Below are 72,089 nucleotides of genomic sequence, written 5' to 3'. Positions count from 1 at the left end.
CTAGGAGAACGGATCTGCATAAAGTTTTAAATGATATTTTAATATGCTGGTTGAAAATTTTAAAGCAGAACTGTGTCGAAATTTATTTGTTCTATAAAACGCTTTGACGAAAATATTAAAATTTTAACAGAAAACAATGCAAGTGTTACTGATCATTTTAATAATAACAGCACGTTTTGACTGTGAAAATATAACCTGCAAAATTACTGACACAAAGCATTACTTTGTGCCTAACAGCAGAGAACGAACTGCTAACCTGAAGCAGAACTAACACAATAACAGGCGAAACAATTTTTAATTGGTATAAGTCAATGCTGTCGGGTCTATAGTTCTCAGGGTAGTTGTTTCCCACACGTGGTGTTTTATTAGGTAGCATTAACAATCCCAACAAATCCATTACGTTGTTAAGTCACCATGTTTTAGTTTTTTACACTGGAAATCAGATGAATAAATCAAAAAGAATAGTGGACCCAGTACATATCCCCGAGGAACACCGCTCACAACACCTGGATTATCAGAATGAGAATCACTTGCTTTAGCACTAAACTTTCTTCTTGATGAAAAATTCCCTGAAATATAACTGAAGAAATCGTTCTGTTTAACAAAAAATTAAGTCTCTCCCACTTAATAGTTCCCCGCTATGTCTACATTGTCTCGTGTCGTATCGGCTCAATAACCGACTGCATGAATCACCCACTTTGAGTAATAATTAAGCTTAGCGCCATCAACCCGATACTTTACCTCCGATGCATCTCGCACCTCACACAATGTAGTTTTACAGACGATGCCACGCTACTTTAAATTACAGGTCTGTTTTAAAACGGGGGCAATGCGTAATGAAAAACCTATAAAGCTCTGACAGTGCAGGCGAATATTTTACATCAGTGTATATCTGGCTGCCTTAAATCACCAGAAAGCAAAAATTCGTAGTGGATTCCGTATAAACACTCCGTTTCTGCGGGTACGTTTGGATATTTTCGAACCTGCAAGAGGAGAATTCGCCCCATCCTGAATATATATCGCTAATTTATCGGGTAATATGGGATTTTGTGCGAGTTCTCGAGGAAGGTAAAATATATCAGTCGTCTATTTTTGTTTGTTTATATGGATATTTCGACTTACTCACATTTTTATCCCCGTCTCCAAAAATATACACAGCAAAACCCTCAAAATGCGAGAAGTGTCCCTCAGGGATCAGTCCTTGGCCCCTCATTTATAACTTTGTTATAAACGACCTAACCTAACCTCAATATTGTGTTCTTTCTAAAAATACATGGAATGTATGAAAACGTGTTTGTAGTAACTAGGATGAGCTTTTAAAAATAGATTTACTGCAATTAAAAAAATCTATGAGGAATCTTGAAGCGATTTGAACAACGTTTGAGGAGTACGGATGACGTGATGCGGGTGCCGATCGGAAATGAAAAATGAACACGTTTTTTTAGTATATATTTTGTAACCAATATAATTTGGTCGTTAGCTAGACGTCTGGCTTGAAAGCCGGCAACGGAGCTGGATCTTCTTCCAGTGGATTCTCCAGTTTGCCAGCGAACAGTATGCTCCCCGTTGCTTCCTCTTCCACGAAGAATAGGAAAGGATGAGTTGCGTCGAAGAAAGCATCGGCCTCTCCTATTTTATTTCCGATATTTACAGCTGGAAAGAACATAATTTTATGACCATACTCTAGTAGGTATAGGAGGGTTAAGTTTAGTCAATTTTTTTAATAGCTAGGGTTATGGAACAAAGAATCAATCAATGGAAAATGGGCCCCAGTAGATTTTGCTGAAATTGCAGTATGTTATAGTTTATATGGTAAATATTATTAGTCATAGGTATTGCATAAGCTGTAGCCACAAAATGCTTCTATTTACATATTTACACTGAGAGAAATACTAGATAATAAAAATACATTTTAATCAAACTTTCAGATTTACAGTAAAGAATACTTTGGTATCACAAATTTGCAGTCGATTCACAAAGTCAGTCCCACCAATCACTTAAAGGGCAAAATGTATTGATTCCATAACAAAAAAATATATAACTCATGAGCAAAACATTATAAACATAAAAGTAATAACAAATATATATATATTTCTCGCTTTATATCTTAAGCTAGGAGGACTTCATTTGCCTCTAGTTCTTCTAATGGGTTATTTAATATACCAGCAAATTGCACAGTTCCACTCTTGTCGTCTTGTATGAAAAAAGCAAAAGGATGAGAAGCCTCAAACTCATCTGTGCCTCCAAATCTATCTGATATACTTATCTCTAAAAAACACAATCATGTATACTCCCCTGGCCCCTTGCTATCGTTATTGAAGAAACAAATCTGTATTTGCGACAATTAAAGTAAGGACAGAGAAACCAAGATGCATAATCAAGTAAAAAATAGAGTTTAACTGTATTAAACTTTACCTGTTGCTGCATAAGCCACTGTTCCAGTCTCGTCCAACTCTATGCCAGCCTTCTGGATCACGTCGCTCACCACCAGCTTCCTTAGGAGTGTGGAATTCCCCCTCGCAATACCCGGAAAACTGGCGGTGTTCTGAAACATCTGGTGCATTCCGAACTGAAAACGCATTAATTAAGCACTGCTCAGGTCACAAACGTTTCTCTTTTACCTTCTGCAAAATGGGGGCTAGCCGTTTTTGGAAATCAAACTTGAACTTGGGTAAAGTCACTTTAACCGTCCTTTTATCCATCAAATACAAGAGTGACTTGACGTTGTAGAGGTTGATCCTCTTTAGTAGAGCCGGAAGACCTCCCTTGGAATTTGGCAGGATGATGATCATCGAGTAACGCCCCCCCTTGAAAAAAATTGTACTTCAGTGTGACCGACAAGCGTTAGCTTCACAAATATTGTTAAAATCATGAACCCAGCTGCATAATCTTACTTTGTAGGGAAGTCTTAGGATCTTTGCATCGAAATTTTGCGATTCGACGTAATAGAACTGCTCTTCGTTGGTCATATACGGAACTGTAACTGTCAGAATGTCATCGTTGTTGACCAAGTAGAAGTTTCCGTGGAAGCTCTGATTTTTCGGGAACTGGTGCCTCCAGCTTCCCTTGAAGTACACAGCGTTGGCTATCAGCATGATGGTGTCCCTCAGTTCCTCTGAAAAATGTAATTATTGACTAAATTCTTTAAATATTAATGGTTTTAATGTTGTGACTGAGTATAAACTTTAAGGAAGACGGACCAGGTTTTACCAGTTGAGTTATCCTTCCATTGGTCAATTTATCCACCCAGGAGTTGATTGCCTCGCTGGAGTTGGCCTCAGAAAAATCGATGGGTTCTATGTCCGTCTTGAAGAAGTCTTTCGCTACACTGGCGAACTTTTGCTTAGGCTCTATTTCAGAACGCAAGAAGATCCTGGAACCCATGTTGAGGACGTATTCGTTTTTTTCTGAAACCTGAAACGTGTGTTCGATTAATTCCATTCGGATTGGAGGAATTGGAGTATTTCCTACCTGCAGGGCTGTGAGAACATCGCGATACTGGTCTCTGACAGACACCTTGTCGACAAATTGCATCACATTTTGGAATTCTCTTTCAGTGGCTCCGCTAGAACCTTGGTAGAGGAGAGCCAGGACTATTCTAAGGCTTATAGGGGAGAAAACGACGTTCCTGTTGTCCGAAGCAAACTCCTGGAAAAATATTTACTCGGTACACATTAAGGAATTGTTTGACTTACAAACGACGTCTTCAAGGGCATGCGAACTAAATAACATATTTTCCCTGATATCCAGTAATAAAAACTCACTGATCTATGCACATTTCTACCGAAGAACACCTCAACCATTAACCGGCAATTATCGCGCTCCGTTCCCCACCATCTATCAATACTAATTAGTGAATCGTGACAAAACACCATGCCCGTATGGAAACCCCAAATTACGAACCGGTAGTATGCAGATAAGTTTTACGTCAGCGAGTCAGTCAAGTTAGAAGTTGAGGTGATGGGGAGCTGCGAGCGTCAGTACCCCAATACGAATTTATGAAAATGTTCGTTTTAGGGGCCAACAACTTTTCTACAAGGGACGGAGGTAAAAGTGCTGCAGACTGTTAAACATATCGCCATCAGAACTGCAGTCGTTGATTAATGGTCTAAGATGTACCGTTACTCGTTCCCGTACTCTGGGAAGTGGTGTTTAAAAAACCCGTATATTAATTTCAAGCTTACTTAAATTGATGATGACATGAAATGGTATTCGAATCAAGTTTTTATAACCGCAAATGTATATTAAATGATACAGTCATTTTTTTTTGGGGCGATTAGTTTTCCCCAAAAAAGCAGCTCTTACTGACATTAAATAATGGACAAAATTAGTTAAATACATTCGATGGAATATCAAGCAACAATTTTTAATTCGCGTTCTAGATTTACAACGCAGATTTTTTTGTTTTTGTTTCAATTTAAAAATCTCGGGGCTTTGGAAATACCTAAAGATGAAAAATAACTAATTACTGACCCTGCTATTTATGATTAATAAAAAATAGTGTCTGCGTTTATATCATCTTCACTATTGTTGGTCCATAAGCGAAACATTATTTACCAACTACAATCGGCTGGCTGGCTGGCTATTTTTTTTTCAATGTCTTCCAAATATTTAAATTGAAACAAAGATTAAAATTCAATGTCTGCAAAAAAATTTGCATTATAATTCGATCTGTACATATAAAAAATTCTGGTTTTGAGTTTTCAGTGGCTATTACTGTATATATGCGTATTTTTCATTATCTGTAGAAGTGACATATTATACAATACTGGAAAGCAGAAAAAGGTTTCTTTCTTCATATAAGTTCATATAATCGTAGGTCCAAATATGCTTCATTTCTGAGATACAGGGTGTTTAAATTTATTTTTTTAAATTTATTTTTATAATTATTTTAAGAGTTTTAAAGATATTGTTTCGAAATTTGATGGTTGTATTTTATTTAGAAATATTGAAAGCAACACACTAGATAATGTATCAACAGAAATTTAAAATACACAACTATAATATCTATGTTTTATTTTTTCCTCAAAAACGGTGCATTCTACGAAATAAATTGAAGAGACCAATTTCATTCAGAATTGATGGCGGATTTCTAAAAAAATATCAAAACGGTAAAAGTCACTGGCGTACCATTTTTTTATTAAAAAAGGTCGTGGCACTCTCGCACGAACGCCACTGGTGCAAGTAGAAATATTTGGATCACCCCAAAAAATGCATATTTATCCTTCCAATAAGTTTTTCAAATTTTGAGAAAAAACCTTTAAAACTTTTTGAAATAATTAAAATTAAAATTTAAACACTCTGTATCCCGCAAACGAAGCATATTTCGACCTACGTTTTATGAACTTTTTCACAAAATAACTTCAGCAACTACCCACTAAAATATTTCGCACTTATTTACAAACATCCTGGATACAGAGTGTATCAGCCCAGTGGAATAAATTCAATAATAACAAATGGGGGCGTGTTCGAAAAAACGCTCGCACACGTCAATTGGTATTTTTAGTTGCGCATTTTTTCCAATAAAAACTTTTTATACAGGGTGTCTGAACAATGGTCAATACCAACTTTCTTATTTTAAATGCAACTCCTTTTATATTATTCAATTTTTGGATTCTTCAGAAAATTCTAGACATATTTCATGTACAATGTCCTATACCTATCTTCAACTGTTTCGGAAATATTAAGTGTTTCCAGGTATATACATACCTTCAAAAGTTTCCAGTCAAAAATATCGGACCAATTAAGTGCTGGATAATACACATCTTTGCCTTCGTCAACCGATGGCGACTGTACATCTTGCCCTCTAATAATAACAACTACGGCTAAGACCAAAAATACTGAAAAAAAAAATGGATATAAATATAATACGGATTCAAAAAGACACTACTAAATTATTAATTATTATAAAGGCTTCAAATCGCCAGTGTTGTTTTGCTGCTAGTATCATGCGTTGACCTTAGATCGAGACATACAGGTCAGTTATCAAAACAATTAAAGAGACGTGGTAACTTTGACGAACACGCTGTATTTTTAGAAGTTACCAGTTTGTTTAGCGACTTACGTAAGAGCGCGTTTTCTATCCCATTGCCTTGTATTGGAACAATGGGCTAAGCTAATCGTAACCTTGACATTTCATGGTAAACCTCAAAATTAGTCGAAATATAAACAGAAAATCGTTCGTTGTTAAAAAACGCCTAGGAATATCACAGAAAAAGTTTAATTTTAGACGTTACTGTTAAGGAGAGCAAAAAATATCTAGAGCAAGCCTTTCGGATTCACCAAATAAGACCCTTATCTAACGATCCGTAAAAGCAATCGCTTGTTTTGAATTTAAACGATCGAAAAAACTGCGATTTATTAAAAGCGAGCAAAAAACTGACGGGGCAAGCATTTTAAGTTAATTAAATCGAAAGAAAAACTTACCAAATAATCCCGACATTCTGCTGGGCAACGAAACCTTGTGCTTGTATCACGGACAGCGGATGACCCGATGGATATAAAAACCAGTCCTTCCCGTTGTATCACAAACCACAGCTGATTCAGCAAATATTAACAATACATCACTTTTATATTAGACCCTGCCCATGGTTAGATTAACTCTCTGTGTGGATTTTTGTTCGCTCACTGAAGTTTTCTGAGTAAAAACACATTATTGTCTTCGAAACTTATCAACGATTCCGAATAGGCAAGAGAGATAACCAGTTTGGTGGGCAAGCGATAGTTGGTCTTGGAATTCCCAGGACAGGGCCGGACCTGAAGAAATTGAATTTAATGCAGCGAAAACCTCGCAGGCAACTAAGAATTGTACAGTGTATATAGTGGGCACCTGTAAATTATTTTTATTATTATCATTTAAATATTTAAAAAACAAATTGGTGCCTCAAAATTCGACTGGGGGAAATTTTTTTACAAATGGATAGTTTTTTAATACTTACCGTAATACGAAGATAGGTTTCTTGAATCACTCCCTCCACCAAAAGCTCGGCTGGTTTTTGTAATAAATTTCACACAATTCACATAGCACTAGTTTTTTTTTCAATTTTTTCATTACCAAAATTAAAAAAAATTGTAAATAATCTTTATTTACTCAACTTTTAATTAAAAAGAAATAGGTGAATAATATTTGTACCATTCGAGGAAACATTTTTAGAACCGCAGACTTCGTGGATGGCTCGGCTAGTTTTTGTAATAAATTTCACACAGTTCACTTAGCACTAGTTCCTTTTTCAATGCCAAAACATAAAAAAATGTATTACAACACATTACATACTACATACATACATATTACATTAACAAATAATCTTTGTTTATGCAACTTTTAATTAAAAAGAAACATGTGAATAATATTTGAAAATACTGTACCTACTACGTTTAAGAATTCGGGAAAAAATTGAAGAGTCATTAAATCGGGGTGTAAAAACTCTGGAAATGTTTTGTTCACAATACGAAAACATAATTTTCCGGAGGTTCTCAATAGGTTTCATCAATCTCGATTGTTCTTAATTTTAGGCACCGTTTTCCAATTCCAATCTATGCTTGTATGTATACTACTTTATTTGTTATCAGTCTTGTTATTATTTCTTTATATTAACCTACTAATTAAAATTCTATGGAAAAACATTAAAATCTAAGTACATATGAAAACTTACATTACATCTGTAGAAAATTAATTCCCCAGACGATTGAAATATTTCAAGTACGGTCCTGACAACTATTAATTCCTAATTATAGTCAGCTAACCTATGCGTTAGCTGTTCATTAATACAACAACAGAATTATACGTTTCCCTCCAAGAACGCTACACCTCCATCAAGTATTTTCAAGCCGACATCAAAATATTGTTAACGAATTCATTCAGACGTAGATATGTATAATTTAAATAAATCGTCGACAATTTTTGATGCTACGTATAGTTTCAGATAAGCGTGATTAAGCCTCAGTTTTCCTAAAATTAATCTTAAGTGGAGTTCTCCAAAGATCCATTCCGGGGCCCTTCCTGTTTGTAATGCTTATCAATGATTATATTTTTGTTTCTTTCAGTTTGAACCTTGCCCAAACGCTAACACCAAATAATACCCTCAAAAAGGGATAGAAGACCTGCTCTGCACCAAAATTTAACCCAGCACAGTGCTACATATACGAGAAAAACCCAATAAACAACAGCAATTTTAATAAAATTTTATACGTGTTATGTGTCCACAGTGCTCCGAAACGAACTATACCTAATTTAAATGTATCTAAATATGAAATGAGTTCCTGTCAGGGGCTGACGATTCTGATCATCGTCTGACGTAGAGCGTTACTGTACTCCATTCATTATCTTGAGGCACAAAAGTGTGAATGATGGGCTTTCCACGATTCCAACTAACCGGTTTTTTTTTTGGGACATAGTTTGGTGGAGGCTGTTTACAAACAAGAGTTTAATTTTCTAAAAATCGCGAAGAATTCAGCTGGAGGCGCTCGGGAAATCCGTGATGCAACATGAAATCGTTTTGCGGTAGACGATTTCTAAAATAAACACAATGATAATAAAAGCGCATACTTTCCTTCGCGGATGAAGACAAACATATGAATATTGATAATATAAACGTATTTATTGTGTATGAAACCAGATGTTTGTGCAGGATGAAAGAAACACATGTTTGTTTGAAGAAAATAAGTGTGAGGACTGTTTGTTTCTATTCAACATTTAATTACAACCACTTTCTTAACTAATGCAATTTTTATATATTATTTATAGATCGAAATCTATATATCTCTTTGCACGAATCAAAAATGCAAAAAATTTGCAAAATCTGTTTCTTAAAATTACAAACTTGTTAAAATTACAAAAATGTTTCTTAAAATAAGAATGAGGTAATTTACTTGATTAAATGTTTCTGTATAGGGAATGGTAAGCCCCAATATAAACGTATATTGATAATTACTATAGTAGAATAAATAAAAATTAGGTTTAATTAATAATAATTTATAGGTTCTGTAATCCCCAAGTATTCTGTGAATTATATAAATAGTTTAGTACCAATATTTTTAATTCTATGTAGACGTACTTTTAACATATATAAGTCTGTTTAGAAATGAAAGAGAGTAATAAAAGCTTATTATGTATGCAAATCGTAAATAAATGTAGTACTGGTGCTTATATTCAATATTTTTATATTATGTATTATCGGTATAGATGAGGTGTACTTTTAAAAAAACTTTGTGTGACCGGGTTGTACTAAATTGTAGCAGGTAGCTAAAATTTAATCCCCGACAATCCGTCTTTGTCTATGCCGCTTCAATTTCTCGGTCCATTTCTCTTATAAGTAAACAATATAAAAACAGCATTTCAAAACATGAGGCTACTTTAAGCATCATAACCGGGTTAAGAGGGTTTTTAGTAATTCAAATAAAATTATTCAATATTATTATCAAAATATTTATTTAAATTTAATGAATAGACTTTTATTCCACACAAAAATATATGTATTTTGAAAATTCAAATTATGGTGAGTAAATGTAGTGTTGTATAAATGTACAATAAAGAAAATAAAAAAGTAGGTATATTAAAATTCATCCTCTGAATATTCTGATGAATTATCTTCGTCTCCTAGATTGATAACGATAGGTTCCACAGTAACGTCAATTAAATTATCGAGTTCCCACATTTTCTCCTCTTCTTTTTGTACATGATGTATACATCTTTGCCAGTTATCTGCAGTTACTCGTTCCAAGGAATTTTTTAACAAAATTTTCACGTCACTTAATTTAAACGTCGTATTATTTCGCGCTACATCTCCTTTTACCTGCGCCCAGACTAATTCGATTGGGTTAAGTTCACAGTGATAAGGTGGTAACCGTAGTACCGTTATTTGGCGATTTGTTGCCATTTCATCGATAACATATTTTTTCTGATCTTTATTAAGATTGACAAGTGTCAAAAGTTCCTTTTTCACCATATTTGTTTCAAAAGAAATGTTTTTTCCGGATAACCATTGAATTATATCGGCTTTCCTCCAAGCAGTCGTAGGCGTCCGCTCGGTCTGCCGTGAATGGTAACTGGCATTATCCATGACAATTACAGACCCCGGAGGAATAAGATCCAACATCTGTGTAAAATACTCTTCGAAAACATCTGCGTTCATGTCTTCGTGATAGTCACCTGTATTTTTAGATTCAAATAAAAGTAAACCGCCATCTACAAAACCACTGGCACTACCTATATGTGTCACTATTAATCTTCGCCCTTTACCTGAAGGTGCCTTGAACCCTGTTGAAAGTCCATCCAAAAATGCTTGTCGAAAACTTTTTACATTTTTATCTTGCCATACTTTTGTTACAGTATATCCCTCGTTGACCCAAGTTTCGTCTAGATAATAAATATTCCTCCCTTCGTCACGGAATTTTCTAATTGATCTTAAGTAGGATCTTCGCCAACAAATAATTTCATCTTTATCGATAAGAACTGACTTCCTGTTCTGCTTTTCCCAGCAAAAATTCAACTCTCGTAAGACGGCCCATAATTTGCTTCTACTGATTTTTGGCAAATCGTTGTCCTCTGAAAGTTCACTTAAAATTTTGTTTAGCGTTGGTATTTCTTTTTTAAAATAAAATGAGTGTACTTTTCTGCGAATGACATTTTTGAAGAAATCATCTATAACGACTTTTGACCTCCCTGTAGATGATTTTGGGGGATTTACAGTATCTTGTTCATTTTTTGTTTCCTTTAAAACTCTGTAGATAGTCGATTTTCCAATCTCTGTCATTTTTGTTAGCATTAGTGTTACCCGATAATTACCTGAAACGAAATATTACCACACCAAAGGCCGGTTCTTATCTCGGGGTTTTATTACTCTCTTTCATTTCCAAACAGACTATAGTCTTGGCGGCTTTTTGAAGTAACTTGTGACATATACAGGATGTTTCACCTAATAGGTATTCTTCTGTAAAATTTATAAAAAAATTTAGATCTTTAGAAATTAAAATATCGATTTGAAATTTTCAGAATTGAGATTTTTTTCAACCTAGAAAATGATAAAATAACGAGAAAAAAATAAAAAAATTTTTTTAAATCTTGACCGACCTCCAAAAAAAATTTTTTTGAGCTGATTTTTTGGGGGGCTCTTAAAACAGGAAAAACTAACATATTTTCACAAGACACGAAAAAAATATTCGTCTTTTTTGGGCCAACCTAATATTAAACAAGGAATTCAAAAACGCAATAATGCAATAATATACGAGATGTTCCATTTAAAATAACAAGTTATGTAGCGTCCACACAAAGCTAAAAATATTTTATTTAATGGCTCACATGATTCCAGACAACTTTTATTAAAACCATTTTTTTATAAATTTGACAGTTACAGGGTTACAAAAGAATCCCTCTTAAGCGGAACACCCAGTATAGAGAATTTTTTCAGATCCCTATAGTTTTTTAAAATCAAAATCTATACATTTGTCTCATTTTTAATCACACTTGTATTTATATGTTGAAAATAATTTTTTTTCACGTTAAATTATCGTCATCGAAACAAAATACTGGTTCTTGAAAAACCGAAATTTTGAATTTGAAGAATTTTCTTAGAATAAAAACCAAAACAGCCAAAACATTATCATTGTGTCGAAATAAAATTAATTCAGTGTCACCCACAATTTATTATTATTTTGTTGCAAACTTTTTCATTGACAGAATATTTCTTCCAATTTTATTCTTTATTGCAGTCTTATCTTCAATGGAGAAGAATAAAATTCACCAACTTTCACTCATAAATCAAAATTCTGGAACAACAAATGTCTTATTTGATTTTGTTCTTTTTAATTTTCTTTCTTCCTTATGTTCCACATACTTTTATTCTTCACAACAAAGACCTGCCCTTAACTCCAACTAAAAAAACTCAGTGTTGTTCACGAACTTCCTCTGTTGGCCTCGAACACCGGTTCTTCCTCGCATAAAAAAGTAAAAAGCACCTTATTCTATCAAGAACACGTTCTCGCGAAGGATCCCCCGTCCCCCCGCAGTCCAATGTCAGGTGGCCCCGGCATCGGCGAGTTTCTCTCCATTGATTAATAGGAGCAGTTTGATTAAGCACGTGACATGGTCTCGGACGTGGACTAATGTCTTTCCTCGGGGGACAGCCGGCCAACCCCCGGCAAGATTTCGCCGCCACCCCGATTAAAGTGAATTCAAAAGTTGTGTAGCCCGTGATGGTTTGCGGTTATCCTCGCCTCCGGCCCACCCGATTGAACTGGCCTGTTCATTTCCGTCCAGAAGCGGCCGCTTTGCTTACATTCGTCTACCCCTGCTCGGGAACAGTGCACTCGGAATGCCGGGGTTTACCTAGTTGTTGGAAAGTGGGGCGAAATTCGGCGGCGACCCTTAGAGGGCGAACGTTGGCGAGATCTTGCTCCAGAATATCGAGCTTTACCTAATATTGACCCAAAAAATGCGGGAGTTCCACAAGGAACAGCATACAGCCCTCTGTTTTTACCCCTACATACACGGTGACACCCCATTAGAATTATTTCAGAGACTACTTCGATTTGAATTTTGAAAATTTGGGACCCCGGGTTTTCGGGCATGCCCTTCTCAACTAAGCGTCCACGTAACACTTCCGGTTATACCGGAAGTCGCCATCAACTTGCTTATTTTAAATGGAACACTCTATATATTATTGCAGTTTTGGATTCTACGTGTTATTTTAGGTGGACTTTTATGAAGTTTCCCTATTCCTAAAATTAACCGTTTTCGAGATATTTATTTTTTTTTCAAAAAAATGGTGAGAAACAGTGACTACCTTCAAACCATAACCATGTGTATTTTATAGTAAGAAAGATGAAGCAACAATATTTATATGGGGGGATAGCTACACCCCTAACCCTCCCATCCATACTTTCAAAGTGGCTTAATTGCATACAGGGTGCTAGGAATTTAATGCCGAGTTTAGTTAACTTCAATCCTTCATAAATCGTTTTTTTTAAATGGAACACCCTGTATGTTTTTCTATATTCTGATACACAATTTTATTCTCTTTCGAACGGTATCAAGGTTCCCTACACCTATCTCTTCTAGTTTTTAAGTTATCTACTATTTTTTGTGTATTTTTGTTGAATCACTGAATACGATGAATGTAGACAAAACATTTCTTAAGAGATATATATTTTAATATTTTTATTTTATTTTTATTTTTAATATTTTCTTGATCACATCGACACCATTATTAATCAAAACGGCTTCCTTTGACGCCGCGCACTTCCTTAACGTCATTTCATTTAATTAAACACGATATTAATACTAACAGACGTCTCTACCAATTTTTTTCGAATCTCCCGTTTCATTTATCAAAGCCATCACTCCTGAATGACGCTAAGAGCAGCCCGAGTAGACAAAATATTCATAATGACTTATAAATTCGAAAGGGGAGACCGTTTTTTCCCTCATTGTATTTCTGTCAAGTCCTCCCGTAATGAAGTCTTTCCTGACCTACTTTCCCGAAAGTTTTTCTCTTAACTTTAAATAAAATTTCTGTAAGCCGGAGTTTTTGCCTGTTATGTTTTAAAAGTGTATTTACTTGTTTTAACGGACTATTTTTTTACAGGCGAGGATAAACAGATGGAGAATGTAGCGCGGTTTGCGATAATAAAAAAAAAATTTCTCGCATATATCAACATATAATTGTATTGTATTCAGGTCTTCTTGAAACATCTAAATCTCAGTCATTAATTTAATTTGGATACGGTCTCTAAAGATAATTGGGAGTTAAACCTACTGGAAATCAATGTCCTATTCTCTCCTTTCTCTCCTTTGTCCTCTCTCATTGTGAAAACAAGGCTCTCAAATTTTGCAAATATTTAGACCATTCTTTCAGTATCATTTATAAAAAGTAGTAAGTCCAGGCCTCCATACTGTTCCTTGCGGGACTCCTGCTTCTAGTTCAGATCTTCCAACTTAATATTTAGATGGGTCTTCATATTTTACAGTAAAAAACTCATCCGACTCTTTTTTTGTTAGTGGCTATAGTTGGTACTGACTAATTAAAGTCACTAAAATTTTGATATAAAGTTACTTAGAGTTTAAAATATTACTAAGAATGCACGCGTTATTTATGGGATTTCCAATCAATAAGTTTTGACATAAGCCTACTTTGAGAAAAGTCTACACCGTAATATTGTAAGAGTTCAATTAAAAGCCTTTTTTCTTGAAAACCGTCCACATTAGGAAGTTCTAACAAGAGTTTATTTTTATAAAATAAAATTGTACATTAGAAATTGGAGCCCGAATGGTAAAAAACCTAACCTTAAAAAAATTAGAACTTAAAATGGAATACGAATGTAGCATAACTAGCGCCCTCTATGAAATATACAAAAAATAATTAGACCAGCGTATTTGTCGTCCTGAAAAACAAAGGAATACCAAATTTCATAAAAATATTTCGCACCGTTTGGAAATTTTCGTAAAAATTCTAGTTAAAAAATTTTATTTTGCCACTTTGTATCTCGGAAACAAGAGGAGATAGACATACCGTTCATAAGACAAAAAATTCTTATTTTTTGTCGTACTACTACCCCCTGAATTTACGGGAGGTCTTCCTGAAACACCCTGTATAAGACAGTTGCTGGAAAACTACTTTTATCCGGAGTAAGAATTGCTTTGCAGTAACGACTACGGCAAGTAGCAATCAAGACGCGTCCCATCCCAATTAGTATCCGGAGCGGCCCATTCAAAGGCGGATCGCCATAAAAAATTCCAGAGATCCTGTAGGCTTTAATTGAGTTTTTGCGATATCCCAGAGCGCCTCATCAGTCATCAGGACCCCTTCTTGCGACCCGCTCACAATACGCCCTGTTACCGGCGTGAATGCGGTGATCAGCCGCCGATGTCGGTCTCCTGAAAGGGCCCTGATGAACCCTGAATGTAACAGATAGTGGTCTCGGTTTTACTTCGGTTTATTACTTTATTTGTTGGCACGCGCAACTTACGCGAAAATTGCTTTCTGAAACTTTCCCAAGTCGGTCTGTTTGTTGCCTTCGAAATGAACCGCGCTTGTGTTTGCCCCGGCACCCCTGCAAGACCCCAATTAGGCCGCTATTTCCCGACAGGTCTCGGTGACGCGACGGCGGGGGCGCTGTTTTTGCGCGGCCCCCCTTCGTCTCCGGCGAAAGGGTAGTTCCGTCGCTGGGGCTGGGACGAGCCGAAGTCGATTATACAATAATAAAAATAATACAATAAAAGATAATAATAATAACATCCTTGAAACAGAAACTGGAAATAGAGAAGAAATACTGGGTGTTTCGCTAAGGTCGGCGAGGTACAATTACACAAATTTAAAAAACAGGAAAAGGGGGTAATTTATGTTTTTTTAGAAAATTGACGGCTAAATTAGAAATATTCACGAAATGACTAATGTTAAGCATGACTTTTACAGTTCGATATACCCAGAAGAACCCTGTGAAGTTTCATCTCGATCTANATGTTAAAAATGCTGTTAATCAATTTAAATTTGGCGCCATTGTTTGGGACCCAATATGGACGCATAATTGCGGTACTTTATATATCTAGTGACTTTAGTTTTGGTATGTAGCTTGCGCCCCCTAGCGGCCGAGCTACGAACTTGAAAACTATTTCCAGCGATTTCTCTTGGTCGTGTGCAAAATCATACTTATCGTATCAACTTCGACGTCACCTATTACATGGGTGTTGCACAATAATGACAACGTAATATTGACAGTTGGTAGAATGAAGCGCAAAATACAAACGCTTAGGTGGGGAATTCTGAAAGGAAGCGAAAATAGTTGAAGTGAGAACAGTGTGGAGATGGGTAGTAAGAAGATCGGCGGGCAGTGTGGCAAAATAGTGAAAAATCAAAGTGTTTAACCCGTATTAATTAGCAGGTAATATTCTTTAAGTACTTAGTTGTTAATTGTTCTATGTAATCTTATGATTGTGATGGTTACAGATGTTTAATGATAATAATTCTTTGTATGTTTAGCCACCATTGCTTTACGCTCAAGGGCATGTATTTTTCTAAGGTAAAATTGTTACAATTATTATTAAAGATTGCTCATTATTTATTACATGTTAAAATATGTATATATTGTCGTGACTGCCCGGATATTGCAATAACAACTCCCTTGTTTCACATTTAACTTGTTTTGTCATGATTACGTTGTTCGAAAAACAAGTAATAAAGCATTTCTTGTGCTCTCTTTACGTATATAAGAGCTTTGTTGAATTTACTAACATTTTCGCCCGTGAGGAACGAATCAGAAAAAAAAAAGAATAATTAAATACAAAAAAAGAATTACTAAATCAGATCTTCCGAAACCTCAACTCATAGCTGGATTGGCTCCCGTATCGTACTCCAGTACCTTCCGGCCCTGCCGGCTGACTAACACCAAACCTCTTCAGTTTTACTTGGAAGTGTGTATGTCTAATTCGAGTGAGGTGACATTTAGTGAGAAATAAATGAGTCGGGCGTTAATTATTATTAGTATTTATGCCTTTTGTTAGCGGTTGTTTTGTATTTATATTTGGGTAGTTAGAGCAACGATCGTGGGTTTCTCTGCCATGCTCTTTCCGCACAGGAGAGCTCTAGGTGAGCCTGGCACTCATATTTTTGGCCACAACTACGTTTATTATTGGATATATCAAGTAAGGAAGAATAATTCAGAAATCAGAGCTCACACCACAATTTTTAATGGCAGGTAAAACATTGATAAAATCCAATAACGAAAAAACACGAAAGGACATACATTCATATACACTTTTTCTTTGAATTAACTGAGGAACCACCCCTTTCATTATCGAAACGCGCTTAGGGAAACAGATTGATATCTGCTACGCCGACTATGGCCTTATCTGGCGTTCGGAAGGGGGCGCTAAAACATCCTGTAGGGCCCTGACCCGCAGGATTTATGGCCGCTCAGGAAATGAATTATATACGAAACACCAGTTTATTATATAAAACTCGCTGTTAAACTAAAACAACAATTAATTAAACAAATTTATACACATTCCATATTTAACAGGATACAATTTAGGGGCCATTATTCAAAATTATGCCGAAATTAATCTACTAAATCAAATTACGGCCGAATCCAATTCTACCGTGTCACACCAGTAAATCGGTCAATTGAAACACTCCAACGGATTATGATGTATATCCCTTTCCGAACCGTTTTGTGTCTGATGTGGGTTCCGCGCGGCCGACAGAAGAATGTGCGCTAGCGGAGCGGATACCACGAGAAAATCCGCCCGACGCTCAACTGGCCTGCAGCCCAGACCCGTTAACAATATGGAAATGGGGTCTATTATTTTTTGGGAACGCCTAGTTGGGTGTCTTGATCGATGGATTTCGATCGGCCGAGGTAAGCATCACGAACGCAGGCTGGAATTTGGATGGGTGACCTAAGGCAGGCTACAAAGTATATAGTACCTTAATCGCCACTGCTATTCAAGTATTGCTTTGTACCTCCTAACAGAGAACGACCTACCTACGACCTATACGAAATGAAGTTTCAGAACTCTAATTGACGAGATGCACAAGGGAGGTACTAATGCTTTGTGTCTCGTGTAATATGCTCCATACTGCAGATTGGGTCTCTCCAGGTACCTGTCGAATTATTTGCCTTGTGAACTTTCATCCGCAATACTTAAAACTTGTTTCTCGGCCGCTGCAATATCATGTGAACGCCTGGAACTTCCAACTCTTCTGCGATTCGGTAACATCTCCCTATATATTTCATCATTCATTATTAGACATCTCTCGATTATCGCCCCCCAACGTGCCGCAGCCCGTTATTCATAATTTAATAAGCAGCGTTTCACCTGGAGCGTTGAAAAGGCGCCCGGCAAAGTTTTCGGAACTACTTAGGCGGAGGGCAATCGCAGGTGAGCCTCTAATATTCGTAGGGTCAGGCGGCATTAATATTTTACCACGCCGAAATGAGTCTGAAGAGATTAGAATGTTATAGTTTGTCCTTTGGAAGGGATCAAGTGGTGTATATTAAATGCCCCGTGATGTATTAGCCCGGCACAAAGCTTTCGGGAGAGCGCACGCCGCCCTCCTCCAGAGCCAGGGGCATTGATTAAACAACCGGGCTCAGCGATCGTTCCGAACAACAGATATTTGCCCCACCGATACCTCTTAACGTCACCCGGCGACTGTGGCCGCTTTTAATGAAACGAGCAAACGAATGAAAGGTGATGTTCGCTTTGCTTATTGTTCAGAATGATGACAAGAGTGGGAATTTTGCAACGGCTCTGTGTATCTCGATAAAAACTGTTTAAAATGCAGGGTATTTATTTTTATCGTATTGTAATAATAATAGGAACCAATATATAGTTTATTAAAAATGAAAACTATCGTGGTTGCTTTGAATCGCAGCTCAGCTGTTCACACGGAATGCGCCAGCCAGTTGTTTATTTGCCCTTGAGATAATGTAATTTAAAAGTATATACAAAGATATAGCCCGGGATGCCGAAAACTAAGAGAGGTTCTTCGAGACAGTGGTGCCTGGCCAGCGTCCGAATAAGGTCGATTATTATATCTGTGTGCTAGTTGAATATATTTGTTTAATGATTTGTGAAGTTGTGTCACACTCGTTTATGTTTTTGAAAACCCCAACCCCAATGGCTGTGGTTCCTTCGAAATGTGTCTTGTAAAGTTCTACGGGGTCTTACATGCGCCTCGATAGACACATACTGGGTGGTGTTGAGGTAGGTGGCATAGTAATAGTATGACTCACACACCCGGTAGTTGGGATGCTAACTAGTTGGCGTCTGGGGGAGCCTCGACTCATTTCAGGTGATACTAACTAGTTGTTGAAGAAGGAATGGTACATATTTGCTAATTAATATAATGGAAACGTATGGAAGGATATACCTTGAATCCTAAAGTTAGGGGGAGCGTAACCCCCCGGTGAGTTACCTATTTCTTTGTTTTTTATGGACAGAACAGTAACTTGGCCCGCCTGTTATCGAGATAACTGCTTTGTGATGACCCATGTATAAAAGGTAACAATACCGACAATAAATCTATTTTACAGGTGCTTACGCAAATATTAATTTTGTGCATCTTACTACATATACTGGGCAGGTGTCTGTCTTTGGTTACTGTACTACAAGGTACTAGGGTCGACGTTCGATCCCGTTTCTTGGTGAGCCCGCAGATATTCAGTAGCGAAGTCCGCCACAGGTTTGGACAACTGACAAATCTGTTTGACACGAGTTCCAAGATTGATTTTTACGTCAAAGTTTAAAATAAAATAACATTAAATAAATGCACAGTTTAAACAAAATTTGATCATTATCTAATCACATCTTCTTCAGTAGTTATACAGGATATCTCACGGTGACGAGACATTAAATATATTTCAGAGACTACTTGGATTTTAAATTTGGGCAATAGTTTTTTCGGGCATGCCCTTCTCAACTAAAATAAGGGCGTCCACCTAACACTTCCGGTTATACCGGAAGTTGAAGTTGAAGTTATACCATCTTTGATATTTTAAATGGAACACCCTGTATATTATTGCAATTTTGGACGTCAATTTTTAGTGAACCTTCATAAAAGTTTCCTATTATTAAAGTTAACTGTTTTTGATATATTTAATTTTTTTCAAAAAAATAAAAATAAAAGCACTGCCTAATTCAAAAAAATATGTATTTTACAATAATAAAGTTAGAGCGATAAAATTTATAGGGGACATAACTAAAACTCTAAGCTTTCCTGCCATATTTTGAAAATTACTTAATTTTATACAGGGTGGTAGAAATTTAATGCCGAATTTAGTCAACTTTAAACCATCTTAACTTATATTTTTAAATGGAATACCCTGTATATTTTGCGTAACCTGATGAACAATTTTGTTCTCTTTCGAATGGTATAATGGTTCCCTATACCTATCTCTTCGCAAGAAATTAAGCGATACCCGTTGACTGCACGAATAACAGTAAATACCAGAAGAGATACACACCCTGTATAGTAGTGAAACAGAAGCAAATTCAAAGTAAACAACTTAGAGATATGAGCCGCCATCAGCAAAAAGCGTTCAAACAAATGAACAATCGCCCCGTAGTCAACAGACACGATAGAGTCAGTCAATAAAACAAAAACGAGAGGCTCCTCCCGCCCCATTACGAATTTTAATTGCGCGTATACCTAATATTTGCCCGAGCAAAAAATAAACAGCCGTCTCGTCCCAGACCGAATTAAAACAGACAATGCCAAATTTCGACATCAAAAGGTGGGTAAAACAAACATACTTCGGTAAGAGACCGAGCGCCGCGCTTGATTTCCGCCTCTGATTCGATTGTTACCAAGTAAAACAATTTAGGCGTGAGCAGTAACATATTTTCGTCGGGCATAAACGTTTCTGTTCCGATGGGTTCGAGGACGGACCGGCGTCGGCAAGATGCCGTAAACTTTTATGTCGCAGCGGTCAGTGCCAACTTCATTTCGGCGAAAAAGTTTTATTAATATCCCACCGCTGCCGGCCAGCGTATGTGCCGCAGGAAAGTGAGGCGCTCTATCACCATTTTTCTTTAATTCCCGGGTACGATTGAAAAATTCCCACCCGTTTCCCGAGCGGAGCCAACTGCGACGCAGACGATTTAATTCCGTTCGACCCGAGAGCAATTCAAATTTTATCGCTGTTTACTTCACCCAAGCCTCTGAAGAACTCTACGACCTTCAATTAGCGCAGAAAGAAACTAATCAGTACGTAGTTATTGTTATTTGCCTGGTGTGTGTTCGAACGTCCCCCCGATTCAGTTTAATGACCAGAATCGGAATCTGGCTAAATCCACATATCTGTCTTCGCTGAAGTGACGTCAGGAAGACTTACATGATGCGTAAATTCAAGCAAAAACAGCATCACACCCATCGTCAAACAATACATTTCCACAGAAGATAAAATCTTCTGTGACCTTTCTCTGAATAACCTAACCTTTTTCACTTTCAAAAAACTCGTGTTTTTTTAGGTCATTGTTGCTATAATTTTTCACAGACAAAGCGTATTAGTCCATTATTGCTAGGGCTGTCAGGACTGAGCCGCAGGACATAGGCGTACGCATAATTTATTAAAGACAAAAATGTAATTGTCTACAATACACCACCATAAACACCAACGGATACGAATTAATTACGCAACATTTGCACAATAACAAGGCAACAGTATACTAACGTGAACGTAAAAAGCATTCTGAGGCAGCGGCTCACGCATGTCCCGGTTGACCCGCTTGGCACGCCATTGAATTGCGGCTCTCTCTGACAGCCTTAACCTACTCTTCAATTGTATTAAAATAAAGTAATTACAAATTCTTAAGGCAGTCTCGTGTTGGGAATCTAATCCTGTTAAAATCAAGGACCTTTTCCGGAATTTGACGACATGTACGTTGAAATATTTTACGTCGTTAATCGCAGGGGTTGGTACGACTGGAGTATAACACACTTAGGTGGGAGAGGAAGGAGACTAATGGAAAAACTAATCCAACAGAGGCAATTACGCAGCCCAAAACCAGTATCTACTTTTCCAATCCGGGGGAGGAATCCTGAAAAATCGCCGCCGCCTCCGGCCCGGCTCCGACAACCCCACTGTCACTTCAATACCGCACCAGTAAATCAAAGGGCCGTCCCGACCGTCCCTTCTCGGAAATAAACACATTTCCAAACGTTTTACTCTGCAAAACCGTGACAGGGAATAATAAATATATCCATAGATTTTAAATTGCTAAGTTTTTGCCCTCGGTCGGGAATTCGGGGTAAACTGGAGGTAATCCGTATCTTTCAGCTATGAAAGAGCTGATCCGGTCGGCCACTTCGAGGGTCTCAAGCGTTGTCGAAGCGAGCTCGATAACTGTTTCGTCGATAGAACGGTTTAACTGCCCTGGCAAAAGTATAACGTAAAATATAATCTAGGGTACTGATATGCTCAAAACGCTGACGAATTTACTAAATAATGTTGCGCACAAATATTCATATAGCTTGTCAAGATGTTGTCCCTAATATAGCATTGAGAAAAAGTTGGACGCGGACAGCACTGCAGCACCTTTGCGGAGCCAGCCTGGTGTGTGTTCGAACGTCCCCCTCGATTCAGTTTAATGACCAGAATCGGAACTTGGCCAAATCCACAGATACGTGGATTTGACTCCGTTGAAGTGACGTCAGGAAGACGTACACGACGACATCTAGTAGTAGCGCTGTTAAACTAATTTCTCTGAGAGGGTAAGTCCCCCAGCCCCTCGAATTTCAATTATTTCCCCTCTGTAATTGTTCACGCGACATTCGGATTTAGGATGAGGGAAATGCGAGCCGCAGTAAAATTTTCCGTTTCATTAATGGGGAATCGTAAAGTAAGCGGTCAACCAAGTTTATAATTACTTTGAGAGCTTACAATGTAACGTTTTAGGGGTAGCTTAGAGCTGCTGAATGGTCTACGACAAGCAATTTAAACTGGAATAAGATAAGTTGTAGGCATTCATTTCTAAGTGTACTCTATTCTAAGTAATTCTGAAAATAGCCTATGTTTTGAATATAATCAGCAACTTTTGATCAATATTTCCATTTTCAAATTTCCAGGCCCTTATTTTCGAGATATTTACATTTCTGGTGTTACAGAAAGAAAGGGAGAACTAAAAATAGAATCTGGGTCGACCGCGCTATGCGCCTTTCCGTACAAAAATATTTCATAGCTGCAAAAGGCAGTAGACACAGTCCGAGCAAAAGCTCCTTACAAATAGACGCAATTAAAGAAACATACAACGCAAACTTGTCTCGTGCTGTACTCTTCTACGTTCCAATTTCCCGTTCAGCTTTGCGCCGGGAAGCTATAAACTTTTATTGAGTTCTCAGAGTCGATGCAAAAATTTTAAAATTAAATATCTAGTTTTACTGCTTCGTCGTTTTTCTTCCGGTAGCTAGCTACATTATGTTTATGGCTGTGTTTAGACCGAATTTGCTGCTTAAAATTATGTTATTGATAAAATTTATAAAGCAACTAGTTTGTTGGAGAAGTTAAACATTCTTCAACGTATCAGTTTTGTTCCAGATGTAACAAAAGCCGGGATGCGTAGTAATTTATTTGTTAGTTCTCGGAACGGATGGGTCAAAATGTAAAATATTTCAGTCAACACAAATTATCGAAAGTTAAGGGCTCTCAAGTACGTTTAGCGTCGTCCTTCGGAGAGATTTAACAATATTTTTTGAACAAGTTCACTTAGAGTCGGGGCCATGTGCCAGTCATCTGTAGCGCCCGAGTTCCATCGTCATCTGTAGCGTCCTATGCTGGGACAGAACAAAGGAACCCATATTTTTTAATAACGCGCGAAATCACGAGAAGTGTGTAGAGGTTCCAAATTAGAATTAAATCAAATTGTTAAATTGATAATAAAAAAAGGAAAGTAGATCAAATAGCTGGTTTTTAGGCGGATTTTCCAAGCTATTAAGAATATACTAAATGAGATTGGTTAATTCGTCCCGTATTCCCGTATTGCTATGCGGAGTCACAAGAGGAAGGTATAGAGTTGTTTGTAAGCCTAGTCACAGAATTATTTATATAAATGTAAGTCCAGTCAATTAAGTAATTATTAACATGGCATAGTTATGCCAAATCGTGGACCCAAGAAATGGGCGTGTCGAAGCGAAGTGTCGAATTCGGGAGAGATCTACGAAAAAAAGGCAGACAACCGAACTTTATTTTTTAAATTTTAATATTAATTTTCCTTCTTTCACAGTACCCCTCTCTCTTATTCACACATTTCCCAAATAAGAAAAATACACAAGGAGCTAGGTCTGGTGAGTAAGGAGGGTGAGGGAGGACAGTAACCTGATTTTTGACACAAAGCTGACGAATTGACAAAGCTGTGTGCTGGCGCAAAAACCACGAGTTGTCTCACCATAACTCTGGTCTCTTTGTGTGATTGAACGTTGAAAGGATGTTTTATCGTCATTGGACTGTTGAAGGACCTGCGGACAAACGTCCTATCGATGCGTTTGTAATAAAGAACAAACTTTTATGGGACACAGGAAGAACCAATTATCAGGAACATTTTGATAAAGGAAGTTGTCGAGAACTATTATCGCTCAAAAAACACTCTTTTTAGTTCGCTGTGGATTTTCTCAGTTTTATAGTTTTGTTCCAGAGTAGGAGGTACAAAATTCAAGGACGTCTCCAAGAACTATCGATAAAGAACAATATCGAGAATGATATTCTCTTGATGTTATTCTTTCTGTTCTTTCAGTTTCGACAGTACTTCATGGCGTGAACAAAAACACCGTGTTCAGTATCCAACTGTGGAACTCAGGTAAGTAACGTCAATACGCTGCCGGGACCCTTCTGAACGGCTCTGGAAACGGTCCTCCGAGTAATGCATATTATTACTAACAATTATTAACTTTGACATGTCTATTTACACGTGAGCTTGGTATTAAGAGCCGGGCGAGGTGCATCGTTGCCACGTATAACGTAATCTAAGCCGGGTTTATAATCTAAATTGTAGCTGTGAGGACTGCTCATGAATATGGTAACTCCACAAGGGAGAGCAAGGTATGTACCTTCCCAAAGACAAATAGAAGGAATGATGTTTGTTTGGAATCGGTTTGACGACCTGGAAAGTCTTTCGATGCAAGCTAAGAGTATCGGATGGTAATATTTTGATCATTTAAATGTTAATTTATTTAGCCATACCCATATACAGGACTGGTCGAACTAAATGTGGAGGCGGTAGAAATGTATACGCCCAGTTGAAGAATGCTTATTAATAATAACGAGGAATAATTGAAGGTGAAGCCATAAGTGCTCTTTGGTTCTGTGTATGTGTTAATCCCCTGTAAAATTAGTTATTTCTTAACTGTTACCCCGACGCACCTGAAAGACAGGTGAAATATGAACAATTTTTTCGTGGTAGTTAGCAGAACTGTAACAGGAGGCCCCGTATGAGTTAAGAAAAGCAACTCCGGAGGCCGCCCGGCGCGCAGACGCGCCGTTTCCTCCACGGGCTCTACCTCATCCGCTGCCACTCCGTCTAACGCTTCTCCTGCCCGCTGACGACGGCGTACCGACGCGCCCCGACGCCCTCAACAGACGCCGCTCTCGGCGGACGGCCTGCGCACTTTGCAACAGTTACTTCGAAACGGTTCTGGCGGCAGGGAAAGCCCGCTACCACGACGACGGATTGACGTTCCGGGGGACGAAGTCGGAATGAAGTGCCGGTGTCCCTAATACGGAGTATTTTTTTACCAAGAGCGAGAGAGACATGGTTCCCGGACTGGTTCTGGCGGCGGTGTTGGTTTTTTTGGAGCGGGGTAAGTGCGGGGGAGGGGGGGACACCGCTGTGTCAAGTTCGAACAAAGATTTAAGGTCGCAGTAAAATTCTTTGCAAATATTTTCTGTACGGATTAAAACATTCGTAAAAATATTAGGTTTTGTTAATTTTTACATATTTTGAAAACCTGAACAGCTAGAGCAAGTACCGGAATAATCCGCATTTATAGCACGATTGATGTATTCCTGATAAGTCTATTGGCCCTTTTTACTTTACAATAGGTGTTCAATTGTCTACGTGGTAAAACTGTCACGTAATTAAATTTTACGCAGTCGTTGTTTAATGAAACTAATTGCGCGTTTATGTAAAATCAAGCTGGTACGATCGTAAATGTTATCAGTTATCTGTCACAAAAGGTCGACGGGCGAGATTCGAATAAAGTTCGATTGAGGAGTACTGTCAGTAAAAAATTATCTAAAGTTATCTAAAGTTATTTGTATTAGTCGCGAAAAACAAACAAAAATATATATATGGGACAATAGACTATACAAACTGTCTACTATAAGAGGGCCACTCCTATGTATCTCGCTTAATACACGACGCACGTCAAAAATCTTTGTATGTTTTTTGTTACATTTGTTGAGGCCTTGGTGCTCGTAAAAACAAATTTGAGATCCATGGCCAACTTTATGAGAAATCATAAAAAAAACGGAAAAGTACCGAAAGTTTAGAGCCGTCTAACTGTTTTATTTTAAGAGATAGAGAAAACTTATTTTAATAAAATTTCATGGCAAAATTGATATCTTTCACCTGGTGTAAATAAATTTTTGAAGAATCGTATGCAACAAAAAACATATAAAGATTTTTGACGTGCGTCGTATATTAAACGAGATTCATAGGAGGACTGTATGCATTTTTTCTTATTTCTGGATTTTGAAGGAGTGTCGAAAGATTTATTATTATCAGTATTTTACCTTCTTATAGGGGTGGCAAATTAAAGAAAAAATTGGCTATAATATTAAATAGATCGTATTTACTATCAAAATATTTAAAAAAAAATTACATTTAGATTTTTTCACTATTTGTTTGTTTTCTTCAAAGCAAAATGTGATTTTTTCTAAAAGATTAATATAATATTTTAAGTTTCCGTAACGTATTTTAACATAAATATGTTACTGGCGATTTTATTTATGAAAAACTTTGTATAAATTAGCTCAGTTCTTTCAACACAATGTAAAAAAAAGTTAACAGTTTCTTTGCTATGTTTGCGTTAAAATAAGAAATACGCTGATGTGAATGGTAACTGGTTCAAAACTACTCTTCATTTAACTCACATTTTCTGTGTTTAAATTCAAAAACAAACATCTGTTATCCCCGTTCGAACACGTAAATAGTATTGCCTATCATCAAAAGTGCATAGACAATTCAGAAAAGGAAGGCCCAGAATAAATAGCAACATCGAGAGCAACAAATTCACTTCACTTTAAAAGGAATTGAAATAGTTCGAAGTTCGAGTGTTTTATCTTTTTTTACGTCTCAATTTCTTTGTTTAAAGACGACTAGTTTCCTTTGTTGACGCGAGAATGTTGTCCTAAAGGAGTGTAAAATCAATCGGGAATTGTAAGGTCAAACGGACGTTGTTTTAATTTAAAGAAAAAGTAGAAAAAAATATCTGGGTATTTTTCTGTTTGCTTTTTGTCTGGCGACTTTAATACTGCTTCGAAATTGACAGAAACATTTTTTATTTCTATTAAGTTGATTAAATTAAAAATCAAATTCAAATTTTGGCATGGAATTCATTTTATTAAACTTTTTCTTGTATTTTTCGTTTCATTTTTTACATTTTACAGAAAATGTTTACATTCTACCGCACTGATATCTTAATATTTAGCAAGTAAATCGCGATAACAAGAGAATTATGGGTACTTACTTCCTTTTCAATTTAAAGGTAGCTTAACGCTGCCCAAAATATACCCCAGTCTAAATTAACATATCTTTTATCAACTCCGTTTTAATTAATAGACTTTTGTTCATACCCTGCTGCATTGTTCACAAATTTCCGACATATTTAGGACAGCAATCAGCAGTGACTCATATTGCGGATAAACGTATACGAGGTGTAACAAAAATGCAACGCCAAACTTTAGTGTAGGATTCTACGTCATAGATGTGTGACGAAGTTAATTAATGTTCAAGGTTATTCCAAGGTTAACTCTTGTTTTTTTCTATGGTAATACAAGTTTTGACCTCGGATTCCCAAAGAGCGAGAAATTTTGCCATCGGAAGCGTGTTTGATTTATTTTTTTCCATTTTCAAGATCATTTGAAGGTCAAAGCCCTCTCTCAAACTTTCCAGATTGGTATCGCGTCAGGATAGCGAGATAAATGAAAAATGACTTCTATGAAAGTTGCTTGGGGGCTTTGGTTTTGACCTTGACGGGCATGTTCAAGGTTATTTCAAGTTCAATTCTTGTTCTTTGAAGGTAACACCTCTGAATACCGTAGGATGGATCATACCACACATCCTTTTTCCATGAAGTGTCACCACCTCCATTTTTATCCAAATAACCTTCAGTATCAAATCCAAGGTCACCAAGTGGTCGTTCCTGATGACCCTAACAATTTTTATGTAATGTAATTCTTTTATGAGTCAAACGCACACAAAACGCAAAAAAACGCGGGTCCCTTATTTTTTTATCTACTTTCACTTTGTGTTACAGTTAAAAAAATTGGTCAGTCACTCAATCATTGCTTACTACGAACCGTATATTTCCTCTATGTCCTAAAGTTTATTCATTCCCACACACACTTCACAGACCTGCAAGGTACGAGCGTGCTTTCATCTGAAGACAAGAAACGCGTATTTCGGATGTGCCTTATTTATTTAACAAACAAGAGCATGAAACGGGATCCGGAGCCTTTGTAACACAGGACGCTGGAGAAACAACCGGCGGGCCGTCCCTTTGTCCGTGTTCTCGCGTCGCCGACTTGTCAGAGAGTTATTGTTTTCTTATGCCCCGTAAAAACTCTGTATGTTATTTGGGAGGAAATTGCTCGCTTTTATTACCCATGTCGCTACTTCGCACCCCATCGAAAAAATCAGTCGAATCTGACGCACTGCTTCCGATGAGTGCAACAAGGTGATTTGAAATTGTCACAGGCACAAATTAGAACCACAATAAACACTAAATAGTAAATGTTAAGAGTAAATTTAATTTAATTTAATTCTTTAAACCGCGAAAATTAAGACTAAACTAGAAATTTTAGTCCACGAAGCGTAGAAAAGCACTTTAGCACCCACTGCTACCAGTATAAAGAATATTTGCATCCTAGGACTGATCAAAACATGTTTCCTTTGCTACTAAAAGAGCTAAAGGTAAATTTAGCCCCTTAGGTATTCAAATGACACTTTAGTTCGCGAAAATTTAAACTAAAGTGACAATTTTAGTCTACAGATTGAAGCGAAAAATATTTTAGTCCTTTGTAGTACCAGAAGGTATATAGAAAAATGAACACAATATATTTCTTTACATTTCTAAAAGAGCTAAGTCCATTGAAGTTCCAAATACCACTTTAGTTGTAGTAGAGCTATACTGTACTCTATAACAAATATAAAATTAAACTATACTACAACTAAACTGTACTAAAACTATTTCGGTCTTGTAATAGAAGGTGAAGCTAAAGATAGTCTCTAGAATATCCCTTTTAACTGTTTTAACCCTTTGCAATATTAGTTCTTTGATTCAAATAACACTTTAGTCTGCAAAAATTAAAACTAAACTGTTGGTCCACGGTAGACCTTGACACTAATAAAAATTTAAGAGGACATACTTTCCCCATTTAATTATATATGATCTAAAGACAAGTTTAGTCTTTTGAGGTTTCAAATATCACTTTAGTCCGTGAAAATTAAAAGTAAAATAGCACTTTTAATCAACGAAATACAGACAGAACTATTTTAGCACCTCGCAGGACTAAAAAAATTTTTGTATAAACAGGAACACTTTAGTTTACAAAATTGAATACTAAAATATCACTTTAGTCCGTGAAAATTCAAAATGTAAAATCGCACTTTTAATCAACGAAATACAGATAGAACTATTTTAGCACCTTTCAGGACTAAAAAAATGTTTGTGTAAACAGGAACACTTTAGTTTACGAAAATGAATACTAAAATATCACATTAGTCCGTGAAAATTAAAAGTAAAATAGCATTTTTAATCAACGAAATACAGATAGAACTATTTTAGCACCTTGCAGGACTAAAAGAAAGGTTTTTATAAACAGGAACACTAGTTTACGAAAATGAATACTAAAATATCACTTTAGTCCGTGAAAATTAAAAGTAAAATAGCACTTTTAATCAACGAAATACAGATAGAACTATTTTAGCACCTTGTAGGACTAAAAAAATGTTTGTATAAACAGGAACACTTTAGTTTACGAAAATGAATACTAAAATATCACTTTAGTCCGTGAAATTTAAAAGTAAAATAGCACTTTTAATCAACGAATTACATATAGAACTATTTAGCACCATGTAGGACTAAAAAAAATGTTTGTATAAACAGGAACACTTTAGTTTACGAAAGTGAATACTAAAATATCACTTTAGTCCGTGAAAATTAAAAGTAAAATAGCACTTTTAATCAACGAAATACAGATAGAACTATTTTAGCACCTTGCAGGACTAAAAAAAATGTTTGTATAAAAGGAACACTTTAGTTTACGAAAATCAATACTAAAATATCACTTTAGTCAACGGAGAGCAAAGGAAGCTATTTTAGCGCCTCGCAGTGTTACAAGAAACGTTTGCATAAACGGGCCGGACAAAAACTCTAAAAATATCCCATATATTTCTCTTCTTTGCCATTTCCTTCGGGCACTTTTTAAACCCGGCCGAATGGAGTACGCAGGAACTTCCGGTCTGGACGTGTAAACAAGAAAAAGGTTTCATTTGTATTCCTCTCCGCGGCCAACTTTTATTTTCCATTTGGAGAGAATTATGACGCCGGCCCCAAGAAGATGTATTAAAGGGAGAAGCCCGCCGTATGGGAATTGAACTTGACTGCCCAATTTGTTACATCCTTCTGCAGATAAAAATTATCTGGCCTCCCGGAGTCGAAGGTGGATGGATACGCGCAGAAACGGACCCCCACCCCGGTAGGGATTTCCCCTGTTGTTTTATTTATAGCGCGCGCGGTTTTTTATGCGGAGACGTTCAGTGCGATGCCCGTGCGGCATTTTGCTGACATTCGCCGTAGATGTATCAATAATAAAAACACTAGCTATTTTTTAGTCTATGCTGCAACGAATTCGATCTCCACAAAATGTATCGCTCGGAGACGCCCTCTTAGACGTCGTGATAAAAAATATTAATGCCTCTCCATTAAAGTTGGCAGACGGCCTCGCGCTGGTGTACCAGTTCGCATACAAGATTTGTGAACATATTAACGTTATGGTCGCTGTAAATCTTTTATTCCCAACAACAACATTATACTCAGCGGTGGATTTGCGGAGTTATAGGAGTTGCTTTTCGAATAAACGACGCTGCAGATAGTGGCGAAGACTGCGGCTCATAAATCTGTTACAGTGCAATTTCAGTTTAAATATTGTTTGTTGGTGTTTGGCTCGCTTTTTAACGGATTGAAACTAAGTGACAAGGCCTTGCAGCAATGTTTCTGCGGTAAACACACAGACGTTTTTTTTTAAATGTGTATTTTCATCTTTGCTTTCAAATTATTATCAATGAAACAAACGCCGATACATCAAATCCGAGACGGGATTCGAAAAATGGTAAAATATATCGACTCTCCCGCATTTTCCGTACATCCTTCTCGTGAGACTAGATTTTGTTTCAACAGAATATGTCAAATGACAAAACACAAACGGAATCGCTTATTATCTCGCAAAAATACCACTTTGCGTGTTGTACAGAAGATCGACTATTTCGAGGTGGTTCTTTGCGGCATATTGGAGTTATTATAGTGCGGATTACCGGCACAAAAGGGGTTGACAGATGAGGGGGCGTGGTAGGGTCGTTCATGAACAAACATCATAGCCAGTACAACAATAACAGGGCGATATTTCACTGTAATGTTTCGTTTGTGCATTTAATTAAAATTTCCAGGAAGCAGCTACGAACGAACATAGGTTTAGTTACGTAATACGGGGTTGGGGGTGAACTGGCGGCTGAAAAGTCCCGCGTTGGAAAATAGTGGCAGTGTTTATAGTATTTGTGCGGAAAATAAATATTCTATTAGATGCATATCGACTATAAAGCTAAGAAACATTAATTTCGCTAGAAAAAGCGTGGATCATGTATACAGTGTGGAAAAAGGGAAGTTGATGATGGTTTCCCACAACCGAAACGTCGAAAATTTAGTTGAGTGTCTTTATTCAATTTCATACTTAACCTTTATCGACGTTTCTATTCTCTGTTCGTTTTTTATAAGCGCCGAAGTCGTAAAGAGTATTGCGAAATCGTAAAACCAACCTGATATTAAAGATAAAAACTTCCCTTAGATTTCAACGTAAGCGCCTCCGGATAAAACAAGGATTTCGGTAGTTAAAAGAGACGAGCGCATAAAAAATTATATTATTCGTCAGTTGGGGGGGGGGGATCCAGTCAAATATGATCGTCTCTTGTTACATACCTTCAAAAATGAGTGGCTGGAAAAGAAACCGGATCCATTTTACTTCGTCGCTAAAAGTAATGCGATATAAAACTGATTAGTAATATGATGAGTTGTGATTTCAGTTAAAAAAAGGGGTAAAAAGTCAATATAACTTTAGGCTCATTTTATTTATGGAGATGACAACAATGATATACTGAAAACAAAACAATTTGGGTTGAGTAACGACTTCCAAAACTCTGTTGAAACTAAAACAACAGTATAAGAAGAGTTGTTTATCTACAATTAAGTGTAAGATTGTAATTCAAAATCAATAGACTTCCAACATAGTAATGGTGTTCTGGAACAATGGATATCAGTCGTACAACAAGCTTAAGATGTTACGATGGCTTCAAGAGGACTGTTGAAACTAAAAGAACAGTGAAAGAATATATGCTTCACTTGCTGAATCAAGTACAATAATTTATTCGATTGTAATCCAAGTCCAACGGATTTTCCACGCAAAAATGATATCCTAAACTAACGGAAATCGATGGCACAACCAATTTGAGATGCTGTGCTGGTTCATGGAAGAGTGTAGAAACTAAAATAACAGTGTAAGAACAAATACTTCGCTAGCTGCATCAGTTGCAACTCATTACTAAGATTGTAATCCAAAATCTATAGATATCCCATAAAATAATGATACTCTTAACTAATACAAGTCAATATAACAAATCTGAAATGCTGCTATGACTTCTAGAAATGTGTTGAAACCAAAAGAACAGTGAAAGAATATATGCTTCACTTGCTGAGTCAGGTTAAACACATTTTCTGTTTTAATTCAAAGTCAGCAGACTTTCCATACAAGAATGATGACTCTAAACTAATAGAAATGAATAGTACAACTAGTTTGAGATGCTGTGCTGTGTTATAGAAGAGTATTGGAACTAAAATAATACTGGAAGAATAGATTCTTCACCTGCTGGATTCAATGGACATTCCGTAAAGTCATACAGCAAGTTTGAGATGCTGCTATGATTTCTAGAAAAGTTTTGTAACTAAAATAACAATATAAGAAGTTCTTCGTGTTTTGAATTCGGTTATTTAACAAAAACAATGGGCTGAACTAGCTACAAATCACTTTCCTGTTGCAGTTCAAGATTCATTGGACTTATCCATTACCAATTCTTCCTACAGCTGCGACTTTACCTCAGAAGTCAACCCCTAGACACAACCACCCTCCTAACGAACTTTTCTACGCGTACGGTCAACACCCGGCCGAGGCGTCGAGCTTATCGGAGGCGTGCAGCCCTATGCACCAGCCCATCAAATGCAGGAGCGGCGGGCTAATTTCCATGAAATATCTCACGAACCCCCGACCGCCCATTAATTAATTTAACTTTACAACCCAGAGGGCACAGCAACAGTTGTAAATTATTTTCCTTCGTGTGTACTCCGCACACGCACACCCACTGCATTCTACGTACGACAAGATAGGGTGCGTGCCACAAATGCATCGCCAGTGATGTGATGGTATCGATTGCTTTGTGCGGCCGCTGCTGGTTAATGTGGGTGAGTGATGATACGGTAAAAGTCATCGAGTCGATGCGTCATCGTGTTAGGTAAATGGAGACCAGGAAATCTAGAGTTGTGACCAGAAGGTACCCAAGGAATTGGGTGAAGCTAATTTCTTTTATTGGAATTTAAGTTATTGATTAGTCTCTCATTAGCTTCGAAAGAATGATATAGTTGTGTCACAAGCGTAAAGATGTGATTTGCAGTCAAATAGGACATTTTCGAGCTGAGAGGTATAAATCGTGAAGAATAAGGGACTTGGAACAGACCCTTGTGGCACTCCACTGTTAACTACATGGTAATGGGGATATTGACCGTTATAGATAACGCAGTATAGTAAGATAACTTCAATTAGACGAACTGAATCATTATTGAATCCAATATAATGAACTTATTGTTAGCTATTTCATTTTTGTTACTTAAACTGTCAGTATAACATACATAACTTCTGCAACTGTGGCTGATTTCCACCCACCATGTCTCTTGATTGCTAATACATCAACTCTCCTGTATTAGTCAGTAACGTTGCCGATGTTCTTCGGAATGAATGGCCTATATATGTTTCAGGATGTTCTAGTTTCAAAAAATGTTATTACGAACCATAGAAAGGGTATTCTTGCCGACTGGTTGGTTGTAACATCTACCTGCTTGATAGCGCATGAATGAGCGTGAAATTTCAGTTTTAATTTCCAATCTAATCTTGATATATTTCTTCATTTCGAAATAATAATTCAAAACCAGCAAAATTACAACTTTTATGTAGCTTTGTTTATAGAAACGACAAAATTCAAACAACCAAGGCGCCTTTGCAAGATTTCGAATACTGTAAAAATGAATTGATTAAGAAATGTCAAAAAATAAGACCTAATCTTTATTTCATGAACCATAAATAACTGTGGGAGCAGATAAAATGTTATAAACCACGCAACAGTAAAGTATAATTTACCAGCCTCGGACTCTATTGCCTGTCCTCGCTCCGCTCGGACGCAAAATCGTCTTCGACTGGTAAATAATACTTACTTTATGGTATAAAAGACTATTTCGGACTATGAATATGAACAGCACACCTAGAGTTATTTTTACACTTCCAAAGGAAAGTATTTTTGTTTTTCAACCAGGACTCGACCTCCCCCTTTGATGTCTTCCCGGGTCAGCTGCTTGGCTATTCCGCAAGCGTCAACTGTCCCGCCCGATTAATATCAAACGGGCTTTTTCTCGCCACTTGCCCTTCGAGGGTTCAAGGGGGATCTCTCTTTAAGAACGTAACTTTTTGACAAAGGATTTGGCCGCGAGGACCGGCTCGGTACTAATCAATGTCCCTTAAATTAAATAACGAGGCGGAGCCCCTCCTTCGTGTAATTAGAGCCATCCTTTATTTTGCCCCTACTTGGGTTACTTTCCCTCGCATAATGAGCGGAAATTTCTGGAAGTGTAAGGGGTAAAATTGAAGTCCTGGTAATTTCGGCATAGCCTACCCCTGGGAAACCATTGAATCCGGTTTATCACTTGCGTGTTGTGTAATTTTAATAAAAAATTAGTTGTGGAATATGTAACGTACAGGGTATTATTATTATTATTAAAAATATTACTACAAAAAATATGTTATGAGGAATCGCCCTGAAGAAGTTTGTGATTATGATTTATTTCTATTCTTTTGTCTTTTGTTCATCAAATTCAATAAAAAAAAATCCAATCCCCAACATTTTGTGAGGATATTTGCATTTGTTAAGGAATACATTAAAAAAAAACTGAAATAATATTTTACATTTAACACCCTCTGTCTCTTTAACTATCAACTTTTGGACTAAGGTAAGTTCGACTAAATCGCAATATTTTTACTTGGTGAATCTACCCATGAATTATGGCCCATTACCTCGGGACCACCCTGTATATATGTTTTCAGCCTCAAAAATTGAATAATTCCAAATATTCCGAATTTTCACCACCAAGAACGGCGAATTTTTTAAGCGAGCATTATAATCCTTATTGATTATTTAAAAATGGTATAATTCTCTATACCCAATCTCTATGTATTAATTCTTAAAATAATCCCTCATTTTTCCTTTTTTCGCAGCTTTTCTAAAAAAAGAAAAACCTTTCCCGTTAAACCAGTTAGGTTCTTCCTTATTGCACGTAATGAAAAGGACATCGATCGACCAATCCAACACCTGTTACAGGTCTACTCGTTGAGTTCTGTAACAATTAGGCTTTTGAAATAAATACAAATATCTGCGAATTAAGAGAGAAATATAAGAAACTTATAATGTTAATAGATTTTGGTATGAGGAATATTTAAAGACATCCCATTAGCCTTGGAACTTTACACAAAATAATAACACACCAGCCCCTCCACATACAAATCCTCAGTACCTGATTTAATTCTAGTGGAAAAATAAAGAGTAAATGTGCTCTCGCAAATTATATTAAACGGGAAGCTCCCAGCCAACTCCGTTACCCAAGAGCCTTATTTAAAATAGATTAAAAACGGGAATTATTCCCATCCCTTAATTGGGCCGGGTGTAATCCCACCCTTTACGCTACATTATCTTGTTTTGAATAATCTCCCTTCCAAGCCCAACCGGTTTTATGTCGGCACTTTTTCTTCCAGGACGATATTTAACGGGGCAGTAAGGCTTTCAGGGATTTATGATGTTTTTTTACGATTATCTGCTTGTTGTAGTCATTCCGTCATAACGTTGCGACTATAAAGCCGTTTACGGCCTTAGGAGGCGGGGAACTTTGACCGGAGAGATTACGGACAGCACGATACACTTGAAAGTAGAAAAATTACAGGTACGGTCCCAATTAGAACAAAGGATTAAGAGATTCAGAAAGCTCGGCAAGAACTAATTTATGCCATACTGGTGTATAAGCTCGAAATTTGTACGTTACATCAAATGTACGTTATATTAATTTTGTACCTGCACGTTATACCAAGAAGAGCAAGTAAGTAAAATTAAATGCGGGATATAAATTAAAAAAACATTACGGGTTTATATTACGAAGATCCAAAAGTATGATTGTAAACTAAGAAAAATCTGTACGTTTTATGTACTGTAGAAAAGGATAATATGTAGGTACAAGTTTGAGACAAAGCACTACCAAAGTATTGTGAAATATATATTCGATTTACACTGTGCTGGTAGAAAGTTTGTACATCACATCACGTACGTTATATGCAAGTTTTTTATTTGTACGTTATACCAAAGCAGGTACGTTATACTGGTCGGTATTCTATATATTGTAGTTTTACTATAAATTCTTCGTAGTGAAATAAATACAGGAAGTTTGAAAACATGAGAAACAGTATATTATGAAATGTACGTTAAAATTCATTGGTTACTTATGGTTAACCCTTCAATCGCATATTTGAAAATACCGAATTCAAGCTATATTACGATACATTAGATGCACTTACGTTATATAACATTCGTACGTTATATAAAGTTCGTACGTTATATGCGAAATCTGTACGTTTCGCAAAGCATGTGCGTTATAAGCAAGTTTTACCAAATAATCTGTTGAAAAATAAAGTAACCTTATAAAAGGAAATCTTGGTAGATATTGCCTAGAAAAAGCTTTTTCAAAATATCGGAAATACTTATTAAAATCCATAATTTATTGGTATAGATCATCAAGCTTAGTTAGGAACGGGTACGGGTACAAACTAAATATGTACGTTAAATGAGATGTACGTTATATTAAATATAACGTGCGTTATATTAGCAAGTTTTATGTCTGTACGTTTAAACTAATGGTGTACGTTAATCGACTCATGTATTTATTAGGTACTAGTTTAACATATCGATCTTGGATCTAGAAATGGGGAGATAAAAGTAAAAATACATTACAAAGACATAAAAATTTCAAAAGAAAATATTTATAGCGATTTAATTGAAAGAAGAAAAACAAAGGAACAATATACTTTTACATAATCAAATTGTAATGTTTATAAGTCGTTACAGCTTTCAATACTTCTTTTATTGTAAAGGTCAATTACGCAAGTACAAATTATTAGATACAATTGTTCAGGTGCAAAACAATTATTACCCCTGTCGATAACACCAGCTGTTCTATTAAACTTTCCTATAATTATCCTGATATTTAAACCCTCCACTTGCGGTGGGATTTCAACCCCTCTTGGGATCAAACTTAACATTACAACGGACCAACTAATGAAAACATCGCTCTACAAAGCCATCTCAATAAACCAAACGATATAATCGCCCCGGTTTTTGCCCCGAATTAAAATATCAAACAATAACTACGTGCAGAACTGCACAACGGCGGAAAAAACGCTCCTAATTCGCCGATTTCACTTACCATTAACCCGAGCAACGAGGCGAAAATGTAAAAAATGAAATGCCACCCCCCTGGGGCGGCCGTCGCCCCTTTCACCTGAACGTAATTCACTCATTACGGATGCTCCACGGTCCCTGACCGCGATCCGGATTGACGATCCTCTCGACCGTTATCTGCCGGGCTGTTGTACCCATTTCTAATTTTCCGTCATGTCTAGTGACACCGATAATGGTCGGAAATGGTCATTAGGCGCTCTCGTACACAGTAGGGTCATAAATATATCAAAACACAATTTTTATTATTGCTTAACCCCATAAAATAATTTTGTGTATTCTCTGCGTAGAAATTGTAATGTGCTGTTCATTTTGAATAGTGTTCAGGTAATACCCCCCTCCCTGTCTCAGTTTAAAAATGAGTGTCATAGGCGTACAAGTGAGAAAGACGTCGATTTTAACCTTCATATCGTAGTAACCAGTGTACGAACAGAGTTTTTGTTGCAATTCCGATTCTTAATACTCTTAATCTCTGATCTAAATAAACGAGGTCAACAAAACAAATATCTTAAAATGTTTCGAAACGCATTCCGTCAAAATATTATTATTTATCTGGTTCAAGTTAATTTGTAGGATTACTTGCTTGTTTATTTATAAACATAACCGGTTAAACTGATTTCGTTGTACGTAAACACGTTAGATAATTAAACACATGATTTCGCATCATTTCATTAACAAATAATTAACCAAGCGATTAGATTACTATTTGACGAAAGATTTTCCAAACGTAATTATAAGGGTGTATCTTCTAAGGATGATATTTATACTGGGGACCACCTTTCTCCTTTGGAATTAAGTTTATAAGCCAAGTCATGCAAGTTACAAAACGAGGTCTTCGTGGTCTAGAGAGTTGCGCATCGTCCTACTAATCTGAAGGTTCACGGTTCGATCCCTGACGCAGGTAAAGCTTTTTTTCAACTAATATTTATTTCAAATGCCATTTTCCATCGGCCACTATTCAAAACTAAATTTTCGGCATCAATTGCTGGTTACGAAGTAAATAATTTCTCACGGTGTTGCCAAATATCTGATAATTAGAAGCGCTAGATGCCTTATTCAATTTCGACAGAAATCTATTAAAATCGTGAAATATAATACAGATAAATTAATAGTGCAGTCATTGAAGCTTTTCACCTCCCAATTCTTTGAAACTGTACCGATCGACTTGAAATTTGGCAGACAGTTTAGAGAAAAGGTCAATGAATATTAGTGACAGCGCTTTCAGCCTGTTAGGGGTTGACACCCCTTGTCGGGGGTGGAATTTTTTTTCAAAAATAACGCTGGAAATCGATAGAGAATCAAATTTTGGTAAAAAAGAATTTTTTCGAGAAATCAATAGTTTTTTGGTTATTCACGATTGAAAACTTGGAATTTTGAGTGAAAAAAACACTTTTTCAAAGTATTTTTCGCGAATAACTCAAAAATTACGTATTTTATTAAAAAAAGCGTAATGAACAAAAATGTAGCTTATAAATATACAAAGAAAATCGTTTTTTAGAAAGTGTTGTATGTCCTATACAAAGCGAAATATGGTTAGTGGAAGGGGACTTGTTTTGGGGGAATACTTGAATCGATGTATTCAACGTCAAATAACGGAAAAAGAATCAATTATACGTGTATAACGCTCCTGGAGTTTTTGTAGTACTCAAAAAGACCTTCAAAATGAGCACTTATAAAAGTTAATTAGAGCAAAATTGAAGGAGTTATCGTCAAAAACAGATGGGTTGCTCATATTTTTTAAGGAAAAATGAGCAGTAAACGCTGTACCATTTCCATCACAAAATTAATCGTAGACTCTTTACATTTAGTTTTGTTTTAGTGTTTTTCATACGATCCGGTTTAGAATGCGTATTTTTTGAATAATGTATCCCTTTAAAAAGGGAAGGACTTAAATGATTTTATATGCAAACGATCTTACAGCTCTTCAGTACAGCCCCGCAGGCTTTCTTCGCCGAATTCACCCACGTCCCGAGCTCGCGATTGATACGACAAATAAAACATCAGAACCAAATTATCGCGAATATTAACGCCGATGATTATTTGAGCCCACAAAGGATCATTTCTTCGCAGCTCTCGAAAACAATAAGCCTTGTGGCGTCGGCCATCCACTTGAAAGCTCTTTGAACAACCCACCCTCTATCTGGGGCTTTGATAAAACAATTCTCTTTATGTTTGACATTATATTAAAACTCCCCAAAGCATTAAAAATGTATGTAAATTTGGGATGCTCACACGAAACCGGAACAATAAAATATTTTCATTTAATTTTCTCGTCGATGTCTACAAGGGTCGCATCACAAAGGTCTTTCCATTTGCATGCGTCGGATGTTTGGAGCGTCTAATTTAATTCGATTTTCCTTTAATTAACCCCTGAATCGCCGGTTACAATAGGCGGAACTCCGTACAGGGTAGGTACCAAGAGTAACTCCATAAATTTGTGACGAGCAAAGATAAATGTGTACAATATGTATACCCTGTATACAATTTTTTACAGTCACCCTTCCTCAGGTTTAGAACAATAGCCAGATGTCGGTTTGGGCTATTACAAATCCCAAATTATTGTTAATAATGTTAAGTTAGTAAACGCACGTGATAAATTTTGAATTTGGCCCTTATAGTCCAATCACTGAAGCATTTTGGCTACCAATTTTTTCGGATGGAATGGATTGACGTGAAATTTGAACTGCAGATAGGGAATAGCCCAAGAAATAAAAGTTATATAGTGCCGATGTGTGCTTTTACCGTAGGGGTGGATGCCACCCCTTCTGGAGGGTGGGAATTTTTTATTTAAAATAACCACACGATTCGATAGTTGCAATATATCATAGATCATTTGAAAATTAATAAAAAGTTTATAATTCAACATATACAAACCATTAAAACATCTTAAGCTTTCAATAATGTTTTTTTGTTTATTTTATTATAAGGGATGGTTTTTAAGGGTTGCAACTTTGTAATGAGTCGTAAGCTTTCTAATGAATAACAAAAGAAATGCAATACATTGTGAATGCACCAAAAGAATATTTTAAACTGTTAAACACTATTTTTCTATTTTTTTTGACAATGGAAGGGTAGTTTTAAGGATTTTAAGGGTTGAAAAGTAATTAAATTTTCCATAAATTATATTAAAAAACATGAAAGGAACTTTATCCAACATATTTGAACATGAACTGAATCTTTAAAATACGTAAATGTGCGATTTTGGAATTTTTTCGTACAAGGGTAGTTTTCACCCCCAAATAGAAAAAAGCACACTTCTAGACAATATAACTTTTGAAGTGGGGTGTCAGATGAGCTTGTATGCAAATTTTCAGGAAAATCCATGCTATCCGAAAAAATTGGGAGCTTTTACCATATTTTCGCCTTCAGTGTCTGGACTACTAATTTTTTATACGACTTTTACGTTACTTTTCTTTTATATTGAATTAAAATTCCCTGCACCGAACGAAGTTTTAATACCCTGACTAAAATGCCATAATTTTTTTTAGAGGAAGGAGATATCCGCATTTGCCAAATTAGTTTGCCTCGGGATTATCCGGTAGGCGTTAATAAACCCGATGGTATTTGAAAATCCACGTGAAACACGAAATTAATTATTACTAACAGCCCACAAGTCGGTCTAAATACTGGTTAAAACCGACGTCGTTCCTCCGCAGGGTAAACAAACCGAGAAATTGATAATGGTGGGAAGTAGCCCCGCTACACTGGGAGGCGGGCATCGTTTGTTTCAATGAAAACGAAAGATATCCGTTGCGGGAAATTAGAGCGAGTGATGGTCTTGAAGATATTACTTCACCGCACTGAGAAAACAGTCTATAGTACGAACGTATACGATGCAAAGTAGAGCAAAAAATTGTCGGTCTTTTATCAACGGAAAATCGTGTCATAATTTTTAGGAGGCGTAAGATGAACCGTTTCAAATTTAAAATAAAATTGAATGTAAAATCTGAAATACCGCCGCATACGCACTGTGTTCTGGTACTAGCTGTAGTCGGCCAGGTGCATCGAGTGTACGAAGTGGTCGGTTATACGTCAAATACTAACCTGGCGAGCTTGATCGTAGAGCAGGGAACAATAAACAGTGGCGCGTACAGAGGTGAAATGTAGTACATATGTGGAATTTAAATAACGAATTGGATTTATAATAAATTACATTTAAAACAAATAGTTTATGAGAATAAAGGGATTTTTGTAGGAACAGGGTTCCAGACGTGAACTGATCTCTTCATCGCACCCCATTACGATTCTTTTTTTTATAAGGAGAACGAAGTTTCAAAGCAAAAACCTTGTATAACAGATATACTATAAATATTTACAGAATGAAAACAAAATATAAATCCTATGATATGATTCTATCAAATGAAAACACTAACAACAATTCTCTACCAATCTCAACAAAATAAGTTATTTTTCTATCAAACAAGAAATGTTAACAAATTATAAACAAAATATAAATTCTATGATTTATGTACTGTACGCCAAACTGCATTTTTCTCATCTTCATTTAATATTAATTTCTTCTTTGCACCCCCTTTTTTAGGTTTCTTAACGTCTCCTTCAATTTTCTTCTCTCTTAAAATTTTGAAAACAGATAATTCGCTTACTCCAGTATATCCAGAACACATTTCCACCAAACCAGTCTTCAGTTTCATGGGATGATCCTTTTCTAAAGGGTTATAGACATTTAATATTATCGTTTTTTCTCTGTAACTTAATATAGATTTTTTTGTACCCACAGCAGTACATCCGGCTCGCGAACATCCAGGCACCGCCTCCATTTATCCATATAACGACAACAGAGCAATAATAATACAAAAAACTTCACTTCACTAGCACAGAAAATATAATAGCATTCACGATTCACAAACAACAGCCCGAAACACACACACAGCACACAAATAAAACACTAAAAACACTTTTGTTACGGAGCACAAGAAATATGATTTCACTCACAAATTCTCAAATAATAGCGCGAAACACACATATAGCCCGAAAGAAATATAATTGCACTTATAACAGTTATAACCTCACAAATATCGCGAGCGAGAAACACGCAGCACCAATACAACCGAAACGAAACTGACCACGCCAGGCCGGCACGCGCGCCGCCGCAAAAAACACAAGACACAAGTCATATGAGGGATAATGAAGGGAGTAATAAATGTATTGTTGTCCTGCCGCCCAATGTGCGAAGGAGATGCCTTTGTTTTTCATTTTGTCCTTCATAAATATATAACTGTTAATCCATAATGCATAAAGAAATTATTCAATTTCCAAAATCCCCTATAAAATGTGTTGCACTGATTCCCTTGACAGGCAATGATTTATTACTTTGCATCGAATACGATCGTACTATAGTTACATAATAATAAACAACATTTCTTCATCTTTTATCTTTTTGGGCATTTATACTCAAATAAATAAATTAAAATGATGACTAATGTTATTAATTTCTTTATTCGAATAAACAAGAGAATGATTAGTGTTTGTCATGTCATTTAGGTAAAAGTGCTTTCAGTTTAATTTGTTAAATTCTCCTAAACAATTGAGATAACCGACTCTATTAATTCGAGAACTCAGTAAATTAGACCAATATTGTAAAATATACGATATGACAATGACAAGTACTTCTATTTGAAGTTTTTTCATGAGTATTTTTTCTCAGCGTATATTACAGACCCCCTGCACCTCCCGCAGAACACTTCGGACCCTCCCCCGAACAAAAAGACTTATAATTCCAGATTATAATCCTATTATTCAATGAATTCAGGCCAAGTCCGCTGATTTATGTATTTCCTAACCTTGCTCGAACCTACCCGCCATATGTATGCTAACGATGGTCCTTATCTTTGCCAATTCCCCAGTTTAAGTGACTTCTTGGAGTCCCATAAAAAGCTCACGGAATCCATCCAAATGTCTCCATTATGTGCAACTCGAGAACTTCGCGACCCAATTTCTTTTTTTAGAGATAAATGCTTCCCGATCGGTGCATTTTCTTACTTGATTGCCCAGTTACCAGGACCTTTATGATAATAACGGCCCACACGGAGGAATTCCGTAACAACTTTAAGATATTTAAAATAATTTTTTATGGTGCTTCCTAGGAAATGATAGTTCTATGGCGGACTGACGAGAACCAATAAGTGCGAAACTGTCTGATGATTGTGAATTAGAATTTGTTTGTTAATAACATCCTGTATTTGCCAACACATGAAAATCTAACGACTCCGTGACATCACAGAATGATCCACAATCGCTACGAACGTTTTGTAAGTTGTACCGAGGCTGCCTTCTTCATGGCACATAATAGAGACCAACCACTCATTAATCACCCGATGAATGCACGTAAAAGGGACCAGCCAGATATACAGGGAACGAGATCGACTATTCTCCCCAAGAATCTGGGATGGAAGGAATCAGTTCGAACTCATCACATATTGATGGGGCTCCGCTGGTTTATTACCATAAAGGTTAAACGATAGTCCCTCCAGGACACCTTGGAAAAGCAATAGGCAACAATGCCGGTGCCTCATTTGCATAACAAATTCACTTTACTTAGCAAACAGCTGTAATCGATAATTATTGGAGGAGAGTCGGTTGATGACTATGTAGCGGCTCAAAACGCCATTATACCGGACCATTCCGGTGAGATTCCGGGCTGTTTGGGGATTTGGGGGACTGAGAAATTTAAAATCGGCCGCGTCTTTGCGTATTTTAGGCTCAAATCAAATCTGCGGGATATTTATCAGTGATCAGAGGGACTTTGGAAATTGCCCAGGATGTCGCAAATTCTATAAACGACTAAACAATTTTTTCCAGAAACATACCCAATTTTTTCTGTTAAAAAGTTTCCCCTTGTGCTATTAATCCAACACCAAAATGAATACTTTTCTTTTTGTCGCTAATAAAAATGTTTGAATAGTTGAAGAAAAGTTGTTTACATTGAAATAACATGCTTCGAAGCTATAACAATTTAAGACTGTACTATTTTAGACAAAGGTGTGTGTCTTGGGAGGACAATGAAAGAAGATTGACATAATAGCAGGATAAAATAGAACCTGACAAGAGAATATTAAGAGAGCTGTTGAAAAACAAGGAAAAGAAGGGTAGAAAATGTTGAAAGAATATAACCCAAAACATTTGAGGATTACACGAAGAACAAGGATGTGAGAAGACAACATTTAAAGGAAGATATGCCATGTGGAGATTATGAAGAAAAAAGCAATGATATGAAGATAACAAGAAGAAATGCCAAAGTCTGATTAAATACGAATAGAGTTTCACGTTTTATTTCAGCAGTAATTTGAAGCTAGCCACCCTATCCGCAGTCAATCCTATGCAACGGAACAAACAGTTTCAAAAGCAGGTTTCAGCATCAGTTGGGGCTTGCTATAAAGTCCTATGGTGCTCAAATGACCAAAACGGGCCTAGATCCTTACCTTACAATACCTAATACGTCTTCCAACAGACGACCCATCCATTCCAAGTCAACATAAACAACCCCAACGCTGTGATTTTTGTTTGCGGTTTAGTAACAAATCAAATTAAGTCCGCCCACGTCACGCCAACATATTTCATGGTTTATTTTATGATCAGTGCACTCTGGTGAAACGACAGCAAAGCGAATACACAACCTCCATGTCACCAATATCCCCTAACCAACTTATGGGCCTCGGCTACGCTGGCTTTAATTTATAACCGGGGATGGAATTCGTTTGCTGGACAACAGTAATTAATAATTTCCCTGTTTAATGCCCCGTCGACTTTTATAGCTTATATCTAATTTATCGGCGTTGGCAAATAAGATAAATAATTCAAACTGTTGCACCGTAGGCGGCCTGAGAGTTTTAACTGCTTCTGTTCGTAGCTATATCGTATGTACCTATTAGGTATCATTATCGGTATTTATATTTATCCAGGTTTCCCCCTATTTATTTCACTCCCCCGGAAAATCTACCACATACATCTGGGATAATCCAAAACAAAAGAAAGCTACACGAACTTTAGGCCCTCTCTGCCATATTTATAAAACCGCCTACGTATTTTTTTCGCCTCGAGTCCATTCCATTCAAACATTTTGTTAATAAAGATGGCTTAAAGCCCTCTTATTATTTATTAAAGTTATATTTCGCTGGAATATCGTTTTAACGTTCATAAAAAGTTACCGCGAGGAAATTTCGACTTGAGAAATAACGCCGGCAAAATATTACCTCGGAATTAATAGAGCGACATAAATATTTAAACTTCTGACAGTTGAACCTTCAATTCTTTTCGGTGCTTTGTTCGAGAGAGTTCAAATCGGGTAAGTGTAGAGTTTACAACAATTGATCCAACTCCCAAGTAATTGTTATAAATTTTCCTTTTTTGCCCTTGAAAGCCTTAAGCGCTAAAAACTTTTCATCCAATACTAGCTCAAGGAAGAAAGACAATCGAACTGGTTACAAATTTCACGGAAAGAAGGTACAGATTCAACCCCAAAAAAAAACTTTCCATCGACCTGCGGGCTGCTTCTTTCCGGACCCCTTGTATATAAACTGACATTTTCGTTCAAGCAGTTCAGAACGATTGAGGAAACCGCAATTCATTGTCTTTACGATCCCAGGGAAATAAACGACGAATTCGAATGGGGTTCGGTAAACAAGTTGTAAAGGTTTATGTTGATATAATCCTTTAGTTTACTGCTGCATGCACTGTCAATAACAGCCGAACAAATTATGGGGCGGAATCAACAGAGGCCGTTAACAAGTCATCGGGAGATCTCCTGAAATTTGCTGCCGTCTTAATACTCGAAGTTGGAAATAACTATCTTCGTGTGTTTGTTGGCGAAAGTTGTGGCATGTCGCAAATATGAGAAGCAAAGTAGTTGACAGGTCTTTGGGTAGTCACGAAAGAAAATAGAAGACACTGGAAGAACTACGAATCAAAGATTAAGAAAAAAAATAATAAGACATGCGCGAGCAGCTGCCTCAGACTGCTTTTTACGTTCACTTCACGTTAGTATACTGTTGCCTTTGTTATCGTGCGTACAGATGTAGATAAAATTTTATACATCTGTCGCCATGCTTTCAAATATTATTCACTTTAGAAATATTTCTATAAAACGAACAGTTTAGTTCTGTTACCGCTCGAATAAATTTAAATTGTGGTTTCCGCTGAACAAATACACATATTTAGGAGAACTTATGAGCAAAGCTATGTTTAAATTAGGTTAGAAGGCAAAAATTCATTAGAAAGCCAAATTAGTCAGTCCGTCTAACCTCTCTACTTTTTCTATGTAATAGCAACATTACATTTTCGCTCTTTTAAGGAGGTATATCGGGTTTACTCAAATGCACAGATGTACTTGAAATTTATACAGCGTATTACCCAGTGCTCCCTCTGTGCGTCATATTTTTTTGAATTTTTTTTTGAATCTAGATTTTGAGATACTGTTGTTGAAAGTTGTTCATTTTGACATAGGTTTATATGGCGAAGATGGACGGTGCGGCTCTTTTTTTTGCCCATAACTGAGAAAAAATATAGAAATTGTGAAACAAAACTTTTCCATAGATAGTATTATCTTATTTTTGATGTAAAACTAATGTAAGTTTTGAACATAGTACAGCTGTATTAATTAGAAACAGAAACCAATAATTGCATTTCTGTCTGACTTGAGGATTAATGTGGCAACGTCGCAATCAGATGACAGAAAGGAGGGAATACATTTGAAAGACTTGATACAAACGAAATTGATTTCAAACATATACATTTTTCCTAAATCCCATGTATATTGTTATCAACAATAAATTATCCACAACAGATGATTTTTTGTAATGTTTTTAAAAAATTAGATTAATTAAAAAAGACTAGGAGGCTGTGATATATTTATTGGAATAAAAAATATAGTTGATAAATCCTTTTAATATATTTAATGGTTTATAAAAACATTGTAATACGTACCCAGCAATATTTAGGGTTACATAAAGTTTTCTTTACTTGATTAATATAATTACTCATACTTGAGATAAAAGCATTTGTACGGAGTAACAAAGGAACATAAATATTTCTCAGCAAACTTTATATCTAAAAAATTAGTTATAGTTGCAAAACCTTTGTAATATTACTAAAATAGAGATTAAAAACACGAACAGTGAGTAATAATGTAATTTCTATCACAGAACCTTCAAAATTGCATCCAACATTTTCTTCGACTTGGACGAGAGATGGGCGCGAGTGACATTTCATTTCTTTAGGACTAAATTAAGATAATTCTCGTTGTTTTACCAGTTCACATGATTTACGGATTTTAAATAAAGGATACAAATCTTCGCGAGGATAATACGATATATTTGCTATATATAATAATTATATTGTACATAGTTTACACACAATACAATTTTGAACGCGTACGCATCTTTACCCGAATTTGACGCGCAATATCTCCGATGTCCGAGGTCTGTAGGTCCGCAGTGTGTACAACTGCTAGTCAATTATTAGCGCTGTTGCCACATCTACATAGTCTTTATGCGTTCATTAAATATAATTTAAAACTACTTAAATATGAAATTTTTATGTTGTTAAATTAGTCAATATGTATGCTATGTGCATATGAGTAGATTTCTTTGCTACATAGATAATGTTCGCGTCCGGAAGCGGCGTTAATACACCCGAATCAATTCGACGTGTGCACTTCCGTCTAAAACAAACAGATGCATTACAAATGGAAATTGATCCCGGCGTCGGATACGTGTATCTCAATTTGTAAATAAATCCGGCAAAGTTGACATTCAAATTGCTTTTTTGTGCCGGGGAAAATATTCGCGCCGCATTCTCTCTCGCCGTCCGTCTCGTCCCGCCAACAGCTGTATTGAACGTTGCATATTCATGCAGCCTCAGCCGAGACATCTGCGTGTTTAATATTGAAATTTGTACAGGTTGGTGAGCAGTAGCTCCTTTTTGCACAAGCGAAGAGAATATCAAAGCGGATGTTGCTACTTTTTTACATCGTTATTTAGTTGTTATTTTCCTACAAAACGAATTACATTGCAAATATTCCTTGTCGTATTTTTTATTTCTTTGCAAACGTCACAAACTTAGGCGGGCGCCGCTACAGGCTCTCTGCGGATAGGTACATCATAGGAGGTGTTCGAACGTCGACCCTAGCCTGCCTTACAATTTATTTACCTGGCAAGTACAGTTGAAAGCGGAAAATTTTAAAAATAATAAATCTGTTTGTCTGCGAAAGTTGGCGGGACGTTAAATATTAACCGAGTACAATTCCGCAAAAGTTAATAACGCTTGGAAGAGCACTCAATTTTATTTTTATAAACGACACCTGTCGTTCCATTCACAGCCACTCAAGGGCGTAGGACTTCGCCCACGTTATTTTTTCCACTCGTTCATAACTTTTAAAAGCCGCCATCATTACCGTGCTCACTTTAAACATAGGCGGCGAGCGAAATTGCTTTCTCTTATTCGAAACATGCCAAGAAACTTTTCCGGGGGAAAGAATTTAATGAAAAATTCAAGTTAAGTTTGCCCGTACCGGGGTTTTAATAAACGGTCGGGTAATTCCGACTCGAAAGTTGCCGCTTATTGATCTTCGGCGATTGCCGCTACAAGTAAAAGTTCTCAAATAATTATTAAGGAAGCGAGCTATAATCGATTTAACAGCAGGTTCACCGGCAATACAATAAATTAACCAAGTTTGGGAATTAGGAAAGTTAACGCCTTCACACAACAGTAATCGTGATTTAATACTATCTACAACAAGTCGCTTACAAATGGCTGATGCCCCGCTCGGTAGAAACTCAAATGTTGCGTGATATATGGATTGTTCGTTGTTGTTTGAGTTGCGGCGACGCTCGCGGAAGATGCTGATGAAGTCAACAAGGATCGGAACTTTAAACCCTACTGATTAATTTTCGATGCAATGATTACATCACTCCGCAAATAAAAGTCCATTATTCATATCCTGTGATTGAGTAATCTACACAATAGTTATTTCCACCACAGACAAAATAGCTATCGCCTCGGACCGCTACTGGAATAGGCAGTTTTAAATTTCCGAATTGCCGATAGAGTACACCACCAGCAGAATTTTAGGAAGAATCAAATGCAGCGGCCCGCATTCCTACGCGTATCCTAGCAACATATAAACAACAATTTCGTAATGTTGCCAGGCGTACTTACGGATTTCTTTTGTACACTTCTGTATTGATAAAAATGTTTTTAAATAATCAAGGAATATCTTTGTACTTTCATATAATATTCTGCAGCAGCGTCACAGTTAGGTTATTTAATCATAATTTCGTTAATTAGCTACTATTTTCATTTTTTAGTATTGAAATACTGAGGAAAATATATTTCTTTTGAAATATATTAAACAAAATTCATAATGATATTTTAAACAGCTTGTAATATGATTTTTTTTAATATTTGATAATGATGATAAATTTATTTAATATACAAGGGTTATTAGTACGTCGCGGAATGTAGGTACAGGTTTTGTTTTTGTATTTAGACTTGACTTCCAATTATAGGTTTAATAATTAAAGATAAAAAGACTTTAAAAAGAAATGTACGACTTTTCCTTTATTTCTTTTGACATCAAAATTTGCTGGCATAAAATATATATGTTTAAAGTGAAAAAATCATCAATCAATCAAAAATTAAAATTCATCCTTACTGAAATAACAAACAACGATTTTTATAACTAACCTTTACAACAACATAAGGAGAATACCTAAAAATGAAATAACATTAAAATACCTACAATTTTTATAAATTAACTTGCAAGTAATTGTGATGATACAGTTGAAAATATGTTTTAATTAACTATTTATTGCTTCAAAAACAAATTCAGAATTATCATACATTTCGTCCTGTATTTTTTCCTTCAATACTTGTAAATTTTGAGATCTTTAATAATATATTTTGTTGAAGTGTCCTCACAAAGATATGTCTAAAAGACTGAGATCGGGGCTGTTTTCTGGCCACCTAAGGTTTCTAATAATATTTTTTAGTGTTCGTTGACGGGATTCGTCATCCAAAATAAATTTGCCGATATTCCTGAAGAACTTTTGCACATTATTGTTATTTGAAGTTTAATTATGTTTTATTTTCGTCATCAAAATAACCCATTTTAATTTTTTGGGTTATTCTGATAATAATAATGATAAATCCCATGTATTTTTAAAAGAAGGTTCGTTTCTGTCGTTTTTGTTTGATTGTGTGCGAGAGAGATAGAGTTATAGTGTGCGATAGAGTGACTTTGTCCTCATAGAGGGCTTTTCTCTCTCTGTCTCTGTCTCTCTCTCTGCTGTCTTCAGGAGGCCATGAGTATGTCGAAAATAAATTTTGGAAACAAGAGGTGTGTGACGTCATAGAGTAAAAAGGCCGTATAACTTGGATACGGGGCGTTGAATGGAAAAAATACACCCCTGGTGTCCGTTCTGCTTTGAATGCAAAATGTCCGAAGTCCGTATGTCGAAAAACAAAAAAGTTTGTAAAAAATTGCAACAGCAGTCGAACGTATCATCTTATCTCTGTAGAACATCCTGAAACATATACAGGCCATTCATTCCGAAGAACATCGGCAACGTTACTCGCTAATACAGGAGTTGACTAGAGCATCCTGAAACATATACAGGCCATTCATTCCGAAGAACATCGGCAACGTTACTGGCTAATACAGGAGTTGATGTATTAGCAATCAAGATACATGGTGGATGGAAATCAGCGACAATTGCAGAAAGTTTAAGTAACAAAAATTAAATAGCCAACAGGATTCTTTACAATGACACTTCAATTCTAGGTTCTAGTAGTACGCCGCATCATGCTGTTTTAATGGATCAGTCAGATAATACAATTTTTGACAAGAATTATAGACAAACCATAACCCGTTATTAAAAAATTACCAGCGAAACTGTGTGTGCAGTTCTTTGCCCCTTGCACCATTAAATTCCGCTCCTAGCCTCACATTTAAATACAAAAATGGTTCTAAATTGACCCACATTCCGTGATCAAAGCGGTGCGGTTTCAACATTTCGCTTCTTTATATTTACGAGTACTTTGACGGCATTACAGCTCTCTCCCTTCGGCTCGCCCCTTTTTTGATATAAAATATAAAATGATAAACAAATTTTAATGAACGTTTCGCGTGCAACTCGCGCTGTCAGGAACACAACTATGGCTCCTATCAATTTACACAGTAACCCGATTAATTAATTATTACAATAACAAGCTATAACATTAATGGATATGACAATGTATGATAATACAAGTTATTAGTCTCAATTACGGGTCGGATAATTATAATTTATATTATTAAATGACGATATTGTAATGGAAACAATGCCGGGTAATTGGTGTGCGTTGGAAATGTTTGTAATAATATCTAAAAGGCTGGATTTTGTGCCAATAGTGCACAACAAACATAATAAAATAGTAACTGATATCATATATACATTATTTAAAAAGACAAAAATTAAAGTAAATCCCAAATAGGCAACATAATTTTGGAGTACCTCAAGGTTCAGCTTGGAAACCACTACTCTTCTCGACACTTATAAATAACCCAAACTTGATTAAACAGTTAACTAAATTGGATCACCCTGCTGTACACTGAATTCAGAAGCTAGTATACAGGGTGTGGCGTGTATAATCTATAAAAATTAAATTACAGCTTCCTGATAATCGGCTGTAGTTTAATTTTTATAGATTATACACGCCACACCCTGTATAAACAAGGGCGTGGGTGATCATTGAGAGCGAAATGATTAACAAACGCTTTCCCCTCAGTAACAATGCAGGGTGACTGTCCTTTACATACATCGAGATGCACGTAGCCTTCCCAAGCCGTTCTTTCGAGTCCCACTGGAAAAAACTTAACCCGGGGATCGGATTACATAAATTTCGGAAAGAAATTACGGCCTCGGTCCATTGCGAAATGTATTCAATCCGGAGAAATGTAGCCGACGTCGGAACTGATATGTCAATGGGGCACCGTCGACGCGGTAGTATATTTTATCTGATGGAGACCATTATTCCTACTCATTTGATCTAGATATCCCGCCAATTCGGAAATGTGCTCTAAAATGAGTTGTTTCTCTCCACCGACCAATCTACCTCTCGGTATCATTGATTACCACCTAGAATTATTGCTTTAAAACGCGTACATTGTTACCAACGGTGGTCATAATAACGAAGTCGTATATCAAGAAATTCAAAAAAGATTCTTCCAAATCTCATGCATATATTTAATTTTATCTGTATCAGTTTGTTCTTTATTTATTACTTCTTGATCCTAAATCCTTAACAAGGCAACCACATGGTTTATAGATGTACTGATGCAGTCTCGCTGTCGGGTCATGTGACTTCCGCTCAAGCACGTGATCTGCTACTTTATGTGTACGCAGTTCTCGCAAGAGCAAGAAGCCGATGCTCCTTATATGTATCTTCATTTAAAGTGTCCTTATTACTTTATGAAAGTCCTGCTTCAGTTATGATCAGAAACATGTACACTAATGCAAACAATTAAAGGGTTAAAAATATATGCAAAATAAGAATAATTCAAACAATTTGCTTAAAATGGGGGCAATGCGTTTTATTAGTGAAAGAGGATACCTTTATATTCCAGTTCCGTACAGAAAATAAATAAAGGCCATCAACAAACGACTCTTGGAGTTTTAACAACGGACCCGAAATGCCCCGGGATCACATTATGATAAAGATCTGGAAGATCCTTTGCTGCATCGCAGAAAAAGCCTATAAAAGGAACATAATCCTGGATTTTTTCTGAATTATCGACATGACCTGGGTGAGGACTCTTCAGGGCTAATGGTTGGGGACCGTTTGATCCTCTTCCGTAAGGAAAACTGCTTTTTACATGCATTTAATTGCTTTAAGTGTTACAAAATGTATAACCCTGACTAAATTTTAATAATCAACATCGACAGCCTCTAGACTTTTAATAAAACATTGAATTATTTATAAACGCGGCACTGTAAGTTAATATTTGCATTTACCTTCCCGTTATTTGTGTTTACCCCGATAGCGGCCTTGTTCGAAATATTCCCCAACAATTTCAGTTTTTTTTTCAGCGAAACATTAATTTAGTATTTATGAATGAAAAAGAAGTAAATGAAGGCGAAACGGGAAAGCCTCCCAGATGATAATAAACGCTGATTTCAGCAGGTCTTTATCAAATATTTGTTGAGCAACTTTTAATTCCGAATAAATTATTAAGGGATAAATTCGAGATCTCAGTAGGCCGCTGCGGTGTTGAGATGATTAATCGGTCTCATTTCGGTTTGATATCGACATGGCGTGAACCTCTTTTGTATTCTTTATTTAACAAAGTGCGATAATTTTTCATTAAACAGGACTGTTGAAAGGGAGCCGTTTGCGACGATTGTCTCTGTCAAAAATATAGACATTTTTTCTTCGGATGAAAAAACTTGCAAACTGTGCAAATGCGAGAACGAGTTTTTTTTAAGTCGATTCAGTTCCCTAAAATTTATTAAAAACTACTATATTCCTTTCAAGTCAATAAAAAAATTGTGAAGGAAGCGGCGGTATACCATTATTTTTATGCATATCCCCTTTATTACTACTAATATTATCAGTCTGGGGTAACACTGCACGCAATTTTCTCGCTTTTCATAAATCAAGCTTTGATGGTACTTTAATACGAGATGAAGACGGCTTCGATCTGACGAAAATTGAGGAAAGAAGATTATGAATCGCCTCATAGGCTCTTATTTTAGGAAACCAATTACGCGGAATTACGCTTAAGAATTAATTGGGAGGCGGGATATTTGCCTGCTCAAATTTCGTAATTTTCCAAATAGAAATGATTTATTTCATATGAGGTGGAATTATGTCTATCAATATTTTCCTCTTCCTGTTTATTTATCGGGAAATAAGATACCATTCAAAAGAAAATTCTGCTCAACGATGCGATGCTCCTGTGGCATTTCGCAGGCATTCGCCGTAGATTAAATTATCAACAGTTTAATTGTCATTACATATGTACCATTTGTAATCTTTACCTCTTACTTGATTTAGAGTTTGTCTGATCGCAACAACAAGCTAGATTTCAGACACCATTGACAAAAGATATAAATAACGAAACACTATTTTATAATGAAGCAAAATAACACTGTTATGTCGAGGGAGAGGTGTAAAACATTAAAAACCTTAAATTATATCTTCATTTCATTAAATTTCATGTAGAACTAAGGTCTGGTGAAGCAGCTGGTCATTAAAGCACACCAAATTAGAATAAAAATTAAAGATTAAGTAAACCTTTCAAGTCTAGACATATTTTTCTGCTCGTGGCCTAGTTTAATGGACATATTTCCGCCACGAGTCTTAAAGTATACGACGAAAGTCTTCTTGGGGGAGAAATACTTATTGGCACTCGACTAGAAACTTGCATCTGTTAATTGCCTCACTAAAACGCTCCGAATTCGTTTAGAGGCCAAAGACCCTGGACCGGCTCAACGCAAGAAGCATAACGAATGCTCCCGTGCACTCCAGTAAGTTTATTATCCCTTATTAAAATTTTAATAATGCGCAAGCGGAATTGGCGCTCTTAAAACTATATAATCCGTTGAAATACTGGCGAGGAGGATAAAAAGGGATCGTTGTTTTATAACCGTGTGATAAATTTTATCATCACCGAGGGCGATTACCTCCATCGAGAAGGTTAGGTCCTAAAAGTTTCAAGTCGCTATAACTTCCGAAATATTAGAGGAATTTACGGTTGTCCTTTGTCGACGCACTTTACCGCCGCCGAATTTACAACGTGATTAAGATCAAGTAGGCGACCGCTCCTGACGACGCTCGACTTGTCAGCGAAGCGTGAGCTTTCTATTACGCGTACAACTGCCAGAACTGTCATTTACAATCGTAATAACAACACCACAGACAGTGACGTAACCAAACAATGGCTCATCAAATGTGAGCCCTTGACATCTCGATGTTAATGACAAAAATCATTTTTAACAGAATATTTTGTTGTTCCTTTTCTAATTGCTCGCCGGAAGCGATCTAAGGAAATTGTAAAAGTTTCTGTAACAACTTCTGTACAACTTTATACATTCCGGGTAACATAAAATTCAACCGACTAAGTGAATATTCGGGGTAAGATAATTATTGTTGGTCTGTTTGGAAAAGACGTTCCCAATCTCGCATCGTACACACGAGTTGATGGAATGTTTATGCAGCAAACAGTACTCGAGGGAAGGGCGCGTTTTTTATTAAGGGAAAGTTTTTTTAAAGCTTTTTAATTAATGAAACTTCCAACTCAATTATCGCCATGCATAATTCATCGATGAAAAAAAATTTGTTACAGAGATCCACTGCCTGAAGGATGTGGACTTGAACATCGAACCCAAGGTAGTGGAAAAGGGAGGCGAGAGCATCCTGACTTGCAAGTACGACCTGGAGGACGCGCCCCTGTACACCGTGAAGTGGTACAGGGGGCACCACGAGTTCTATCGCTACACGCCTAAGGAGCACCCCAGTACGAAGATATTCGCCTTTGAGGGGATACACGTAGATGTGAGTAGTATTTAATTTGTCCGAAAGTAGTTTTTTATGGTGCGGCGGCCATCGCGACGACCGGGTCTAATCCCCCTGGAATTTTTACAGATTAGCCTTTTAGAAGTTAATTACTAAGTGTCTAGTTAGTTTCAAGATTATATTGTAGGGGATAAAACGAACAAAAACTGAAAATATATACTATAGGGAACATGTAATCCAGAAAAAATTTGCTTGCCCTCTCTCACATCCACCTCACAACAGATCAGCCCTGGTCTATAAGTAAAGACAAAGAAAGTAACTTAAATTTTTCCCTTATTAACATTATAAGCTTTCAAAATAATAAATAAGATCCACTTCTTATTTGTGGAAGGGCGAAATGGGCGGTGACTATTAGACGCTTTCATTATAGCCATCTTTCTCTATCGCACGGATTTCTATGACTTTCTTTATCGCTCTCACGTAACGGCCGATGAACCATGGGGACTTTCCGACCCTGTATATTCCAAACAATACATAATCATTCTACGGAAAAGTACATCAGTTTTATATTTTAAATTGCTCTGATTACTCGAGAGCGATCCAGATTAAAAATGAAAATGTTCCCGAAACGCAATATCGAAGAACGATGGGATGGAACGAATTTCGTAGCTCATCATTTGGAAAAGACAAAGCTCCCGCTGTTTGCCTGTAAATAAATGTCTGTATCGCACCCTAGCTGTTTATAACACCATTCTAAAACGTGAGGATTTAGGGGGGACTTTATCCTAACAAAGTTGTTAGCTGGAAGCGTATGGTGCTTATTAGAAAAGCACGGCAATCATTCACAGATAAAGCCTAGCTGAAATTGGCCTGTATAGGACGCGTCTTCTTGTTTTAGGTCGGGAGAATACCAAGTGTTATGATATTCTGATAAATAAACTCGAGATGAAACCAAAATTTTGAATTTTGAGATAATCACATAAAGTAAATAGAGAGAACTGACACAACAGAGATGTGGAATACTGAGAATATGAAAATGAAGGATACAATATAGATATAGAATAAGTTTATAGCATAATAAGACAAAATCGTTAAAAGAAAATTATAGAATTGTTAAAAGTAATTTGCAGTGCAGTGAAAAGATGCAACAGCAGTTTACGTTCGAGCAATTTCTACCAAGTGGAAGGCGAGAGCTTGTGTGAATTACAACAACGGAATGCGTTATGAAACCAGTATTACTTTACATCTTCAAAATTCAAAGAAGTCGACTTCAAAATTATATATAAATTTTTGTTGGCGCCCAATAAGTAAAATTTAACAAAAACAAAATTCCAAATAAAAACAACACACGCAACAAAAATATAACACAAGGAACGGTTTTTTTACCGCGAATCGCAGGTTTTGTCTCGGTTTTTGCATGTCAAAGATAATGTTTACAAACAAAATTTATAGTTTGCAACATACCACTGTTCTTTTTACCACGGATTATGAATATCTATAATTTGCGAAAACTTCTGTTCCTTTTCGAAGCAAGGGGGCGAAATACAACGCGCAGGGGCATTACCAGCTGCGTTAAATTAACAAACTTCAAATCCGGAAACGTGGGGCGCTTATTAGCGAGGCCGCTGCAATCATTTACAGATAATACCCGCCGTAGCCGGCCGATGTTAACATGAATCAAATTTTAGTTAAAGCAATCCAACGAGCACCAGGTGGTCCTGAGGGAAGTCGGTTTCAATCTCTCGGGCCAGTTCAGCTGCGAGGTGACCACAGATAGCCCGCTCTTCACCACCGCCACGGTCTACAAGAATATGTTGGTAGTTGGTAAGTGTCGGTTTTGTCCGTCCTAATTTCGGCCTCGGTTTCGGGAAGGGTCTTTTTGCAGTAATTGGAATTGTTAGACTTCGGTTATAACATTTGTTCCGACGTGGGGGTTGGAGAACCGACCCCGTCGATAAAAAAGGTCGCTACGTGCTTTAAACGTCAGCTCAATGCAAACCTGGCAGATTATTTCAAGTTAAAAAAAAATATTTAAACTTAAATTATATAATTTTCATCGTGTGCCCAAGAAAATTAGAGCCAGTTGTTGATTTTTACAAATAGAACAACTAGGAGGCTGCGTTTCTAAATAAATTATTGGCAACGCCAGAGCCATCTATTGTTTTCCATGAGCTAATGATGTGTTTTATGTCAGGATATTTCTAACAGATGGCTCTTTAGTTGTAGCTTAATTGCAGTGGCCTTTTTTTAACCGTTAAGTGGTGACATGACACATCAGATCTGACATTTAACAATACTTTCTGGCAAATTAGATATAAAAAAAGTATTAAGAATTATTACAAGTTTTAAATATTTAGTATTCAATGGGTATTTGTGACTATTGTTTAAAGTGTTTAGTTTGTGAATTTCACTGTTAATGACCTTTGACATTGATCTAGTTTAAGTGAACTACATTTTTTATAAAACCACAGTACTTAGTTTAATTAGGCGATTTTAAAAATAATAATCTATACTACACCGGTGTTTCATTTACCTGAGATATTAGTTAATCTCACTAAATTCAATAATCAGTTTTCGAAATACTTGAGATTATCTGAGATTTTATATACATAAGATACACCTTACCACCGTAATTGATTTAGGATTAAATATTTACCCACAATAACCAGACGCAAACTTTTTTAAAACATACATTGGTGGATTGGTCAAATTACTATATTTGGAAACGCTTAATAATAAAAAAAATAGTATTTTTTTTATTTACAGGAAATCTGTGTTAATCCGTATCGACAAAATCAATTTGTTTTGATCCTGTTGCGAACTGGCATTAATGTCTTGTAAAAAAAAATGGAATATGGAAAAGGGTCGAAAGCTAGAATTAATACGTGTGGACATTTAAACCCCCCCGTAATCTGTATTTTCATACGCGTGATCGATATTTTAATAATGGGGTGCTTAAAAAACGTTTTCTCAATTTTTTTGACATTTACCTGAAATTATTAAATCCGTATTTTCCCTTTCGTCCGCCGACGGACCATTGAACAGCCCGAATCGATAGAATTGCGGGTAAATCCTTAAATCTGTACATTGAACGCGTTGAATAACAATTTTTTACGTACCGAGAATTTACATTTAAATTGCTAGCCTTCGGATGCTGCCGGGAGTAAAAAGGTAGGCGAAAAAGTTACTTTGAAAAAGTCTTCGCGATATCAACCATGCTTTGATGAATTTACTGGACACTTAAAAAAAACTAACAATTCCAACTTACTTAAAAAAGTGTATTACGAAACTACCTCTACTGTCAAACATTACAGTTGCTACCTAACTTTTTTTTTTCTTGTAGTGTTACCAAGCAGTTCCGCCAGGCTCATAACCGACAGGAACAACTACGACATCGGAGACATCCTGAGAGCAAACTGCACTTCTCCGCCCTCTAGGCCACCTGCGACCCTCACCTTCATTTTGAATAATATTGTGGTGAGTGAAGTGGTATCCTCTCGACTTTGTTTCAGGGGTAGTGCAGAATGGCAATTTTAATACCACGGGCTGTTATTAGATAGATAGGGCGTTATTAGATTTAGTAGGTGCACTTCAGCGGGATGGGTTTTTAGCATAATTTAACGACGACCCGTCGTCCTCGAGTTGGTATAGTAATTTCATTTTTAGTAGGTCAAATAATTACCTACTTTGCACATAAAGTGCTTGGAAACAGTTCAACAAGCTTTGACTCTTGGCATTAGCAGTATAGCCTAAAAATATCCGCATTGCGATGCATCTGCCGCATTTGTTGACGTTCGCCGTAAACATATTGTCTGTTAACATTTTGTCCTGTCCCTTATAATTTTGTTATTTGTAAGTTTGTTTGCTTTTTCTCCTTTTACATCTTTTACATTTAATTCCTTTCTCTTTTTCACTTTCCATTAACGATTAAAAAAATGTAGTCACTAGTGATTGAAATTTAATGCAAGTCACGAAAAACCAGCCTGTAAACACCAACAGAACTGTACCCGTTGGACAAAAATATTTATTATAAAATCAGTTTACGCAAATACTCCCTGGATAAAGACCCAAGCTGCCTCTAACTTGAATTTACAACAGGCATATCCATAGCAACACTATCCCGCACCAATTTACAAGGGTCGTGGGTGTACGGCAAACTACCCCACGATATTATCGCGTAACCCATCGACATTCCGACCCTTACATATCTTACATAACAGAGAGGTAACTTACTCGAACTCACCAAAGCGAAGTCACAAGGCCGTAATGGTTCGACGTACGACTTTGAATACGGGCGCAATTTTATGTTGAGACATTCCGCACATGCCGGGAGCTCACGGGAAGCGGGAATAAGAGGTAAAACTGGTTAGTTTCCCGCGAGACGACGTGTCGTCGCTGTTGTTGCACAAGAAGAACTTGCGTTACTTGTTTTTCGAGCGTCAGTTTCGTTGCTGCCCTGCTGCCACGCCTGACTTGAGTTCGATGGACTTGGTCGCTGATGACGAGCATTGTCGTAAAATATCTTCCTCGCACTTACACACCTTGCCATTTTTCTTGTCCACAAACTTCATATGTTGGGCGCCTATGTTGGGCGCCTCGCAGTTTTTGAACGTTGTGTCTTGTTTTGAATTTTAAAATAATATAACGTAAATTGACCTAGTTACTGCATTTGATCAGTTGATTAAGTACGGCGATGTAAGGTCGGACCATGTTTCGCGTAATAACTTTTGATCGATTTTCCGGAACACGGAAAAAATATTTTCAAAAACATCCTGCCTAGCAGATTATTTATTAAAAAAATATCTCCTTAGTGGAGATTAGGAAACAGCGTACCGTTTTATAGCTGAGATTACTCGACGTTTATATTTTGAAGTAAATTCTGCGTTAAACAAGAAATAAAGGCAGTCGGTTCCCGTGAAGTATGTTTCTTTCTCATATTCGGTGCTTCGCGAATACGTACGTAGGTGCAGAGATTTAATAGTGCTTAAACGATCCAGGGCCTGCTTTATACACGGAACAAAACATATAGCTTGCTAGATCCGGAATATACGCTTTCGTTTCGCCTGTAAAACTACCTCATATACTCCCTTTATTCGGACAGGAATTGCACCGAGCACGGAAAATATCGCCTTCCGTTTTATCATCATGATCATAGCGGCAGTTGCATATTTAAAAGATAAATGAACAATTGTTAGACGGTGAATTGCCTGAAATACAGGTAAAAGTTAATGAAATGAATGACATCAACAGTAATCAGTGTGACCTCATCCTGTTGTTTTTATTGTTTCCCAAACTGTGCTCCTGTTACATATTGTAAAGCAGCAGCAGTGGAAGTATTTAGATGATTAGAAAGTGATTGTTAGTGTGTTTTCTGGTTGGTGAATAATTTTTTGTGCAATATTTGTTTACATTAAATTTACCATAAATTCTTATAATATTTTGTCAGAAAGCCAGGCAAAAGAGCTGCAAATAATGTAAAAATTTTCAGATAAAATAATTAAGTTATTAGAGAGCTACCTTCTAAATAGAATGTAATTTGCTTAAACTGATCCTGGACAATTAGTTGAGAAGTATATATGATACTGTGAGGCATACCACAGGGATCAACCCTTGGCCTCCTTCTATTTAATATCTATATTGTAATTTGATCAGCTGTACATCTATACCGATGACACAACATTATACTAGGCATTCTCATATACATATACAGCATGTTTCTAAACAAACGATACAGATCATTTCAAATAAAGCACGCGCTTTCTGTTAAATCAAACCAACTCTTTCTGTGTCGGCGAAAATACGGTACATTCTCATCGGCTGTAGAAGTTGATAGAAGTTGCCCCCCTGAAATATAATAAAATCTAAAGGACCGGCAGGCCTCGTGCGACTCCTTCGCGAACCTTTCACGGCCTACTACGGCACAATGGTTGCTCAGTCCCAGAAATACAAGTACAATATATTTCAAGGGACGACGCGGCCTCCTGATATAATATATTGTTCAGCCAACAAAAGGGGGACGCAATAAGAAGAGAATAAAGACATATTTTCATAAAATTACTTTGCGAAATGGCTGGTAAATGTTGACAATTTGTTTTATCGCGGAGTGCGGGCCCTGTTTCTAAAAGACTTTCATGTTGTCGGTGCGAATAAGTGTCAAGTGTGTGGAATAATTGCAGCCGTCTACAGACTTGCCTGTTCGCGACCGCAATTGCCTTTTGGAAGGATGGATGTGTTTTCTATGTCATATATACCGCGAATAACCTCTTAAATGACAGATAAAATAAAAATATCACAAACATGTTCGCTTGGAAATAACTTAGGATAATATCTCACAGGTACATGTTTATACAGTGTACTGTAATGTATTTCCTCTTCGTGATGATACGACAAAGAACAGCTGGGTCTCATTCAACTTTGCGCATGTTTTGAACAAATTTCACATTACATACGCATTGTTACTACGAAATCAGAAGAGGTTTCAGAATGAATCCCTGTGTAACTCCCGAAGTTCTGTGCGTGTTTGTGTAGAAACTCCGAGTGCAAGTTCCTCTGCTGGTCTTGCAATTTCTACGTTTCCATTTTCATTTATCATTAGTGGGAGTGTGTTATCCGAAAAACGCGACGACTTAGCTGGCGTTAACACGCCACTAGATGGAATTAACAAACACGAAATTCGACGTTCTAATAAAGCCGTAAATTTAATTTCGATCATGCCAGCAAGATAAATTCTGTTATAAAGTAGAATTACGAAGGAAAGTAAAATATATGACGATAATCTCATTCCCAAACTTTCGGGGCACTTTATTCAATTTCTGGCTAATGCCTACGAGGGCGTAAAAACAGTTGTTAGGTATTTTCAAGTTGAGAAAGCCGGTTCGAGGCGTACTCTAGTGACCGCCGTAGGAGGTCGAGCATTAGGAGGATTTGCCGATTGTCTTTTGTTGCGGACTTCCAGTATCACCCCTTGGTTTTGTTCGGAATTCTCGGGCATATTTGAGAAGACCAAAGTGAGTTGTAACTCATGCAAAGTGACCTAAAATAATACATTGCAGTGAATTATTATGCGATAGTTGTTCCAAGTCTATGCAATTTTTTATAAATCCGTTGATACGATTAGAGAATACTTCAGTTAGTTTTATTTTGATAATTAGATATTGCCTTAAATGATTTTGTTTATAAAGTATAAAATCCAAAATAAAAAGTTGATGATGATTATGAGGATAATCGTGAGGCTAATGAGGATAAGATAATGATGGTGATGATGATGATGATGACGAGGATGATGACGATGATGAAGACGATGAGGAAGACGAAAATTACTTTTCCACTGCGACCAACCATAGTCTATTGTAGATTTCCATGTCATACTTACACGTACATGGGCTACAGTCTCGTTTTCCTCCTGACAATCTAAATTGACTGTCATCTACCAACCCAATATTAGTTAAATGTCTCCTGAATTTATAATATCATTTTATTGTCCTTCAACAACTAATTTAGTGATCATTCTAAGCTCGAATGAAGATATTTATTGTGATAGCTTCTTATTATAACAATTTTTTTGGCAGAAAGCAATCTGCTATTTACTATTCGGTATACAACTCCCAATCGATCGTCCTTCTACACCTAAAACCCCCCTGAAATATGCAGGGGCTTCCCCTGAATAATTTCCAGCGCGCGACGTTCGATAATAAACCAGACCACCATAATTCTCAAATATTAAACTATCAATTTCACTTGTTGCCGCGGCTTCATCCAACTTTAAGCACGGCAGGGAGGATACTGAAATTGCCGCTCATTTGGCAGTCCCCATTTTTCCTCAGGTGAGTGAAAAATGTGTCGCCGAGATGCGTCTCGAGAGAGTCGCTTCTCGAGTAAGTCGAGACGACCCTGGGAGGTAATAATTTCGATGGAAACGGAAGATTGTTCGTTTTAAATTCAGAAAGGGGGGTATTAGTTCCCGACCGGGATGGAATATCGCGAAAGACGAGAGACGTCATTTAAATAGCGGTATTTTTGACATGAGACTAAAAACGGGGTGTCTAGATATCAATCCAGGATGGTTCTGAGTATAACAGTTGTTTTTTAATAATATCTACCTTGCGTTATTAGTTATCCCACTTCTGATTCCTGTGTATTATGCTTAACATATGTGTATTCTTCAGGTTTGCGAGAAGTGCGTCACCAGAAAACATGCCGCAGGTGAACTATCCTGGAGCGAATCCTCTTTGGAATTGCCCTTGTTCCCCTCTCACTTCAACAACGGCAGGCTGACCCTCAAGTGCGTCGCCAAGATCGGAGAATTCTATGAACAGGACTCGGAGATAACATTCGACAACGCCAAAGACCCGATACCAGCTCGAGGTAAGCTCAATTTCAACGTCATATGACTGTATACATCAAAATAAACCAAAAACATTTATGTCATAACTATTTTGGAGAAAAAAGTTATGACAAAGTTTCACTTAATTACACCTCATCACCAATTTAAAAAAAATTGAAATTTAACTGTGGAAAGCGACGATTTCCCACGATGATCAGAAGTGGGATATGTCACCAAAGCACTTGACGTAGAACCGGCTAACCGACAACCGACGGGCCAGCCTTTCTTGCACCGCTCTTGGCTTCAACCCTTCTTAATGGGGCGGACGGGGTGTTTTTTCCCTCTGGCTCTTATTAATCTTCCGGCTTTTGTGCTGTTCGGCACGAGAGCCGATTAATTACCGAGCTATAATTTTTATCCGCTGCGAAACGGGTCCCAGAAATTGCTAAATAAATAAACACCGGACGAACAAATGGATCCGGATACTTTTTTAATTACTTGATATTTCTCCGCGCTTATCTGGTCGCAAATCGGGCCGGCACGAGATGGATAATATTCGAAATATAACAAAAGAAATAGTTTATCTGAGAAACAAAACTACTCAAAATAAAAGAATCAAAATAAACATGTATTTACAATTAAATTTCTTCACATAAATTCTGGCGCCGAACGTGGGGCTAGACAAAATACAGATCATAATCAAAATAGAAACAAAATTCTATACTTTATAAGAAATAATTTTTTCCTTACATATTACACAAGATATGTCAGCACCCTGAAACGAATTTTTCTTGATATAAAACCACTATTAAATACCATTTTCCACGGAATAGACTTTTATTGAAAAATCACTGCGGCAATAAAGCGCAATAAAGTATGAAAATATTAAATTCTATCCATTTGGAGAGACTTTAAAACATAACAGCCGTCATAACGACATCATAATATCTGCATAGATATTACCCCGGCGTAATCAATACCGATATTTATCCCGATTCTCGTTTTATTGGGGCCTTAAGTAGACGTCTTTTATGAGCCAGCGAAGGATTTTGATAAATGTCGGGCGTTACACGGTTTATATTACGTCTGTTATGCCAATGTCGGTAATATTCACATAAATCTTATCATTAGCTTCATAAATTACCTCACCGAAGTTCCCTTTGCACTTTCTTAGTCTTTTACGCGTACTTTCCTTGCTGGGAAAGTTACGTTAGAAAATTTTCGAAACATCGGTAAATTTTGAACTAAAATAAAGTAACAGTTCTAAAGATAAAGAATCGGATGCTAGGGTGGAATTTCCGACCATATCAGCATTTTTGTTGTTTCCTCGTGAAGGATAATCAGAAGGTCGCAGGATAGGATTAGTCGATGGAGGTCCTGTATCAGGAATACATAACAATTTATTTGCAAATTCTGTGCCTCCACTGAGACATCGGGGCGAAGAGATGAAAAAGAACCGGAAAATAAATGAAATTTCGTTAAAAAAAAGGAGGATGTACATGGTGATCTAAAGAAACTATTCGAAAGTTTGGTAAAATTTTCAATAGTGACAAACATATAAATGTAACAGACAAATTTGAATTTCCCTTTTAAACTCAGTAAGATAAGGAAGTACTGTAGTTACAATATAATTGATATTTACATCTTTTTTCATTAGTACATCTTTCGAGAAGTAGCAAACGAAGTTGGAGTTGCATCCTGACGTGTTACAATCTACACTAGTATCATTTGTAACAATCTGAGTAATTTTTGTTACAATCGACACTGGTTTTCCTTACACCTTCTAGGTCTTGTTTAATGATATATATATTAAAAATTGAAATAATAAGTATTTATTCACTACAAATTTAAATATGTTGTCAACTCGTCATTATAAGACAAGTAGTAACTTTGTTACAATATAATTCAAAATGTAACTACAACGTTTGTCATATGATTTCGATGTCATAACTATTAAAGTATTAGGCTACTGAATGTGTGTAAAATATGTATGATGTACTGGTTACTTCGATTTTGCTTGTTTTTTTCAACTTTGTTAAATAGAAGAAGATGATATCCAATGGTTTCGATTGTAATAAGCGCATTGGTGTAGATTGTAACAAGTTAGAGTTAGCATCTACATTTAAATTATTGGCAAAGATACATCCTATTGATTATTCATATTGTTGACAACTGAAATTATTAAACCTCTGTTCAGGTGAAAAGGATTGGATATATCATGTGACGTTACACCGGTTTAAAAAAAAACAATTGAAAACTGATATAACACCTAAAAATTAGTTGCAGTGTTTGAGAAACTATTTTATTTGAACTAACTGTGGAATTTATTTGAAAATTCTCTTCGCACTTTAGGTTCCAAAATGGCCGGTATAATTTTTGTTACAATCGACAATTTCTCGGCTTTGTTAAACGATATTTTTGTTTACTGAATTCAATGTAAACATAGTACAAACACGAGTACAGTGCACAGTGTACACATCTTCATTAAAAAACAACTTTTCAATAAAAAATATTTTCACGGGCCGTTTTCGCGGACCACCCTGTACAAGAAGCGAGAATTCCCACCTCGCCCGGGAGACCGGAGTAATTCGCTAGCGTCAGGTTAACTGTATTTTATTCTCAATCTCTAAAACAATGGAACGCGGCCCGCCCTAGCGCGGACAAACCGGCGTTGCCCGAATTTTGATAAGAATATTGTGTATTATGTAATTCTTCCAAGTCCGGGACAATGTACTTTTGTGTACAGCGGTTCGGAAAGAAAATGAATATTTAGATGTCTGGGGGCCAAATTTATCATCCAGATAAAACAGTTGTCAGCCGTTCGCCCTACCGACTCAGGGGGGCTTGTAGTGAATAAATAATTGCATTAGTTCGGCTCGTTCGAACAATACGGTACATTCGGGGGGCGAGGGGGAAAGCGAGCGCTGCCTGCGGCGCGCTTTGTAACGCGCGCTATCAACTAGTTCCAACAAATAGGCCGATTTTTATCGCCGCTTACCTTTGATATCCGATGAACGATACGCGCGCGCGTTCTAACACCCGATGAACGGTACTTGAACAGCGGTTCCCAAAATGTTTTAGTTACGTATCGGTCAGTCAGGCTTAAGAAAGTAGGCATTATATCAGGGTCATTGACCTTTGGCCTTTTTTTCCCTTCATGTGACTTCTGACATCAACGATGAATCATGTGTACCGCCTTCCGCACCCTACCCTCGCTCCGTACAGCAGTTCCCAAACTGTTTCAGTCACACGCGAGCACTTGAAACTACCAACCCGTTTAGGATCACCCGGTACGTATTCCGAATTTTCTCCCCGTAAGTTATGACTTTCTTCCCCGGGAACGAGCCGAGAATTGAAACCGGCAGTCACAAAGAGCCCCTCATCTTTAAAAGAAGGCACGTCCGGATATGAAGCGGAACCCGGAATTCCCGACGCCAGGTAATACACATATCCCAGATTGCTCCCCTCCCGGGGGGCACACTTGTTATTTCGCGCCGGGCGCAATCAATTTCTCGATCGATTTTATTTAATTAGAAAGCGGGCCCGACGCAAATTTAACACAACGGGTGATATATTGCTTTCTTATCTGCCGTCTACCGTCAAACGCAGGTCGGGATTCGAGCGGCGGGAGGGTACATTAATTCAAGCACCTATTCTCTCTCCAGAAAACGTTTCGAATGATGATCGAGCCATTGTCTTTCCCGCGCTTCGTAAGTAACCTGTTCCCGTCAGTACACACTTCAGTAATTTATTTACTTTCCTTTCCGAGCGTTTTACGCCACGGCGCTCTGCGGACGCGTCCATAGGCGCTACAGAGCGTTTAAAATGAAATGAAAATAGTACACTAGCAACCCATTACCACCTAGAACGCAAAGCCTCAACGTTCGGCATGTGACGTCACTTCAATGGTGTTATGTCATCCTCTACAGCACTAAAACGAGCTCTACCGCCCAAATTAAAAAGTTTTCTTCACCTGACCTTGATCCTAATTAGGCAACCACCATAACATAAAATAGTAACGTTTGTGGTATATAGAAAGATATTGAAATAAAGATCATGCAGGTTATGCGAATGATTTTAAGGTATACTATTGGGTAACACACGTAACAATATTTAAACTCGCATTTTTCGATATAATTGATTGTTATTGCCGAAATAGTTTAATTAAATCAACAATAAAACGCGCTGGCTTATACTGACGATAGTGACGCCACTAAATGATGACGTAACTGTTATGAGGCTTTACCTTATAGGTGGTAATAATGTACCAACTGCTTTCTGGACTGTGAAACGACACGGACGCTATTGAATTTGCTTGCAACAGACCAACATCAATTTATTTTATTGAATCCGGACTGTCTGTGAACGTAACCTCAAAAAAACAACTGGTAAACTGAGCCCTACAAACAAATCAAGAGGTAGCGGACAGAAAACAATGACGCAGAGTTGTCAGATCATATGTTTACTGTCAAGAGGTCACACTACCGAGCAGGAAACTTTAAATTGGTTTTTTCCGGAGGGTATTCGATAGTTCTTTGTAGTTTTTTCTAGGAAAGTTCGCAACTGCTATAAATCTTGCAAAGTTTTAATAAAGTCTGTTTAATTTTAGCGGGGCTTCCGTGGCAAATTCTCGCCTTTCCAATAGATAAAATTCTAAAGTTTCACCTGCAAAAGTAAGCGCAAGAAGTCTTGTAATTATTTTTTTTAATTAAATGCAATGCAAGGCGCTCTTCGATTACTTCTTTAATTAACTAAATAAGAAACGATGCTTTTAGTTTGTGTTTATTTTTCGTTGAAAACTACAAGGAGATCAAGTAACTTGACTTGCCCAGTATATACTTCATTGTAAATCCTAAACATTTATTATATTCATTGACGCATCAATTTCAAACACCTGCAGGATGTTGCTCACGAATTGTGTTTGTGGCATTGTTGATGACATACACTAGTTCTTGCTCGTGTAACTTTTTTAATTGACGACATCGTCAAAATAAATTATGGACCACCCAAACACCGCGCGTTATTAATTTGTTAGATCTCAGACTTTCAGCTACTTTCAGCGCTGAAAACGCAGCACGTGTGTCCTGAAAGAGCTCGAGGGTTACGTGACTGATTCCGGCGAACCGCTTAGAATTTTTAATGCGAATTCTCTTATGCGTCCCGTGTTTGCGTTCTCCCCATTAATTTCATTTTCTTTGCAGTGACCCAGAGCTCGGCGCAGCGGCGGCGCGGCGGGGAGTTCCTCGCAGGGATCCTCGCCTGGTGTATCCTGTTGCTGTAAGATGGAGTGGGGATTCGTTCGGGGTGGGGTGTTTTGTTCGTTATTTTTATACACTTGGACAACTAAATGAATGTGATGAAAAATTGCTGCAATTAGTGATTTAGATATAAATGACATATTTTGTATGGTTTAATAAATTATCATTGTTTTGTACGTCGATCGTTCTGAATAAAGGTTTTGTTTTAGAGTGGGTTGTATCATTTACGCCTAGTGCCTATTGAAAGCCAAAAAGATGAACGAATAGATAGTTAGAGCCAAAAAAAAATACATAAAACAATTTACAGCTTTTTCTCCATCTATTTATTACATGTAAAAAATTATGAAACAAAAGTATTTTGAACAGACTTGAATAGATTGACATACAAACAAAAAAAAATAATTTTTATTGATAATAAAATTACCACTATTGTCAACTGTAGTGGTCTACTGAATTGTCTTAAAGTAATTAATCTTATAATTGCTTAATCGTTAATAAAATTTTCAAATAACAGCGGTCCTAAGTCTGTACCCTGAGGTACACTAATTAAATATTGAAGATTATTCATTAAAATCTCGTCATAAGTAAATACCGAAAATAATCATAATGTACCTCTTTCCTTACTTCAACAATTGGTCCAAAAGTCGAAGAGTTATGTGAAGGAGGGGATTGTTTATCATTATTCAGTACCCAGGAACAAAAGGTAAGTTCAAATTAAGAGATCGCCCAACAACTTCTATCAATGTTTTTACCCTCATCTTGATATACTAGAGTTGTGTTCACACGTTAGGAATAAAATGTAGTATAATCATCTACATCTAGTAAGTAGACGTTTGTGGTTTGTTTAAAAGTGCGATAACCATGTTTATTCCATTGTTTTTGTCCTAGTAACATATAAAAACGATTAGATTATAAAGTAACACTATCGCCCTTGGTTGATAACAAAGCTCAATGGTGATAAAATGATCCTTAAATACCAAAACAAGTTGGTAAAGTGCTCTTTTACGCTCAATCGCTTATTAACAAAAACTGTAACTTACAGCTGGATACTTTACGTCTACGAGTGGGAACAGAAAAATTATCAATTGGATGAAAATGTTGCTCTAACACCTTACAGAAGTAACATATAAAACCAGTGATAAAGTGCACATCAGCTGTGGTCGATAATAAACTATGTGGCGATAAAGTGGCACTTCACGAACCGAAAACATGTTTGTAAAGTGCAGTCGCTTATAAAATCATTTGCTGGTGATTTAACAAAAGATTGATAGTAGAAAACGGTATATTGCGGTTTGAAACTTCACAATAAGTCTTGTTTTATCCATTTTTGTTACTGACATTTTAAGCGATTGCACATCAGTATATAGAAATTCGAATACTAAGTTGCTAAAACCCGACTGACTTTATCGCTAGCTAGTAGCAGATAACGACTGTTTTAAGGTAACACTATCACCTTTGGACGATAAGAGCTCAATGGCGATAAAGTGCACTTTTACGCCACGTCGTATATAAAAACCTCTGCTAATTAATTTTGTAAAGAAAGGAAGCTGAAAACAGGATGTTAAACTTTTGCTGAGATTTCTAAGGTAGAGATATAGAGGTCGTGGTCGATAAAAGAGTTCGGTGGCGATAAAGTGATACTTGTCGCACCGAAAACATATCCGTAAAGTGCACTATTACGCCCGATCGTGTATAATAATATTTGCAGACGCTTTTACAGATAACGACCGGTAAAAACAGTACATTGGAATCGGGAACCGTGCGCTACATCCTGTTATATCCATTTTTCAGTGATTCCTGCTGACGTTTTATAAGGTTGCACATCAATAAATGGAAATTCGGATATTGAGTTGTTAAAACCCCGACTGGCAGCGCTTCTCTCCGGGTGATAAATGGGTCGGGGAATTTGCATTCGACGCCTAGATGCGTTCATTATCGGGGCCTCGAAGAGGCCTACTACTTCATTATATCTGTACACCGGCAGATCATAAATTACCCTTCCTTTGTCTCTGGTTCGAAATAAATGGCCGCCTTCGGCCGTGGGGGAGAGGCCCGCGGGTATTTTTGGAAATCGAAAATATTAAATTATGCCAGCAACGAATATCGCAGTCTGCTCTGGAAACCCACTAAATGATCCGAAGTTTGCAAGTGAGGTAAGCTACTCCAACAGGGTCGCGGCAATTTCCCATGTAGAGTGTTTTAAAAT

The 72,089-nt window shown here is 36.8% G+C and overlaps 2 protein-coding genes across 3 annotated transcripts; one reads left to right on the top strand and one right to left on the bottom strand.

Moving 5' to 3' along the window:
* Positions 1-1,434: 1,434 nt before the first annotated feature.
* On the bottom strand, positions 1,435-6,687 carry LOC108916868 (serine protease inhibitor 27A-like). Of its 2 annotated transcripts, none has more exons than XM_018723196.1 (8): positions 6,427-6,684; positions 5,710-5,840; positions 3,472-3,648; positions 3,201-3,414; positions 2,895-3,115; positions 2,622-2,807; positions 2,416-2,569; positions 1,435-1,653 (listed from the first exon to the last, which is right to left on the bottom strand). In XM_018723196.1, the coding sequence occupies exons 1-8, from the start codon at positions 6,440-6,442 to the stop codon at positions 1,481-1,483; spliced, it is 1,272 nt and encodes a 423-aa protein (XP_018578712.1). In that variant the 5' UTR covers positions 6,443-6,684; the 3' UTR covers positions 1,435-1,480. The 2 variants fall into 2 exon arrangements, with proteins under 2 accessions (XP_018578712.1, XP_018578721.1); XM_018723205.1 differs by lacking the exon at positions 1,435-1,653 and adding an exon at positions 1,898-2,268 and having other exon boundaries at positions 6,427-6,687.
* Positions 6,688-25,016: 18,329 nt separating this feature from the next.
* On the top strand, positions 25,017-70,093 carry LOC108908415. Its single transcript, XM_018712480.1, has 6 exons — positions 25,017-25,286; positions 56,133-56,341; positions 57,991-58,126; positions 59,646-59,779; positions 64,468-64,666; positions 69,827-70,093. The coding sequence occupies exons 1-6, from the start codon at positions 25,238-25,240 to the stop codon at positions 69,904-69,906; spliced, it is 807 nt and encodes a 268-aa protein (XP_018567996.1). The 5' UTR covers positions 25,017-25,237; the 3' UTR covers positions 69,907-70,093.
* Positions 70,094-72,089: the final 1,996 nt, after the last annotated feature.

The sequence above is a fragment of the Anoplophora glabripennis genome, unplaced genomic scaffold, assembly GCF_000390285.2.
Source record: "Anoplophora glabripennis isolate ALB-LARVAE unplaced genomic scaffold, Agla_2.0 scaffold1, whole genome shotgun sequence".
NCBI classification, from domain to species: domain Eukaryota; kingdom Metazoa; phylum Arthropoda; class Insecta; order Coleoptera; family Cerambycidae; genus Anoplophora; species Anoplophora glabripennis.
The sequence above is the reverse complement of the archived record's forward strand: the minus strand, read 5'-3'. Positions and strand labels throughout refer to the sequence as shown.

Coding starts and splice junctions, on each gene's coding strand:
- LOC108916868 (XM_018723196.1), bottom strand. Junction 3,116..3,200: donor AACTCAACTGGTAAAACCTG/GTCCGTCTTCCT, acceptor TACATTTTTCAG/AGGAACTGAGGGACACCATC. Junction 2,570..2,621: donor TAGCCCCCATTTTGCAGAAG/GTAAAAGAGAAA, acceptor ATGCGTTTTCAG/TTCGGAATGCACCAGATGTT.
- LOC108908415 (XM_018712480.1), top strand. CDS start 25,238: ATGGTTCCCGGACTGGTTCTGGCGGCGGTGTTGGTTTTTTTGGAGCGG. Junction 25,287..56,132: donor GTTGGTTTTTTTGGAGCGGG/GTAAGTGCGGGG, acceptor AATTTGTTACAG/AGATCCACTGCCTGAAGGAT. Junction 58,127..59,645: donor CAAGAATATGTTGGTAGTTG/GTAAGTGTCGGT, acceptor TTTTTCTTGTAG/TGTTACCAAGCAGTTCCGCC.